The sequence below is a fragment of the Triticum aestivum genome, chromosome 5B, assembly GCF_018294505.1.
Source record: "Triticum aestivum cultivar Chinese Spring chromosome 5B, IWGSC CS RefSeq v2.1, whole genome shotgun sequence".
In the NCBI taxonomy this organism is placed as follows: Eukaryota; Viridiplantae; Streptophyta; class Magnoliopsida; order Poales; family Poaceae; genus Triticum; species Triticum aestivum.
The window spans coordinates 477,961,252-478,032,842 of NC_057807.1; the positions used below are offsets into that span (position 1 = coordinate 477,961,252).

Below are 71,591 nucleotides of genomic sequence, written 5' to 3' on the forward strand. Positions count from 1 at the left end.
GCTAGTGGACGGGGAGAATCCAGATGATCTTGGTCAGCTGGACATGGGTCCGGTCAGTGCATCTGCGCCATTAAACCCAGGCGATGTTGTGGCGCCAGAAGACCATGACATAAGGCGTGATGGTGTGGTCATGCCAGTAAAACCAGGCGGAGTCATGAGGCCAGAAATCTATGACACAAGGCGTGACGGTATGGTCATGCTAGAAGCAGGCGAAGAAGTGGCGCTAGAAGTCCACGACACAATGCGTGATGGTGTGGTCGTGCTAGAAGATGGTGAAGATGTGTCGCCAGAAGAACACGTTGCAGGGCGTGACAGGGTGGTTGCGCAGGAAGATGGCGAATACGTGTCGCCAGAAGAACACGGTTCGAGGCAGGATGCGTCACTAGTAGCTGTTGGGTTGCATGCGAGCGGAGATGCAACGGTGAACGAGGACGATGCTGATGATCAGGATAATCTGCATGCAGCAGCTAACTCGCTTGAGAAAAGCTCACTTCCACGTAAAAGTCTTGTGGATGTGACAGAAGAAGGTGGACAACGTCCAGAAAAAGGAGATAGCAGCCCAGCTAGAAGCAATAGTACTGGAGCTAGAGTGCCTCGGGCTGCAGATTCTCCACGGAACATTCTACGGGGATGCAACCCGGTATCTCCAGTAAGCAGTTTGAACAGGCCGAAACGCCTAGGAAGCAGACCACTAGGTCCAGAATTGCCAGAAAAAGAAACTTTGGCAAGTTTCAAAGCAAATGTGTCATCTCCAATAGCACACGAACGACGCGTGTTGGACATCTCTTCAGAGGAAGCGTTTCGAATAAATTCGGTGAAGATGAAGAGTAAAGGGCAACGATGTTTGCACATCGAGGAACCGGAAAATTTTGAAGATGCAAATATGGAAGAGTGTTGGCGTCGTGCTATGGATGAAGAGTTGGGATCGATCCGAGACAACGATATATGGGAGCTTGCTGATCTTCCCAACGGACATAATGCCATGGAGCTCAGGTGGGTGTACAAAGTCAAGAAGGATGCCAAAGGGAACTTGGTGAAGCATAAAGCAAGGCTCGTGGCTAAACCTAACGTGCAAGAGCAAGATGTGGACTTCGAAGAAGTGTTCGCTCCAGTTGCAAAGATGGACTCGGTGAGGCTACTTATAGCTTTCGCGGCTCAAGAATCTTGGAGGCTACATCACATGGATGTGAACTTCGGGTTTTTGACTGGGGAGTTGGAAGAAGTATACGTGCAACAACCACCGGGGTACATCAAAGAAGGAGAGGAACACAAGGTATTGAAGCTACAGAAGGCGTTGTACGGGCTACGACAAGCTCCTCGGGCATGGAATATTGAGCTTGACCGTACATTGATTTCTCTTGGATTTGAGAAAGCCCCACTAGAGCATGCTATGTACAAGCGAGGTGAAGGCAAGGATCGTCTCTTAGTGGGCATCGATGTGGACGATCTATTGATAACTGGAGCAGACGAAGAGGTGATTGCAAACTTCAAGCTACAAATGGAGGAGCTATTCAAGATGACTGATCTAGGGCTCTTGAGTTACTACCTTGGGATTGAGGTACAACAAAAGCCGGAGGCGATCACAATATGCCAGGAGGCATATGCAAAGAAGGTACTTGAAAGCTGTGGCATGAAAGATTGCAATCCAAGTCATGTTCCGATGAAGCCTCGTCTTATGCTAAGCAAGAAAAGTGAAGCACCTACGGTTGATGCAACGGAGTATAGAAGTGTGGTCCGAAAGCTGAGGTATCTCACGAATACAAGACCGGACTTGACCTATTCCGTTGGCATGGTGAGTCGCTTCATGGAAGCACCCACGATGGAGCATTGGTCAGCTGTGGAAAATATACTCAGGTACATCAAAGGGACAACAAATTTCGGTTGTGTCTATTTGAGAAAGAAGAAGAAGGAGATGGTGGAGCTACTTGGCTACAGTGATAGCGACATGGCAGGAGATGTGGACGACCGTAAAAGTACCTCGGGCATAGCATATTTCTTGGGAGGAAGCATAGTGAGTTGGCTATCACAGAAGCAGAAGGTGGTCGCATTATCATCTCGTGAAGCGGAGTATATCGCAGCTGCAACCGCGGTGTGTCAAGGCGTTTGCCTAGGAAGACTACTCGGTGACCTCACAGGTAAGGAACGAGTGGTGCTCAATATTGATGACGAGTCTGCAATCTCTCTATGGAAGAATCAAATGCATCATGGTAGATGCAAGCACATCGATACGAGGTATCGATACCTAAGGGAGTGTGTGGAAGAAAGCAAGATGGACATCAACCACGTTTGCACCGACGACCAGCTTGCAGATATCCTAACCAGATCTTTGGGACGGCAGAAGTTCGTGAAGATGCGGCGAAGGATCGGTGTTCAAGCTGTGAAGTGAGGACATCGTGTTTAGGGGGGTGATTGTTGGAATTAACCACGATCGGTGGCCTTGTCCAGCTCGGACAGGTGCAATCACCAAGCCGTATAGGTGTATGATTAGGTTAGGCTAGCCTAGTTCCTATATATATACTTGTACCCCTGTAAGATTTTGAACTCAGATCAAAGCAATAAAATTCCCAGGAGCGACACGCTCCTGTTGTTGCAATCCATCAGCGTCCAAGTGTTTTCGCGTGCGTGTAGTTTTGCCGAGTTGTGCTAATCCCGTCTGTTAAGCTAGCTAGCTAGGCTCTGCCAAATCCATCCAGCAGCTAGCTAGGCTGCTTCGTTTGGTACGTGTACCTCTTGCTGTTTGCGTCTACGTACGGCGAGTCTCCGCTCAACCGGCCGGAAAGTAATCGACCGCGGTAGCTTGTACGCGCACGTCGTCGGAAAGTACTCGACGGTTGCGTCGTCAAGGTTGGGACTGTGCCAACAGGGTCGAGGTGGGTCGTTGGGTGGGTCGCGACCCTGATCGCTCCATGACCCCAGATCGGTATGGAAGCTAGCCAAGAACATCTATGGGGGATCGGGAGTTTATGGTGATTCAAGGGTTACCTGGCAATCACGCTCCAAAGTTATGGACTCCGTCACACTGCGGGTGTCCGCGATCCGCCGGTCGACGCGCCTTCTCCCGTCTCGCTCCAGCAGTCCCACCATTGAAGGATACTCACCCTGCTCGCCTCTGCTGCTTGAGAATCCGATAGTACTAACTAGGGATTGAAGACTGTACAAGGAACAGAGAGGAGCGCAGGAGAGTGCTCGATGGCTCGAGGCTTTAGAACTGGATCGGGGACTAGAGCGTTTTGCAAATGAACTGATGCAGAGATTTGGGGACAATTCATGCGAACAACGTTTGTTTCTTTGACACAGGTGCGCATATGCTTGCTGTGAAAGAGAATGGTAGATGAGAGAAAATCACGCCATAGAAGACGACTGACTTGTGACCCCATTCATTCTTACAAAGAAGGAAATAAATCACCGCGCCCATGTCATAATCTTTTCCGCGGGAATGGCGGGATCTTTCTTTCCCTTCCATGCAAAAACACCACGACCCGGGGTCTTCGACCCGCAACTGTTTGGATCGCGATCCACGTTCCAAATCGACGTCCCGAAGATATATACTACTCGTCGTACCTCGTTTCGACGGGACGAGACTTGCCTGCTCCCCTCCCGTGTGCCCATCCGTGCTCCCGCATACGTGGATTGATTTGATTGGAATAAAATAAGGCTCGACCCCACCTCTTAAAATCAGGGGATGATTAGATTAGAAAAAAAAAGAAAAAAAGACAGCCGTTGAATGAGGTGGGAGCACGGATAGGAGCACGGAAAGGGAGCAGGCAAGCCGGATCCGTTCCGACGGGGTGGCGACCCACGACCCGCGACCCCGTTCCTTGACCCGAACGACCCGGATTTCTGGCAACTATGGGAGAAACGGAACAACTCACTTCAGAAGCCTTCAAGGTCCATCTTTTGAAGCGAAATAAGATCGAAAAAGAGATGGTCAAATTCCTGAGAGGAGACAACGGATGATGCCGTGCTCATGGCGGACCTGGCGCTAGAGCACGACGATGACTGGGGTAGCCGCCGGACGTGTAGGCGTCCCAGCCTCCCAGGTAGCGACCTCGTAAGCACGCTGCTGCACCACGCTCTGGGCGACCTCGCGAGGCGCCACGACACACTCGTGATGCTTCGTGTAAGCGAAGTGATCCATGCTACAGTCTCGTCGTCCCCTGAGGCCCTTTGCGTCTACAACATGCAATCCGCGAGTGTGAGGCAGCGCACGGGGTGCCGCACCAGGGTGCATGGCCAAGAGCGAGCCGGACAATCGTCGTATGCTCAGTTTCTTGCAGCTGCGCGGAGGTGCGCACACGGGAAGCTGGGGGCACCATATCATGTCCGCTTCGACAGTAGCCTAGCCGAGGCAGCATCTCCTCATGAATCATGATGCGGAGCCGACGGCTTCGATAGCACGGGCCGACGGGGCGCTGGCGGTCCGGGTGGTCGTGGGTCGAAGTGCAGGCAACACGGAGCGACTGGCAGCCTGGCAGGTCGAGCACGAGGTATGCCTGTGCGGCGTAGGATGACGGGGTGCCGCAGACGATGGCCTAGGCAGGCGTGAGATCGAGCCATCGACAAGCTGCAAGCTCGAGCTCGGAAACATCATCATCGCATGCACCCGCGACGACGCGGATGACACCAGCGTATTCGTTGATTCTGGATTGAGGAGTGCTGCATGGTGCTGCATCTGCCACGTCATGGATCCTGTGGACAAGGACTTGACCAATAGGAAGAAAGTATGCATCAAGAAAAACGTGTGCTTTCTTTGCTGTTTAAAACATAGCGAAAAACAGAAAAGAAGTCGTTAGAAATATATTTCTTTATTTTTCAACAAACATTGGTTAGTTTACTTCCTACTTGCCATGTTTCAGATTTTTCTGAGTTTGCATGAATTTCTTGGAATTAAAACAATGAAAAATTCTTTGTTCGGCGTCGAGTCTTGGCACCCACATGTTTGGTATTGCTTTGTTTTTATTGTATAAGGCTTAAATGTAGACTCAAGAATACAAATATGATTTTTCAATTCAATTTTTTCAACCTTTTCAAGCATTTGTAGTTCAAATTTGAATTATATTCTTCAAATGTCTAGAAATGCATTTAATGGTGAAAATATAGAAAACAAACTCCAAAAAGTGCCAAAAATTCAAATGAATCCTATAATGGTCTACCTCGAGTGTAGAAAAATAATTAATACCAACTGATGAAGAATCGGTCGCATCACCTTCAAAACAGACCCGTTTCCTCTCGAAGCCATATATCCCCCTTGTAGATGGTCTAGTTTCCAAAGGGTGCACGTCATAAATTTTGTGAAACTTTTTCAAAATTTTACCACACACTACAGGAATCATATGATGACACGATGCCAAATTTCATGCTTTTCGGAGTCCATTTACATTTTATTGAATTTAAAAACTCACAGTCCGGGTCGAGTCTTGGGCCGCTCATGTTAGGAATTCATTTCATTTTCTTATATAAGGCCTAAATATAGACTCAGGAACACAAATATAATTTTTCAGCCCAGTTGTGCCAACCGTTTCAGCCATTTGGAGTTCAAATTTGAATAATATTCGTTAATGTCTATAAATGCACATAATGACTTAAATATAGCAAACAGACTCTGAAAGATGCCAAATTTTGACATGGATCATGTAATGGCGTATCTTGAGTGTAGAAAAAAAATTCAATGCCAATGGATAAAGCATCGGTTGTGTCGCCTTCGAACAATACTCGTTCTCTTTGGAAGATATTTTCTTCTTCGGAGATGGTTCGATTTCTATGCAACGTACACCATATTTTTTTTGTGAAATCTTCTCAATTTTTTACCATGTACTACAGGGTTGATACGATGACACCATGCATACTTTCATGCTTTTCAGAGTTTGCTTGCATTTTTCAGAATTAAAAGCAAAAAAGTCACTTTCGGCTTAAATATAGTAAATGAACATGGAAAGATGCCAGATTTCAACATGGATCATGTAACAATGTGGAAAAAATTGCATTGCCAACGGATGAAGCATCAATCGCATTCACTTACTTCCTATAAAAGAAAATAGATAGGGAGAAAGAACAATATAATAGAAAATAAATGAGCATAAAAGTAAAAGAGGAAACAAATAATGTACAAAAGAAAAGAAAATGAAAAAAAATTGTACAAAAGAAAAGAAACATGAAAAAAGAAAAGACACACAAGAAATGAGAAAAATATTTAAAAAGAAAAAAATGAGTGCAAAAAAAGAACTCGCAAAGATATTTTTGCCTAGTGCAAAAGAAAAAGAACTCAACAAAGATTTTTTGCCTAGTGCAAAAGAAAAACAACTCGGCAAAGATTTCTTTGCCCAATGCAAAAAGAAAAAAGAACTCGACAAAGATTTATTTGCCTAGTTCCAAGATAAAAAGAACTCGGCAAACATTTAGAACTGGGCAAAATCTCATATTCTAGTAGCATATAAATCTTGTTGAGTTGAAAATTTCTATATTGTGAAACAAGTATTGTAATTAAGTGTGGGGCAGTGAGGTAGTCAGATAGCAAATATAGCTAGCCCATGCCGCAGTTTCATAAATAAGATTTTTTAAGTATTACTACAATCACTGTTGTTTCGGGTGCTACACCGATAAAAAAGAGCAAAGCTAGATCTCCCAATCTCATTTCTATAATTGCTACAGAGAGGGTGCAGTTCACTACACAAGGTTAATTTTAAGATACCATAAAAAAGGTTAATTTTAAGCATCAGAGCACACAGTTCGTGCTCTTGAAGTCTTTGAGAGAGATTCTTACATTCATGCTCAACTGCATACTAGTTAGAAGAAACTAATTAGTGCTAGTACATCATAACACGAGTCTTCCGTTTCCTTTATACATTCTTTATTTTCCGTGCATTTTTCTAGCATTACTAATCATGGAACAGTACAACGAGTGCACGTCAAGCACCATCTGCTAGCATCACTTGTTGAAGTACGTGTAGGCCGGGTTCAGTCGCGCAGCAACTCGAACAGGTCCTCTAGGGTACTATCCTGAAAATTGTAGTGTATCCAACCGAAATTAGTAGTGAGCAAAAGGAAACAGTATGCATCAATTGGATAAAACCATATGGGTCACAACTTACAGCAGCCTGTCCATCTTCCAAGCCAGCCCATTCTCTCACAACAGCCTCCACTGTTACAAAATTAGCTGCGTACCCCTGCTGCACGTCACCATCTTGTTGCACTCCCACGACACGACCATTTGCAATAACTGGTCCTCCTGAGCATCCACTCATTGATTTGCAATCATGCCTCATCCTTTCCTTCCAGTCCATTTCTTTTGTTTCCCTGATTTTTGGTCCACTTCGTGAAACAAATAAAAGTTAGCATATTAGTACTATAAATTAATAGTGTACTGCGACTGCGAATATGCAATAAAATAAGCTAGATATAGGGAGAGAGGCCTACACAATGCTTCCAGGACATGCTCCGGGTTCAATGGGAATAGGATTGTTAGTCTCCTCCAACTTATCGGGAGTGTAGTATGCCACTAACACGGCATCTGTTCCAATCGTTAAAGTTGTCTCACTGGAAAATATCAAAGCCGGATAATTCTCAGGCATTCCAAACACAGCGATAATCGCTAGGTCTTTGTTGGTATCCTGGTAGAGTATTTCACACTCGAGCTCCTGGTCTAACCCAGGTGCTCTAATGCCTAGCTTGTCCCCAGGAGGGACAAAATATGCAGCGACATGATTACATGTCATCACAAGAGCTCTTCTGTTCCCTCGAGCAGCCCTAACGATGAAACCGCTGGCGGCTAATGTCTCCTCCTCCTTCTTCTTCTTTTTGCGGGAATCATCCTTCTTATGTATCACTATGCATAGAACACCCTTTCTGTGATTCTTAAGTGTGGTTCGAGTCAAGACCTGACGAGCGTTCATCTTCAACGCTGGGTAAAAGTTAACCTGTAAATCAAAATTCTAACGATGAATGTCATCTGGAAAACTGGCCTGGTTACAGGGCTAGTTGCAAATGTACGTAAGCCCAAGCAAAACGCCACCAACTTCTCAGCATGCGACATTAACTGTCGCGTCATGCTTGGTGAAACTGATTGATTTTAGAGGACGGTTTAAAAAAAATGATGATTACAGGACTTGCTTTCCAAAAGTCCAGGGAGGTGAGAGATTCTAGAGCAAGAGGAGAGAGTATGTATGCCTGCAGCTCAGAGCTGAAAAACAAATGCTGCGACCAAAAAAGTGCAATTTGTAAATAAAACTATAAAGTTCAATCATTTTAATACGAAAACAGTGACAGATATAGAAAGGAAAACCCTCGCTTCTTATAGAATAGTCAGCTACAGCGAGTTTCTTGAAGAAAAACAAGGAGGCTAAGGAAAACTACAAGAATGCACAAGGTGGATTCCCAATAGCTACTAGTTCAAGTTGTACACCTTACCTAGCTGCTTGCTGCCCCGCTCCTTCTCCTCTTCAATTTGTCTGTAATAACGGAAGAGAAAAGTTGAGTTAAACAAACACTGGAGAGCAAAACAGATACATTGTTAGCTGCTAGCTTGTGGCTTAACATGATATCTTGCCCTAGCTACCATATGCACATGCAGTGCTCCAGGTACCTTTGGCTGAAGAAAATAGCTACTCTCTCGATCTCTACACACTTACTTTCTCCCTTTTCTCCTCTGATGGGCTGGATGTGCTGTTGCTTTTACCCTCCCTCGGGAACACCTCTTACTGGAGAGAGGGCACCATTTGAACCCATGGGCATATGCACCCACTTTTCAAAAAAATGCATTTTAAGCATGTTTTAGAATGTTAAAAAATTCAAAAGAAAATATCACGCATACATGTTTGCAAATGTGTGTACGTGGCACAAAGTTTTATGGAAAAATGTCTTTTTGTTTTCCCTCCGCAAAAAAGACAAGTTTTAGTGCTTCTAAATAGTGTTCCACGACCTAATTTTTTTTTCTTTTTTGCACAGGCCACAAAAAAAGTTATTTTTTCGTGAAACTTTATGCACGCACATAGAACATGAAGACGTACCCGTGCAATTTTTCTCAGATTTTTTTAGAATTTCAAATTGTGCTTTCCAAAATGAGTTCATATGTACGCAGATTCATCCATGCACTTCTCCCTCTTACTGGCTCATCCTTCTCCTTCTTATAACAAGAAAGGAGAAGTTGGGTGAAGAGGGGGAGAGGCCGCGTCGTGAGGATTAAGTGTGGAATTGAATGCTGTAGATATCAATGCATCGGTAGGTTGGTACGCACCATTCAATTCATGTTGCTTTCTTCTGCTTGGCCGGCCGTGAAATTGGCACGACTATGCAAAAGCAGTGTACAACTCCAACGCGGGTAGTGTACAACTCCAACGCGGATAAACAAAACAGACTTCATAAAAAAAAATCTTTCAGGCCTATGCATCAACCATCAAATGATGCACACAACCATTTTATCAAACAAAATAGCATCAAAACACATAGTTAATACCGGTTCGCAAGCAAACTAAAAGGCCACAACCGGTGAAAATAGGACTAGATGACTTAGCAGCTATCCTATTATTTGACCCCGTCCAAATCGCATGTACGTATTTCGTGCTACCGCCTTCCAGCGTTTGCATCCACATGCCATATGCTCCCTGTCTTCCGTACTGCTGAGCCTGGGAGTGTGTTCATATGTACGCGGGATCATCCATGCACTTCTCCCTCTTACTGGCTCATCCTTCTCCTTCTTATAACAAGAAAGAAGAAGTTGGGTGAAGAGGGGGAGAGGCCGCATCGTGAGGGTTAAGTGTGGAATTGAATGCTGTAGATATCAATGCATCCGTAGGTGGGTACACACCATTCAATTCATGTTGCTTTCTTCTGCTTGGCTGGCCACGAAGTTGGCACGACTATGCAAAAGCAGTGTACAACTCCAACGCGGGCAGTGTACAAATCCAACGCGGATCAACAAAACGGACTTCATAAAAAAAAATCTTTCAGACCTATGCATCAACCATCAAATGATGCACACAACCATTTTATTAAACAAAATAGCATCAAAACACATAGTTAATACAAGTTTGCAAGCAAACTAAAATGCCACAACCGGTGAAAATACGACTAGATGACTTAGCACCTATCCTATTATTTAAACCCGTTCTAATTGCATGTACGTATTTCGTGCTACCGCCTTCCAGCGTTTGCATCCACAGGCCATATGCTCCCTGTCTTCCGTACTGCTGAGCCTGGGAGTGTGTGTGCATGACAGGTGGGGTCTACCTGTCAGCATTCACGAAACATATAAAAGGAAAAGGGCGCGCACCTGGGAATCGAACCCAGAACGCCCTGGTTGCTGGCCGTGTGACTGTGCTAAGGTAGGGGTCTGACCTTCTTTATACCGTCCAAGACCCTGGCTTGGTTTTATTCTACGGAGTAGGAGACGGCGTCGTCGCCAGCGATCAACGGCGGCACGAGGGGGCTCCGTAGGCGGCGGCGGGCGTGCGGGAATGGCAAGGGAGTGCGGGTGCAGTGGCGCGCTTGCAAACTCTCGAGCACGAGCTCATGCAGCGGCGACATGAAGGGGTGCAGAGCTCGTGCGCGTGCAAGCAGAGGAAGCAGGACAGCGCGGGGCAAGCGGGGCTGCGCTGGCGTGGGTGATGCGAGGGGTGGTGTGGTGCGGACAGAAGTGGTGCAGAGAGGTGAACGAGAGCGGGGGGCGAAGCGCGAGCAACCACGGCGTCTACTGCAACTGCACACAAAATTCAAAGATCGCCAGAGCATCGAGATCATGGCAAAGGCGCGACCCTAGCATCTCCTACGGGGATCATCCAGCGTCGAGAAGAAGGGGGGAGGAATCCAGGTATACCTCCTTACCCTAGGACAAGAATACGTGGCCGGGAACGGAGGGGAGGCGTCGGCAGCAGGTCGACGAACTTGGCGCGATCTACTGTCCGAGAGGAAGAAGTGGACGTTGTGGATGGAGTCCTTGAGTGCGCCCTGGCGTCTGAATGGAACCGGGATGGCGCGGGGGTTCTTGTGGGCGACGTGGAGGAGGCCGGAGCGCTGCTAAACCGGCGGCGAGCTCCTGCTCGGGGCAGCCATGGCTCCTGGGAGCAGCGAACAGGCGCGAGAGGGGGATCTGTGGAGAGGCGGCGGCGCGGAGGGAGGTGAGGAGGAGAGGGAGAAACCCTAGGGAGCCGCGGGGTGGCTTTATAGGGGGCGCGGGCGCGGCTGGCTCGCCACCGTGGCCATGTGCTCGTGCCCCTGAACTTTTTACCGTGAGAGCGAGAGGGGGACCGAGGAGGACGAAGAAGAGGAGGGGAAGTCGCTGGCAAGCGGGTCCCGCATGGGCATCCACGTGGTTTTACCACGGGAGAGAGCGAGGGGCTGCGCTGGTGGGCTGCTGCGGCTGCGGTGCCTAGGTAGGAAGTGGGCTGCCGCCGCTGCTGCTGGGCCGCGGCAGATGGCTGGGCTGCCATGCTGCGCTGGGCCGGTCTGCTGCTGCTGCTTTTCCTTTTCCCTCAAACAGAAATAAGGAGCAAAAAGCACAGGGGGATTGGACATGGGTGTGAGAGATATGAAAATCAGTTTGTCTAATTCACATCTAGATGTTTTTTTGAGGATGGCACATCTAAGCTCCCACAAATATAATGCAGCAACAAGAAACAAAAAAAACTAAAAAAAACCCACAAATAGAGTGGACATTAGCTTAGATGTGTCCTAAACAGACACTATGAAAATATCCCCATGACCCTAGATTTATGCGCATAATTGTAAAAATAGTTTGGACATTTTTAAAGGAAGATAAATATTCCAAATTTGAATTAGATTCAAACTTGAGACATTTTTGAACCTGACCAAAACAACTTTAAATGAGCTGAAATTTGGCAGATGAACATTAATGGAGGAGGGCAAGTTGGCACTTGCAAAAAGAAATAAAAGAGAAGGAAGGAGAGGTGGTGATGCATGGATCACACTGTTGGGGAACACAGTATTTCAAAAAATTTACCTACAATCACGCAAGATCTATCTATGTGATGCATAGCAACGAGCGGGAGAGTGTGTCCACGTACCCTCGTAGACCGAAAGCGGAAGCGCTAAGTAAGGCGGTTGATGTAGTCGAACATCTTCGCGATCCAACCGATCAAATACCGAACGCACATCACCTCCGTGATCTGCACACGTTCAGCTCGGTGACGTCCCTCGTACTCTTGATCTAGCAGAGGCCGAGGAAGAGTTCCGTCAGCACGACAGCGTGGTGATGGTGTTGATGAAGTTACCGACGCAGGGCTTCGCCTAAGCACTACAACGATATGACCGAGGTGGAAATATGTGGATGGGGGCACCGCACACGGCTAGAACAATAACTTGTGTGTCTATAGGGTGCCCCCCTCCCCCGTATATAGAGGAGAAAGGAGGAGGCCGGCCGACCCTCATAGGGCGCGCCCAAGGGGGGAAATCCTACTACAAGTAGGAGTTGGACCCCCCCCTTTCCTAGTCCTACTAGGAAAAGAAGGAAGGAGAGGGGAAAGAGAAGGAAGGAGGGGGTGCCGCCCCTCCCCCTAGTCCAATTCGGACTAGGCCCATGGGAGGGGGCGCGGCCAGCCCTTGGCAGCCCCTCTCTCTCTCTCCCCCTAGGCCCAATAAGGCCCATTACTTCTCCGGTGGTTGAGGGAGTCCTGGATTAGGGGGTCCTCGGACAGCCGGACTATGTACTTGTGTCGGACTGTTGGACTATGAAGATACAAGATTGAAGACTTCGTCCCGTGTCCGGGTGGGACTCTCCTTTGCGTGGAAGGCAGGCTTGGCAATTCGGGTATGTAGATTTCCTTCTTTGTAACTGACTCTGTGTAACCCTAGCCCCCTCTATATAAACCGGAGGGCTTAGTCCATAGGACAACAACAATCATAATCATAGGCTAGCTTCTAGGGTTTAGCCTCTACGATCTCGTGGTAGATCAACTCTTGTAATACTCATATCATCAAGATCAATCAAGCAGGAAGTAGGGTATTACCTCCATAGAGAGGGCCCGAACCTGGGTAAACATTGTGTCCCCCGCCTCCTATTACCATTAGCCTTAGATGCATAGTTTGGGACCCCCTACCCGAGATCCGCCGGTTTTGACACTGACATTGCTGCTTTCATTGAGAGTTCCACTGTGTCGTCACCATAAGGCTTGATGGCTCCTTCCATCATCCACAACGACGCGATCCAGGGCGAGGTTTTCCTCCCTGGACAGATTTTCGTATTCGGCGGCTTCGCACTGCGGGCCAACTCGCTTGGCCATCTGGAGCAGATCGATAGCTACGCCCCTGGTCATCAGGTCAGGTTTGGAGGCCTGAACTACACCGCCGACATCCGCGGAGACTTGATCTTCGACGGATTCGAGCCCATGACAGGTGTGCCGAACAGTCACGATGAGCACGGCTTAGATCTGCTATCGGACGGTGTTCGGGAGGTCACGCCCGCAGCTGCCCCGACCTTAGATCTAGAGCAGATCGTTCCCTCCGAGGGCAGGTGGATAGACCCCGCCACGGAGGCTGCACACTCATCGGCGATAGAGTCGAACACAGGCTTCGCCTCTAATGCGGGTACACATATTCTATGCCATTTTACCTAAGAGAGAGCAGCAGGAGTGATTAGCATGCTCTTAGTACTTGTCCTCTCATGTCCGTGTTCTTCGTCCTGAACTTAATCTCAAAGAGTGATCATGTTGAACTCGATGATATCTTTCCTTCTGGTACAAAGTGAATGTTTCTTCTTAAGCTGGTATTGGTGATGATTAGATAGCGGTAATGACTATGATGATTAAATAGTGGTAATGACGACTATAATGATTTTTAGCTAGCTAGTATACCGTTAACTTGTTGGTGATGATATAATATGATGCAATCGTTTTTATATTAATATGATGATGATGAGTTATTATATCATTTATGAAAAACCGCATATTAGTTTTCAACTGGATGGATCCTAGCTAGCTAAGTGATCAAGTATATATATGCCATATCCATATTAATTACTTGCTCACCTAATATAAGTGATCAAGTAATATATATGGATATGGCATATATACTTTGATCACTTAGCTAGGATCCATGCATATATGCATCCAGTTGAAAATGCGGGTACTTTCACCTAATGATTTAACAACTCATTATAATGTAAAAACAATCTCTAAATTAAATTGAAAACACAAAACTAAAGGAAAAAAACAAAACCACCCGAACATTTAGTACCGGTTGGTGTTACCAACCGGTACTATAGGTCTCCTCGCACCCGATCCTGCCTCGTGCCACGTGGTGGCACTTTAGTGGCGGTTCGACCCGAACCGGTACTAAAGGGGGGGACCTTTAGTCCCCACCCTTTAGTGCCGGATGCAGAACCGGCACTAAAGCCCCTTACGAACCGGGGCTATAGCCCGGTTCTGCACTAGTGAGTCATCCACTTGAGGGAAACTTGCTACTGTCCTACAAACCTCTGTACTTGGAGGCCCAACAACGTATACAAGAAGAAGGTTGCGTAGTAGACATCACGACATATCAAGATTAATAGCATGTGGTGGTATTGCAAGTTTACTTATAACAAAAGGTGAATCTAAAACAGAGCTAGATGATAGTTCCTTACCTTCTCTCATCTTAGAGGGAAAAATCTTAGTCTTAGCATCCTTCAGATTCTTCATAGTGATAAATTGATAATAATCCCAAGTGACCCAACAATATAGCTATGCTCCCCAGCAACGGCGCAAGAAAAATGTCTTGATAACCCACAAGTATAGGGGATCGTAACCGTTTTTAAGGATAGAGTATTCAACCAAAATTTATAGATTCGACACAAGGGGAGCCAAAGAATATTTGTAAGTATTAACAGCTGAGTTGTTAATTCAACCACACCTAGAGATTAATTATCTGCAGCAAAGTGATCAGTAGCAAAGTAGTATGATAGTTTTGATAATAGTAGCAGCAGCAATAGTAATGATAACAATGATAGCAATGATTTTGTAGCAAGTGCAACAGTAACGATAGCAGTAGTAACTTAGCAAGAAAAATATGTAGGAAAATCGTAGGCATTGGATCGATGATTTGTTGGATGATATTCATCATGCGACAGTTATAACCTAGGGCGATACGGCACTAGCTCCAGTTCATAAATATAATGTAGGCATGTATTCCGTAAATAGTCATACGTGCTTATGGAAAGAACTTGCATGACATCTTTTTTCCTACCTTCCCGTGGCAGCGGGGTCCTATTGGAAACTAAGGGATATTAGGTCTCCTTTGAATAAAGAACCGGAATAAAGCATTAATACATATGGTGAAAATATGAACTCCTCAAACTACGGTCATAATAGGGAGTGGTCCCGACTGTTGTCACTCCGGGGTTGTCGGATGATAACACGTAGTAGGTGACTATAACTTGCAAGATCGGATCTAGAACATAGATATAATGGTAATAACATAAACGGTTCAGATCTGAAATCATGGCACCCGGGCCCAAAGTGACAAGCATTAAGCATGGCAAAGTCATAGCAACATCAATCTCAGAACATGGTGGATACTAGGGATCAAGCCCTAACAAAACTAACTAGATTACATGATGAACCTCATCCAACTCCTCACCAACCAGCGAGCATACGAAGGAATTACTCACTCCCGATGGGAAGCATCATGGAATTGGTAATGGAGAAGGGTTGATGATGACGAAGATCGAAGATCCCCCTCTTTGGAGCCCCAAACGGACTCCAGATCTGGCCTCCCAATGAAGAAACGAGACGGTGGCGGCTCCATCTCGTGGAACGCGATAATTCTTTCTTCTTGGTTTTTTTCTGGAAAAACAGGATTCAATTGCGTCGGTTTCAGGGTCTGCGGGCCCATCATGTGGGGACAACCAACCTGGGCGCGCCTGGATGGGGGTGCGCCCTGGTGGGTTGTGCCCACCCAGGTGCCCCCCTCCGGTGGTTCTTGGCTCCAGAAATTCTCTTTTATTATATAAAAAATCCTCGCAAAGTTTCGTTCCATTCTGAGAACTTCTATTTCTGCACAAAAAATAACACCATGGTAGTTCTGCTGAAAACATCGTCAGTCCGGGTTAGTTTCATTCAAATCATGCAAATTAGAGTCCAAAACAAGAGGAAACGCGTTAGGAAAAGTAGATACGACGGAGATGTATCAGTGTTCTACGGAATGCACAACCAAGACCTGATACCAATTGCATTCATAGATTCTTTTGTCGCACGTATCATCAAATCGTATTTGTAGGGCGATAGTTTATTTGTGATGCCTATTGTAGGAACAAATTTTCATGACATGATAAATAATGGTCAAGAGTCTTTGCAATTTACCATGTAGGATACCAATTCCTCGATATTTGAAGTTAGGCAAACGTCAAACACTAAAAATAAGAAGAAATTTGCGAAAATTGTGAAGCGTAGACGTCTGGCATTCACACAATTTGAAGATGTTTTGTTGTGTGAAAGTTGGTGCAACACTAGCATGCATCCGATTTGTGGAACCGAGAAAAAAGACGAGAAATATTGAGAAAAAAATCCACAAACTTTAGCATGAGCAAAAATACAATGTGTAGCCACATCCAATATGCACCAACCTTGTCATGTGCTCTCTTCAACATAGATGGTCACTCATTCAAGAGGCCGTTAGCAAATTTGTTGGTTATCTCAAACACGTAGGCCGAAACCAAAGCGGCATCGGAGTTCAAACCCATGCAACTTTGACGTCAGCTTTGTACCAACAAACAGAGAATAAGGCATTCACTTTTTCCCAATATTGGTTGAAGTTGAACGGGAAACCCAAGTGGCAGATCGTCCTCAAAGAGATTGAAAAGGGCACGAAGAAGATGGAGAAAAATGATGGGCCAAGCTCGGTTCAATCAATCGGATTGGATGAGGAAGGAGAAGAAGAAAATGGTGCGGCGGAATTACAACCAACAGTGCCAAAAAAGAAAACGGCAAGTGATGGGGAACAAGTGGGGGAAGAAGAGGGTGGCGCATGAAGGCGCGAAAAGCGAAATGTCCGCCAATTGGACTAGCATTTTTTATGCTAAAGAGGTGAAAAAGAAGGAAATGTATAAGATGCTCATTTATGTGCAAAGAGAGAAGATAGAGTTCGACCGAAAGATGTTGGTCTTAAAGAAGAACAAAGCAGAGGCAAGAGAAAGTTGCAAAGTGAGAGCTTGAGAATGCAGTTACAATGCATGGTATTGAGCTCGAGAAAGAGAAGTTGCTGCTTGCGAGGGAGGCGGAGGCGTCTTCGCATGAAAAAGAGGATCAATGATCGTGACAACTAAAATCATTCATACATTCGTGTATCGCTTATCTATACATGAACTATTGAATTTTGTTTTGTCATACTGAATTCATTCGGGACATTCAGGCTACAATCATGAAATGTATGCTGAATTTGCGTTGCATGATCGTCCTACATGCATTTGAATATTAAGATTTGAAGAGTGTCGTTGTGAAGATGGCCAAATGAGGACCTGCTTGTGTCCGCGAGGGGTCAATGGGTCATAATAGCTACTTCTGGTTGTTGGTTCTCTTAGGGCGCGCTTGGAATGTCGTTTTGCTTAGGAATACACCTGTAAACAATACACCTCTCCATCCGTCGTTTCGCTTCCGGCCGGAAATCACTACTGGCCTGGTAAATTACACCTGTAAATTAAATACCGGTGTATTTAAATACACCCAATCCAAGCGCGCCCTTAGGTTGCGTAGATGGCGTACAGGCGTAGGTCCAAAATCCTGAGTGCGCAGCCGACACACATGTCACTAATGGAATGGCGGAGTTCGCCCATTTCAGCGAATGCATTGAAAATCTTTGCCGAGTGCAAAATTTAAGGAACTCGGCAAACTAATTGGTTCACATAGGACGGAAAACGGGACAGTAACAGAAAAGCTGTTGCCGAGTACGAAATTTAGGAACACGGCGAACGTTTTTAGTAGAAATATATAAATAAATATAAATAAACAACAGCGGCGCCTCGGCTCAAGCGCTTCATCCCGGCGAGGTGGTCGTGGCCGAGGAGCCCAGCATGTACGCCAGGCGGCCAGGGCGTCCATGTCTTGGAGCACGCAGAGGAAACCGCCTGAGCTGGAGGCCGGGAGCGTGCTGTTGCTCTGGGCGTCCGCGACGTGTGGTGCCGCACCGTCTCCTCGCATATGTTCTTATCTGACAAACGCTGATGCTTGTTGGTGGGGGCAGTCGCGCCACAGGTGGCGCAGGCGAACCGCCCGTCGGCGCCAGTGGCGGAGAGGTGCGGCTCGACCACGCCGCGAAGGCCTCAGTGGCGAGGCGCGCGACTCCATCAGCGCCTGCGCGAGGTCGATGCTTGTCGCCGGTGTCCACTCCGGCGCCGTGTCACGGGCTTGTTTCCTCGCAGATGGAGGATTTGCGTCTGGTTTGGTTTGTGATAAGATAATACTAGCCATGCCCGCGCGGCGGCATGCCGTGCCCCATTGATCCATCATGACGAAAATGTGCTGCATGATAATAACTGGATTTTTTTTTTACTAATTTGGATTTAAGACGAAGGTTGTATGTGTGCAACGTTGGGGGTTATAATCTGGCAAGCAACACAGAACCGAATTGGAAAACATAGATTTATTCATCACATAAATCGATGTATTCTACCAAGTAGGAAGTATATGCTGCTATTCTCATACTAAGAACCACCATGCTATAGATCGGACATGTTACAAACATTTATAGCTTATATCTGTCTTTCGGAAGAAATATATAGTAGTCGATGTTTCATTTGTACCATGAGAGTGTTTGTGCTGGATCCCGAAGTAACTGGTTGTGGTGAGAGAGATGGTTAGTCGACCAAATGCATGTTATATTTCACATGATTATGAGAGGAGGCGGAAACATCATCATAGCACAAGAATTTTTTTCTTTACCCACATCAACATGTTTCTGATCTTCATTCTTGGAGAGGTTTTTCCACTGTACATTTCCTCCATGATCATGAACCAATTATGTGCTAGTTTTTGTATGAAAATAAACATGCCCTAAATGTCGCTGAAATTGAAATTAACATAAACATGTGAAAGCTTAGGTGCTGCAAAAGGTTACACTCTTAGTTGCATCCAAATACTCAAAGAATACCAACCAAAGATAATCGCCGGATAATGCCATGACCATATTTTATGCTACTCATTAAAAGTGCCTACAATGAAAATATAAAGTTTTTATTCTCTTTTTCCAACATTTGATAGACAGCTTTGCTTGTTCTCATCCTTTTGATTGATTTTTTAGTGGTTAACTGTTCACATATTGAATCACCCAAATATAATGCATAAATATTACTTATCAATGATTTATGAAACAAGTTTTCCTCGGAAAATTTTATTTATATCAATACAACATGCAATTCTGCCTTCTCCAATTGGTTACTGTAATTATAAACTTATAATTTATGAACAGTTTAAGTTGAAAGAAATTAACTTCTTGCATAGAGATGAATGTGTACGCTGCTCTCAAATCCCAATTATAATAAAGAGGCTTTTTGCAACATGAGCTAGATCTGTTGGTCCAGTATTTATTCAGGCATGTCACATAGTCGTGTGACTTTTCTTATCTCTGATGATCTTAGAGACCAAAACACCCCATACGTTAACATTGATGTGAACAGGATAAGTATGATTAAGCAACCAAGAACTCAAGAGCAGGGAACGAAGAAATGCATGAACTGTGCAAAGAACCATCTGTGTATTATATCTAGTGAAAGACTGCATTGATTGCTATGTACTCATGTAGTGTTAGAAACGCTCTTATATTATGGGACGGGGAGAGTATAAGTCAATGAAGTTATTTATTGAAGCACTCACACAATTGCCATCATTTGAAGATGTGCGATGTAGCTTGTCATCCGATCACGTGAGACAAAAAACAGAGTTGAAAATTTCTCATATTGTTTTAGCCATTATAAAACACTAATACAGGTATTATTCTAGCCACCAAAATGCATGAGCTACTCAAATAAAGATTCAAAAGCCTCTCACTCTGAATATATTTTCCATATACAGAAATATATTCCGGTCCATATCTTCCTCCAACCAGGCTCTAACAGTACGATGGGTCTACAAAATATTTTTGAATAGACCAAGTACAACACACAATAAATAATGTAACTACAAAGAGCCTCAATAAAATTTATCTTGCTTTTTAAGGGGTTAGATTTGTCTTGCTGAAAATGTAAGCAGCTAGCATTAAAAAAGATGCTTCATGCTAGTAATACTCTTCGTCTTACGTTTTCTTTTGTCTTGTGTGGTCTAGTTTTTTTTTTTTGAGAAAATTGTAGAGCCATCATCTGTAATCTTAGGGATGCTGTGTGGTACAGTTGTTGCATGCACCTAGCGATTCGTATCTCTATCTCTATCTCTCTTTCTGACCATATGGGATTACTTGCTGCATGCACTGGATGAATTTTAGGGTTGATGTGACCACGTGCAAGGGTTTTAGGCTTGATGTGACCACATGCTTGGGAGTAGTAGAACATGTGTATAGTTGCATAGGAATTGGTGGCCATTTTGTTCTCTTACTGTTTGGTCTAGCCATTTTTTTTCTGCTTGCATGTTAGGTTCATCAGTATTAGGTGGCCATTTTGTCAATACCTAACATGTTCTAGACAAAAATTTCAAGAGTTTTTTTTTGGGGAGTTTAATGTAGCTGATTTTTCCTCGGTTTTTTTTGTATGCCTGCCGTCAATAGCCTTGACATATAATTTTTGTAAGTGGTGCGCTAAGTTGTTGTCAAAATTTAAAAGAAGATAATATACACTGACCAATTCACCATGAATGAATATTACATCAAAAAAAAGAAAAGGAGAAACCATAGTAGCCTGGTTCGCGGGTCGATGGTGCGTCCCGTGACCCGGGGTCGATCGACCCCAATCGAGGGTCGGGGACGACGTGGGGTCTGTTGGCACAGGCCCGATCAAACGTTGCACGTCGGCTCTTTGACGAGTACTTTCCGTCGACCGAACACGTACGTACGAAACCACGCTTGAACGATTCTTCCTGAGGCAACGTGCACGTACAAAACTAGCTGATGGATGTTGAAGCTAGCTAGCTTAGTACGTAGCAACGACTGAATACTTAATCGATCTAGACTAGCACAACTCGGCGAAACACAAGAGATTTGATGGCTAATAGGTGCGTGTCGCACCTATGTATGTATATTATTGCTTTCAATCTGGGTCGGGTACCAACAATTGGTATCTAGAGCTTTGGTGTATTGACGTGATTCTCGGAAAGCAGTCGAAGGATCATGTCGAACACAGGCAAGGAGATCGTGACGGCAGCAGCGGGAGTGCCAATGCCGATGGTGGGGGTGTCGCAATTCCCCCGCCTGGATCGAGAGGACTACGCACTATGGGCGATGAACATGGAGGTCGCGATGGAGGGAGCGGAGTTCTGGGAAGCCGTCGACCCCGGCGGCGCCGAGTACGCAAAGGGCGCGGCGAAGTACCGGAAGGATCGTCAGGCGTTAACAGCGATCTACTCTGCCATGCCGAAGGATGTGCTGCAACACCTCGTCGGAAAGAACTCGGCAAAGGAGGCATGGGAGACCATCAAGATCCTGCACCAGGGTCATGACCGTGTCAAGGAAGCACACCTTCACTCCCTGATGAGAAGCTACGAGTGCCTGAAGATGGATGAAAGTGAGACGGTTGATCAGTTTGCCGCCCGTCTCAAGACCCTCGTCAACGGCATACGCAGCTATGGTTCAACCCTAGAAGAAGTTGCGATCGTCCGACGATTTTTGCGCGCCGCGCCGGCACGCTACATTCAGATCGTCACGTCGATCGAACAATGTCTCGACCTGAAAACTCTCACGGTCGAGGATCTCATCGGAAGGTTCAAGGCCCACGACGAGAGAATTCGTCTCAGCTTCGGCGATGCGGAGGCGAGTGAGCACCTGATGCTGACAAAGGTGCAATGGATCGCCTGATGCTGACAAAAGCTGTCGAAAGAAAAGCAAGGCGGATCCACGAGCGGTGGCAAGAAGAAGGGGAAAGGGAAGCAGCGCTCGGCGAGAAAGAACTTCGCCGACTCGGACGACGAGGATGCGCCTGCACCACCGAGGAGGAAGTTTGACATCAGAAAAGTGAGGTGTCATAAGTGTGGCCTCCTCGGTCACTTCAAGGCTAACTGTGAGTAAGCACCGAAGCAACGGGCACTCATGGCCGAGGAAGGAGACGATGGGGATATGATGCTAATGTGCGAGCTAGTGGACGGGGAGAATCCAGATGATCTTGGTCAGCTGGACATGGGTCCGGTCAGTGCATCTGCGCCATTAAACCCAGGCGATGTTGTGGCGCCAGAAGACCATGACATAAGGCGTGATGGTGTGGTCATGCCAGTAAAACCAGGCGGAGTCATGAGGCCAGAAATCTATGACACAAGGCGTGACGGTATGGTCATGCTAGAAGCAGGCGAAGAAGTGGCGCTAGAAGTCCACGACACAATGCGTGATGGTGTGGTCGTGCTAGAAGATGGTGAAGATGTGTCGCCAGAAGAACACGTTGCAGGGCGTGACAGGGTGGTTGCGCAGGAAGATGGCGAATACGTGTCGCCAGAAGAACACGGTTCGAGGCAGGATGCGTCACTAGTAGCTGTTGGGTTGCATGCGAGCGGAGATGCAACGGTGAACGAGGACGATGCTGATGATCAGGATAATCTGCATGCAGCAGCTAACTCGCTTGAGAAAAGCTCACTTCCACGTAAAAGTCTTGTGGATGTGACAGAAGAAGGTGGACAACGTCCAGAAAAAGGAGATAGCAGCCCAGCTAGAAGCAATAGTACTGGAGCTAGAGTGCCTCGGGCTGCAGATTCTCCACGGAACATTCTACGGGGATGCAACCCGGTATCTCCAGTAAGCAGTTTGAACAGGCCGAAACGCCTAGGAAGCAGACCACTAGGTCCAGAATTGCCAGAAAAAGAAACTTTGGCAAGTTTCAAAGCAAATGTGTCATCTCCAATAGCACACGAACGACGCGTGTTGGACATCTCTTCAGAGGAAGCGTTTCGAATAAATTCGGTGAAGATGAAGAGTAAAGGGCAACGATGTTTGCACATCGAGGAACCGGAAAATTTTGAAGATGCAAATATGGAAGAGTGTTGGCGTCGTGCTATGGATGAAGAGTTGGGATCGATCCGAGACAACGATATATGGGAGCTTGCTGATCTTCCCAACGGACATAATGCCATGGAGCTCAGGTGGGTGTACAAAGTCAAGAAGGATGCCAAAGGGAACTTGGTGAAGCATAAAGCAAGGCTCGTGGCTAAACCTAACGTGCAAGAGCAAGATGTGGACTTCGAAGAAGTGTTCGCTCCAGTTGCAAAGATGGACTCGGTGAGGCTACTTATAGCTTTCGCGGCTCAAGAATCTTGGAGGCTACATCACATGGATGTGAACTTCGGGTTTTTGACTGGGGAGTTGGAAGAAGTATACGTGCAACAACCACCGGGGTACATCAAAGAAGGAGAGGAACACAAGGTATTGAAGCTACAGAAGGCGTTGTACGGGCTACGACAAGCTCCTCGGGCATGGAATATTGAGCTTGACCGTACATTGATTTCTCTTGGATTTGAGAAAGCCCCACTAGAGCATGCTATGTACAAGCGAGGTGAAGGCAAGGATCGTCTCTTAGTGGGCATCGATGTGGACGATCTATTGATAACTGGAGCAGACGAAGAGGTGATTGCAAACTTCAAGCTACAAATGGAGGAGCTATTCAAGATGACTGATCTAGGGCTCTTGAGTTACTACCTTGGGATTGAGGTACAACAAAAGCCGGAGGCGATCACAATATGCCAGGAGGCATATGCAAAGAAGGTACTTGAAAGCTGTGGCATGAAAGATTGCAATCCAAGTCATGTTCCGATGAAGCCTCGTCTTATGCTAAGCAAGAAAAGTGAAGCACCTACGGTTGATGCAACGGAGTATAGAAGTGTGGTCCGAAAGCTGAGGTATCTCACGAATACAAGACCGGACTTGACCTATTCCGTTGGCATGGTGAGTCGCTTCATGGAAGCACCCACGATGGAGCATTGGTCAGCTGTGGAAAATATACTCAGGTACATCAAAGGGACAACAAATTTCGGTTGTGTCTATTTGAGAAAGAAGAAGAAGGAGATGGTGGAGCTACTTGGCTACAGTGATAGCGACATGGCAGGAGATGTGGACGACCGTAAAAGTACCTCGGGCATAGCATATTTCTTGGGAGGAAGCATAGTGAGTTGGCTATCACAGAAGCAGAAGGTGGTCGCATTATCATCTCGTGAAGCGGAGTATATCGCAGCTGCAACCGCGGTGTGTCAAGGCGTTTGCCTAGGAAGACTACTCGGTGACCTCACAGGTAAGGAACGAGTGGTGCTCAATATTGATGACGAGTCTGCAATCTCTCTATGGAAGAATCAAATGCATCATGGTAGATGCAAGCACATCGATACGAGGTATCGATACCTAAGGGAGTGTGTGGAAGAAAGCAAGATGGACATCAACCACGTTTGCACCGACGACCAGCTTGCAGATATCCTAACCAGATCTTTGGGACGGCAGAAGTTCGTGAAGATGCGGCGAAGGATCGGTGTTCAAGCTGTGAAGTGAGGACATCGTGTTTAGGGGGGTGATTGTTGGAATTAACCACGATCGGTGGCCTTGTCCAGCTCGGACAGGTGCAATCACCAAGCCGTATAGGTGTATGATTAGGTTAGGCTAGCCTAGTTCCTATATATATACTTGTACCCCTGTAAGATTTTGAACTCAGATCAAAGCAATAAAATTCCCAGGAGCGACACGCTCCTGTTGTTGCAATCCATCAGCGTCCAAGTGTTTTCGCGTGCGTGTAGTTTTGCCGAGTTGTGCTAATCCCGTCTGTTAAGCTAGCTAGCTAGGCTCTGCCAAATCCATCCAGCAGCTAGCTAGGCTGCTTCGTTTGGTACGTGTACCTCTTGCTGTTTGCGTCTACGTACGGCGAGTCTCCGCTCAACCGGCCGGAAAGTAATCGACCGCGGTAGCTTGTACGCGCACGTCGTCGGAAAGTACTCGACGGTTGCGTCGTCAAGGTTGGGACTGTGCCAACAGGGTCGAGGTGGGTCGTTGGGTGGGTCGCGACCCTGATCGCTCCATGACCCCAGATCGGTATGGAAGCTAGCCAAGAACATCTATGGGGGATCGGGAGTTTATGGTGATTCAAGGGTTACCTGGCAATCACGCTCCAAAGTTATGGACTCCGTCACACTGCGGGTGTCCGCGATCCGCCGGTCGACGCGCCTTCTCCCGTCTCGCTCCAGCAGTCCCACCATTGAAGGATACTCACCCTGCTCGCCTCTGCTGCTTGAGAATCCGATAGTACTAACTAGGGATTGAAGACTGTACAAGGAACAGAGAGGAGCGCAGGAGAGTGCTCGATGGCTCGAGGCTTTAGAACTGGATCGGGGACTAGAGCGTTTTGCAAATGAACTGATGCAGAGATTTGGGGACAATTCATGCGAACAACGTTTGTTTCTTTGACACAGGTGCGCATATGCTTGCTGTGAAAGAGAATGGTAGATGAGAGAAAATCACGCCATAGAAGACGACTGACTTGTGACCCCATTCATTCTTACAAAGAAGGAAATAAATCACCGCGCCCATGTCATAATCTTTTCCGCGGGAATGGCGGGATCTTTCTTTCCCTTCCATGCAAAAACACCACGACCCGGGGTCTTCGACCCGCAACTGTTTGGATCGCGATCCACGTTCCAAATCGACGTCCCGAAGATATATACTACTCGTCGTACCTCGTTTCGACGGGACGAGACTTGCCTGCTCCCCTCCCGTGTGCCCATCCGTGCTCCCGCATACGTGGATTGATTTGATTGGAATAAAATAAGGCTCGACCCCACCCCTTAAAATCAGGGGATGATTAGATTAGAAAAAAAAAGAAAAAAAGACAGCCGTTGAATGAGGTGGGAGCACGGATAGGAGCACGGAAAGGGAGCAGGCAAGCCGGATCCGTTCCGACGGGGTGGCGACCCACGACCCGCGACCCCGTTCCTTGACCCGAACGACCCGGATTTCTGGCAACTATGGGAGAAACGGAACAACTCACTTCAGAAGCCTTCAAGGTCCATCTTTTGAAGCGAAATAAGATCGAAAAAGAGATGGTCAAATTCCTGAGAGGAGACAACGGATGATGCCGTGCTCATGGCGGACCTGGCGCTAGAGCACGACGATGACTGGGGTAGCCGCCGGACGTGTAGGCGTCCCAGCCTCCCAGGTAGCGACCTCGTAAGCACGCTGCTGCACCACGCTCTGGGCGACCTCGCGAGGCGCCACGACACACTCGTGATGCTTCGTGTAAGCGAAGTGATCCATGCTACAGTCTCGTCGTCCCCTGAGGCCCTTTGCGTCTACAACATGCAATCCGCGAGTGTGAGGCAGCGCACGGGGTGCCGCACCAGGGTGCATGGCCAAGAGCGAGCCGGACAATCGTCGTATGCTCAGTTTCTTGCAGCTGCGCGGAGGTGCGCACACGGGAAGCTGGGGGCACCATATCATGTCCGCTTCGACAGTAGCCTAGCCGAGGCAGCATCTCCTCATGAATCATGATGCGGAGCCGACGGCTTCGATAGCACGGGCCGACGGGGCGCTGGCGGTCCGGGTGGTCGTGGGTCGAAGTGCAGGCAACACGGAGCGACTGGCAGCCTGGCAGGTCGAGCACGAGGTATGCCTGTGCGGCGTAGGATGACGGGGTGCCGCAGACGATGGCCTAGGCAGGCGTGAGATCGAGCCATCGACAAGCTGCAAGCTCGAGCTCGGAAACATCATCATCGCATGCACCCGCGACGACGCGGATGACACCAGCGTATTCGTTGATTCTGGATTGAGGAGTGCTGCATGGTGCTGCATCTGCCACGTCATGGATCCTGTGGACAAGGACTTGACCAATAGGAAGAAAGTATGCATCAAGAAAAACGTGTGCTTTCTTTGCTGTTTAAAACATAGCGAAAAACAGAAAAGAAGTCGTTAGAAATATATTTCTTTATTTTTCAACAAACATTGGTTAGTTTACTTCCTACTTGCCATGTTTCAGATTTTTCTGAGTTTGCATGAATTTCTTGGAATTAAAACAATGAAAAATTCTTTGTTCGGCGTCGAGTCTTGGCACCCACATGTTTGGTATTGCTTTGTTTTTATTGTATAAGGCTTAAATGTAGACTCAAGAATACAAATATGATTTTTCAATTCAATTTTTTCAACCTTTTCAAGCATTTGTAGTTCAAATTTGAATTATATTCTTCAAATGTCTAGAAATGCATTTAATGGTGAAAATATAGAAAACAAACTCCAAAAAGTGCCAAAAATTCAAATGAATCCTATAATGGTCTACCTCGAGTGTAGAAAAATAATTAATACCAACTGATGAAGAATCGGTCGCATCACCTTCAAAACAGACCCGTTTCCTCTCGAAGCCATATATCCCCCTTGTAGATGGTCTAGTTTCCAAAGGGTGCACGTCATAAATTTTGTGAAACTTTTTCAAAATTTTACCACACACTACAGGAATCATATGATGACACGATGCCAAATTTCATGCTTTTCGGAGTCCATTTACATTTTATTGAATTTAAAAACTCACAGTCCGGGTCGAGTCTTGGGCCGCTCATGTTAGGAATTCATTTCATTTTCTTATATAAGGCCTAAATATAGACTCAGGAACACAAATATAATTTTTCAGCCCAGTTGTGCCAACCGTTTCAGCCATTTGGAGTTCAAATTTGAATAATATTCGTTAATGTCTATAAATGCACATAATGACTTAAATATAGCAAACAGACTCTGAAAGATGCCAAATTTTGACATGGATCATGTAATGGCGTATCTTGAGTGTAGAAAAAAAATTCAATGCCAATGGATAAAGCATCGGTTGTGTCGCCTTCGAACAATACTCGTTCTCTTTGGAAGATATTTTCTTCTTCGGAGATGGTTCGATTTCTATGCAACGTACACCATATTTTTTTTGTGAAATCTTCTCAATTTTTTACCATGTACTACAGGGTTGATACGATGACACCATGCATACTTTCATGCTTTTCAGAGTTTGCTTGCATTTTTCAGAATTAAAAGCAAAAAAGTCACTTTCGGCTTAAATATAGTAAATGAACATGGAAAGATGCCAGATTTCAACATGGATCATGTAACAATGTGGAAAAAATTGCATTGCCAACGGATGAAGCATCAATCGCATTCACTTACTTCCTATAAAAGAAAATAGATAGGGAGAAAGAACAATATAATAGAAAATAAATGAGCATAAAAGTAAAAGAGGAAACAAATAATGTACAAAAGAAAAGAAAATGAAAAAAAATTGTACAAAAGAAAAGAAACATGAAAAAAGAAAAGACACACAAGAAATGAGAAAAATATTTAAAAAGAAAAAAATGAGTGCAAAAAAAGAACTCGCAAAGATATTTTTGCCTAGTGCAAAAGAAAAAGAACTCAACAAAGATTTTTTGCCTAGTGCAAAAGAAAAACAACTCGGCAAAGATTTCTTTGCCCAATGCAAAAGAAAAAAGAACTCGACAAAGATTTATTTGCCTAGTTCCAAGATAAAAAGAACTCGGCAAACATTTAGAACTGGGCAAAATCTCATATTCTAGTAGCATATAAATCTTGTTGAGTTGAAAATTTCTATATTGTGAAACAAGTATTGTAATTAAGTGTGGGGCAGTGAGGTAGTCAGATAGCAAATATAGCTAGCCCATGCCGCAGTTTCATAAATAAGATTTTTTAAGTATTACTACAATCACTGTTGTTTCGGGTGCTACACCGATAAAAAAGAGCAAAGCTAGATCTCCCAATCTCATTTCTATAATTGCTACAGAGAGGGTGCAGTTCACTACACAAGGTTAATTTTAAGATACCATAAAAAAGGTTAATTTTAAGCATCAGAGCACACAGTTCGTGCTCTTGAAGTCTTTGAGAGAGATTCTTACATTCATGCTCAACTGCATACTAGTTAGAAGAAACTAATTAGTGCTAGTACATCATAACACGAGTCTTCCGTTTCCTTTATACATTCTTTATTTTCCGTGCATTTTTCTAGCATTACTAATCATGGAACAGTACAACGAGTGCACGTCAAGCACCATCTGCTAGCATCACTTGTTGAAGTACGTGTAGGCCGGGTTCAGTCGCGCAGCAACTCGAACAGGTCCTCTAGGGTACTATCCTGAAAATTGTAGTGTATCCAACCGAAATTAGTAGTGAGCAAAAGGAAACAGTATGCATCAATTGGATAAAACCATATGGGTCACAACTTACAGCAGCCTGTCCATCTTCCAAGCCAGCCCATTCTCTCACAACAGCCTCCACTGTTACAAAATTAGCTGCGTACCCCTGCTGCACGTCACCATCTTGTTGCACTCCCACGACACGACCATTTGCAATAACTGGTCCTCCTGAGCATCCACTCATTGATTTGCAATCATGCCTCATCCTTTCCTTCCAGTCCATTTCTTTTGTTTCCCTGATTTTTGGTCCACTTCGTGAAACAAATAAAAGTTAGCATATTAGTACTATAAATTAATAGTGTACTGCGACTGCGAATATGCAATAAAATAAGCTAGATATAGGGAGAGAGGCCTACACAATGCTTCCAGGACATGCTCCGGGTTCAATGGGAATAGGATTGTTAGTCTCCTCCAACTTATCGGGAGTGTAGTATGCCACTAACACGGCATCTGTTCCAATCGTTAAAGTTGTCTCACTGGAAAATATCAAAGCCGGATAATTCTCAGGCATTCCAAACACAGCGATAATCGCTAGGTCTTTGTTGGTATCCTGGTAGAGTATTTCACACTCGAGCTCCTGGTCTAACCCAGGTGCTCTAATGCCTAGCTTGTCCCCAGGAGGGACAAAATATGCAGCGACATGATTACATGTCATCACAAGAGCTCTTCTGTTCCCTCGAGCAGCCCTAACGATGAAACCGCTGGCGGCTAATGTCTCCTCCTCCTTCTTCTTCTTTTTGCGGGAATCATCCTTCTTATGTATCACTATGCATAGAACACCCTTTCTGTGATTCTTAAGTGTGGTTCGAGTCAAGACCTGACGAGCGTTCATCTTCAACGCTGGGTAAAAGTTAACCTGTAAATCAAAATTCTAACGATGAATGTCATCTGGAAAACTGGCCTGGTTACAGGGCTAGTTGCAAATGTACGTAAGCCCAAGCAAAACGCCACCAACTTCTCAGCATGCGACATTAACTGTCGCGTCATGCTTGGTGAAACTGATTGATTTTAGAGGACGGTTTAAAAAAAATGATGATTACAGGACTTGCTTTCCAAAAGTCCAGGGAGGTGAGAGATTCTAGAGCAAGAGGAGAGAGTATGTATGCCTGCAGCTCAGAGCTGAAAAACAAATGCTGCGACCAAAAAAGTGCAATTTGTAAATAAAACTATAAAGTTCAATCATTTTAATACGAAAACAGTGACAGATATAGAAAGGAAAACCCTCGCTTCTTATAGAATAGTCAGCTACAGCGAGTTTCTTGAAGAAAAACAAGGAGGCTAAGGAAAACTACAAGAATGCACAAGGTGGATTCCCAATAGCTACTAGTTCAAGTTGTACACCTTACCTAGCTGCTTGCTGCCCCGCTCCTTCTCCTCTTCAATTTGTCTGTAATAACGGAAGAGAAAAGTTGAGTTAAACAAACACTGGAGAGCAAAACAGATACATTGTTAGCTGCTAGCTTGTGGCTTAACATGATATCTTGCCCTAGCTACCATATGCACATGCAGTGCTCCAGGTACCTTTGGCTGAAGAAAATAGCTACTCTCTCGATCTCTACACACTTACTTTCTCCCTTTTCTCCTCTGATGGGCTGGATGTGCTGTTGCTTTTACCCTCCCTCGGGAACACCTCTTACTGGAGAGAGGGCACCATTTGAACCCATGGGCATATGCACCCACTTTTCAAAAAAATGCATTTTAAGCATGTTTTAGAATGTTAAAAAATTCAAAAGAAAATATCACGCATACATGTTTGCAAATGTGTGTACGTGGCACAAAGTTTTATGGAAAAATGTCTTTTTGTTTTCCCTCCGCAAAAAAGACAAGTTTTAGTGCTTCTAAATAGTGTTCCACGACCTAATTTTTTTTTCTTTTTTGCACAGGCCACAAAAAAAGTTATTTTTTCGTGAAACTTTATGCACGCACATAGAACATGAAGACGTACCCGTGCAATTTTTCTCAGATTTTTTTAGAATTTCAAATTGTGCTTTCCAAAATGAGTTCATATGTACGCAGATTCATCCATGCACTTCTCCCTCTTACTGGCTCATCCTTCTCCTTCTTATAACAAGAAAGGAGAAGTTGGGTGAAGAGGGGGAGAGGCCGCGTCGTGAGGATTAAGTGTGGAATTGAATGCTGTAGATATCAATGCATCGGTAGGTTGGTACGCACCATTCAATTCATGTTGCTTTCTTCTGCTTGGCCGGCCGTGAAATTGGCACGACTATGCAAAAGCAGTGTACAACTCCAACGCGGGTAGTGTACAACTCCAACGCGGATAAACAAAACAGACTTCATAAAAAAAAATCTTTCAGGCCTATGCATCAACCATCAAATGATGCACACAACCATTTTATCAAACAAAATAGCATCAAAACACATAGTTAATACCGGTTCGCAAGCAAACTAAAAGGCCACAACCGGTGAAAATAGGACTAGATGACTTAGCAGCTATCCTATTATTTGACCCCGTCCAAATCGCATGTACGTATTTCGTGCTACCGCCTTCCAGCGTTTGCATCCACATGCCATATGCTCCCTGTCTTCCGTACTGCTGAGCCTGGGAGTGTGTTCATATGTACGCGGGATCATCCATGCACTTCTCCCTCTTACTGGCTCATCCTTCTCCTTCTTATAACAAGAAAGAAGAAGTTGGGTGAAGAGGGGGAGAGGCCGCATCGTGAGGGTTAAGTGTGGAATTGAATGCTGTAGATATCAATGCATCCGTAGGTGGGTACACACCATTCAATTCATGTTGCTTTCTTCTGCTTGGCTGGCCACGAAGTTGGCACGACTATGCAAAAGCAGTGTACAACTCCAACGCGGGCAGTGTACAAATCCAACGCGGATCAACAAAACGGACTTCATAAAAAAAAATCTTTCAGACCTATGCATCAACCATCAAATGATGCACACAACCATTTTATTAAACAAAATAGCATCAAAACACATAGTTAATACAAGTTTGCAAGCAAACTAAAATGCCACAACCGGTGAAAATACGACTAGATGACTTAGCACCTATCCTATTATTTAAACCCGTTCTAATTGCATGTACGTATTTCGTGCTACCGCCTTCCAGCGTTTGCATCCACAGGCCATATGCTCCCTGTCTTCCGTACTGCTGAGCCTGGGAGTGTGTGTGCATGACAGGTGGGGTCTACCTGTCAGCATTCACGAAACATATAAAAGGAAAAGGGCGCGCACCTGGGAATCGAACCCAGAACGCCCTGGTTGCTGGCCGTGTGACTGTGCTAAGGTAGGGGTCTGACCTTCTTTATACCGTCCAAGACCCTGGCTTGGTTTTATTCTACGGAGTAGGAGACGGCGTCGTCGCCAGCGATCAACGGCGGCACGAGGGGGCTCCGTAGGCGGCAGCGGGCGTGCGGGAATGGCAAGGGAGTGCGGGTGCAGTGGCGCGCTTGCAAACTCTCGAGCACGAGCTCATGCAGCGGCGACATGAAGGGGTGCAGAGCTCGTGCGCGTGCAAGCAGAGGAAGCAGGACAGCGCGGGGCAAGCGGGGCTGCGCTGGCGTGGGTGATGCGAGGGGTGGTGTGGTGCGGACAGAAGTGGTGCAGAGAGGTGAACGAGAGCGGGGGGCGAAGCGCGAGCAACCACGGCGTCTACTGCAACTGCACACAAAATTCAAAGATCGCCAGAGCATCGAGATCATGGCAAAGGCGCGACCCTAGCATCTCCTACGGGGATCATCCAGCGTCGAGAAGAAGGGGGGAGGAATCCAGGTATACCTCCTTACCCTAGGACAAGAATACGTGGCCGGGAACGGAGGGGAGGCGTCGGCAGCAGGTCGACGAACTTGGCGCGATCTACTGTCCGAGAGGAAGAAGTGGACGTTGTGGATGGAGTCCTTGAGTGCGCCCTGGCGTCTGAATGGAACCGGGATGGCGCGGGGGTTCTTGTGGGCGACGTGGAGGAGGCCGGAGCGCTGCTAAACCGGCGGCGAGCTCCTGCTCGGGGCAGCCATGGCTCCTGGGAGCAGCGAACAGGCGCGAGAGGGGGATCTGTGGAGAGGCGGCGGCGCGGAGGGAGGTGAGGAGGAGAGGGAGAAACCCTAGGGAGCCGCGGGGTGGCTTTATAGGGGGCGCGGGCGCGGCTGGCTCGCCACCGTGGCCATGTGCTCGTGCCCCTGAACTTTTTACCGTGAGAGCGAGAGGGGGACCGAGGAGGACGAAGAAGAGGAGGGGAAGTCGCTGGCAAGCGGGTCCCGCATGGGCATCCACGTGGTTTTACCACGGGAGAGAGCGAGGGGCTGCGCTGGTGGGCTGCTGCGGCTGCGGTGCCTAGGTAGGAAGTGGGCTGCCGCTGCTGCTGCTGGGCCGCGGCAGATGGCTGGGCTGCCATGCTGCGCTGGGCCGGTCTGCTGCTGCTGCTTTTCCTTTTCCCTCAAACAGAAATAAGGAGCACAAAGCACAGGGGGATTGGACATGGGTGTGAGAGATATGAAAATCAGTTTGTCTAATTCACATCTAGATGTTTTTTTGAGGATGGCACATCTAAGCTCCCACAAATATAATGCAGCAACAAGAAACAAAAAAAACTAAAAAAAACCCACAAATAGAGTGGACATTAGCTTAGATGTGTCCTAAACAGACACTATGAAAATATCCCCATGACCCTAGATTTATGCGCATAATTGTAAAAATAGTTTGGACATTTTTAAAGGAAGATAAATATTCCAAATTTGAATTAGATTCAAACTTGAGACATTTTTGAACCTGACCAAAACAACTTTAAATGAGCTGAAATTTGGCAGATGAACATTAATGGAGGAGGGCAAGTTGGCACTTGCAAAAAGAAATAAAAGAGAAGGAAGGAGAGGTGGTGATGCATGGATCACACTGTTGGGGAACACAGTATTTCAAAAAATTTACCTACAATCACGCAAGATCTATCTATGTGATGCATAGCAACGAGCGGGAGAGTGTGTCCACGTACCCTCGTAGACCGAAAGCGGAAGCGCTAAGTAAGGCGGTTGATGTAGTCGAACATCTTCGCGATCCAACCGATCAAATACCGAACGCACATCACCTCCGTGATCTGCACACGTTCAGCTCGGTGACGTCCCTCGTACTCTTGATCTAGCAGAGGCCGAGGAAGAGTTCCGTCAGCACGACAGCGTGGTGATGGTGTTGATGAAGTTACCGACGCAGGGCTTCGCCTAAGCACTACAACGATATGACCGAGGTGGAAATATGTGGATGGGGGCACCGCACACGGCTAGAACAATAACTTGTGTGTCTATAGGGTGCCCCCCTCCCCCGTATATAGAGGAGAAAGGAGGAGGCCGGCCGACCCTCATAGGGCGCGCCCAAGGGGGGAAATCCTACTACAAGTAGGAGTTGGACCCCCCCCTTTCCTAGTCCTACTAGGAAAAGAAGGAAGGAGAGGGGAAAGAGAAGGAAGGAGGGGGTGCCGCCCCTCCCCCTAGTCCAATTCGGACTAGGCCCATGGGAGGGGGCGCGGCCAGCCCTTGGCAGCCCCTCTCTCTCTCTCCCCCTAGGCCCAATAAGGCCCATTACTTCTCCGGTGGTTGAGGGAGTCCTGGATTAGGGGGTCCTCGGACAGCCGGACTATGTACTTGTGTCGGACTGTTGGACTATGAAGATACAAGATTGAAGACTTCGTCCCGTGTCCGGGTGGGACTCTCCTTTGCGTGGAAGGCAGGCTTGGCAATTCGGGTATGTAGATTTCCTTCTTTGTAACTGACTCTGTGTAACCCTAGCCCCCTCTATATAAACCGGAGGGCTTAGTCCATAGGACAACAACAATCATAATCATAGGCTAGCTTCTAGGGTTTAGCCTCTACGATCTCGTGGTAGATCAACTCTTGTAATACTCATATCATCAAGATCAATCAAGCAGGAAGTAGGGTATTACCTCCATAGAGAGGGCCCGAACCTGGGTAAACATTGTGTCCCCCGCCTCCTATTACCATTAGCCTTAGATGCATAGTTTGGGACCCCCTACCCGAGATCCGCCGGTTTTGACACTGACATTGCTGCTTTCATTGAGAGTTCCACTGTGTCGTCACCATAAGGCTTGATGGCTCCTTCCATCATCCACAACGACGCGATCCAGGGCGAGGTTTTCCTCCCTGGACAGATTTTCGTATTCGGCGGCTTCGCACTGCGGGCCAACTCGCTTGGCCATCTGGAGCAGATCGATAGCTACGCCCCTGGTCATCAGGTCAGGTTTGGAGGCCTGAACTACACCGCCGACATCCGCGGAGACTTGATCTTCGACGGATTCGAGCCCATGACAGGTGTGCCGAACAGTCACGATGAGCACGGCTTAGATCTGCTATCGGACGGTGTTCGGGAGGTCACGCCCGCAGCTGCCCCGACCTTAGATCTAGAGCAGATCGTTCCCTCCGAGGGCAGGTGGATAGACCCCGCCACGGAGGCTGCACACTCATCGGCGATAGAGTCGAACACAGGCTTCGCCTCTAATGAGGTTTGCGTCATCGGACCCTCAGACTCGTCTCCGTCCATAGGCTCCGAACCGCGCGCATCCGTGCCTGTCAAACCTGATTGGGCACCGATCATGGAGTTTACCTTCACGGATATCTTTCAGAACTTGCCCTTGGGTGACGTGCTGAATTTGTTGAAATCTCTGTCCTTGTCAGGAGACTCCTGGCCGAACTATGTCCGGCTTGAGTGGGAAGCGGACGATGAAGAAATTCGTTTCCCACCCACCACCCACTTGATAGCCACTGTCGATGACTTAACCGACATGCTTGATTTCGATTCCGAAGACATCGACGGTATGGACGACGATGCCGGAGAAGAACAGGAACCACCGCCCACAGGGCGCTGGACAGCCACCTCATCATATGATATATATATGGTGGACACGCCCAAATAAAGCAATGGCGACGAGGCAACGGAGGATAATCCCCTCGAGAAGCAACCTAAGCGCCGGCGGCGCCGCTTCGAGCCCCGCCATAGCAAAAATGGCGATACCGGCACAAGAGACAATAGCACTCCGGATGGTGCCGAAGACGAAAACAATCCCGCCCAGCCAAGCTTCGAGCAAGCCGGACGGGAGGATGGGCAAGCTAGCCCTGATGAACAAGCAATAGATGGAGACTTGGAGGATGACAATTACATGCCCCTCTCCAAAGATGAGGTGAGCCTCGGTGATGATGAATTTATCATACCGGAGGATCCCGTCGAGCAGGAGCTCTTTAAGCGCCGGCTTATAGCCAGTGCAAAAAGCCTGAAGTAAAAGCAGCAGCAGCTTCAAGCTGATCAAGATCTGCTAACCGATAGATGGACTGAGGTCCTGACAGACGAGGAATACGGACTCGAGTGCCCAACCAAAAGCTACCCAAAGTGCATGCCGTTACCTCAATTTGAGAAGAAGGCACCAGAGCCTACACTACCAGCGCATGATGCGGTTGACCGGCCACCCCGTGGCTGAGACAAAGCGGCGTACCAGCCCGCACCCCGTTGCCAATCAAATAAAAAAATGAAGGCCCGGGGCTACACGCAGGACCTGCGAGACATGTTGGAAAACAAATCAGGACAGTCAAGATCGATCTACGGATCACGGGGGCGCGCCCCAACGCGTGACGATGATTACCATGCCGGATACACTAAATACAAATCTGGCCGGGCCAAATACAACCGACCAGACTCATTTGAATTGCGTCGTGATGTAGCCCGGCATAGAGGCGCCGCACACCCCCTATGCTTCACTGACGAAGTAATGGATCATGAGTTCCTAGAAGGGTTTAAACCCGTGAACATTGAACCATATGATGGGACAACAGACCCCGCGGCATGGATTGAAGATTTCCTTCTCCACATTAACATGGCCCGCGGCGATGATCTACATGCCATCAAGTACCTCCCACTAAAACTCAAGGGACCGGCTCGGCATTGGCTGAATAGTTTGCCGGCAAACTCCATTGGAAGCTGGGAGAACCTGGAAGACCCATTCTTGGATAACTTCGAGGGCACTTATGTGCGACCACCGGATGCTGACGATTTAAGTCACATAACCCAACAATCCGGAGAGTTAGCCAGGAAATTCTGGACTCGGTTCCTAACTAAAAAGAACCAAATTGTCGATTGTCCGGCGCTGAAGCCCTAGCGGCCTTTAAGCATAACATCCGTGATGAGTGGCTTGCCCGACACCTCGGCCAAGAGAAGCCGAAGACCATGGCAGCCCTCACGACACTCATGACCCGCTTCTGTGTGGGCGAGGATAGCTGGTTGGATCGTAACAACAGCAAAGTAAGCAATCCTGGAACCTCAGACGCCAAAGCTAGCAACGGCAAGCCCAGGCGCAATAAACACAAGCATCATAATCATGGTGATAACACCGAAGACACGACCGTCAATGCCAGATTTAGTGGCTCTAAGTCCGGTCAGCAGAAAAAGCCATTCAAAAGGAACAATCCGGGCCTGCCCAGTCTGGACCGTATACTCGACCATCCATGCCAAATTCATGGCACCCCAGGAACACTAGCCAATCATACCAACAGAGAATGCTGGGTCTTTAAACAAGCCGGCAGGTCAGGTGCCGAAAACAAGGAGAAGGGGTCTCAAAGTGATGACGACGACGAGGAGCCCCGGTCACCGAACATAGGGGGGCAAAAGAAATTTCCCCCACAAATCAAAACGGTGAACATGATAAACGCCACCCACATTCTCAAGCTGGAACGGATGTGCACTCTTAGGGATGTCGACGCAACGGAGCCAGTCACACCAAAATATAACCTATGGCCGATCACCTTTGACCATATGGATCGTCCGGCCACTACCAGTCAGGGCAATTCAGCCACACTAGTCCTTGAGCCAATAATTTACAGATTCCACCTCACACGAGTCCTTATGGACGGAGGCGGCAGTCTAAACCTGCTGTATCAAGACACAGCGCGCAAGATGGGTATCGATCCTTTAATGATCAATCCCACTAAAACCACCTTTCAAGGTGTTATACCAGGTGTCGTGGAATTATCACGGCAGATGTCCTAGTGTGAGGACTTAGTCGTGAGGCCAACGCATCTATGTGGTAGCTTGAGAGGGGTTGAGTGGAACCGAGAAAACGCAACACGCAAGACAAAGGATTTAGACAGCTTCGGGCCCCGGGAAACATCATCCGGCAACAACCCTACATGCTGTTTGAGGCTAGGTTTCATTATCATCACGAGGGAGTCGCCGTAAACCGGCTCTCCTAGTTGTGTCTAGCCCTAGAGATTGTTTCTTCTTTCTTGTCCCTCTTTGGGGAGCTCGGCCCCTCCTTATATAAGTTGGAGGGGCGGGTTACATGTGTAGTCCTAGTAGGACTAGGACTATTCTATAACAAGTGGAATCCTAGTCTTGCTTCCTTTGTAAGGGAATATTCCTTGTGCTTTCCTCATAAACCGGCCCACCATTAAATGTAAACCGGCCTTCTGGGCCTTGGGCCTCATCATCCTTTTGACCCGCCCACCGGGTTACTAATGAACCACCAAGATCGGAGGGTTACCAGTGAGTCGTCCAGTTCGGCCGGGTTATACTTCCGGCCAGGTTACGCCGCGGGGTATATCCCCGACATTAGCCCCCAGTTTAATTTGGATTTATCCATGTTAAACTGATCTGCAACATAAACACACGAACAAATTTGGTGGGTTGTGCTCCGGTTTAAATATTCTTATAAACCGACACTTGATCATCCTTAAGTCCTTGTCATTTCCTCCTAGAAAATCCGGGTCAGTAGACCAGCTTCATAATCAATTTTTTTGTAGAAGAAATATTGTAAATAAAGAATCCATTTGATTCGGCCTTCAATGCTCTCATTTGACAAAAATATTGGTCTTCAAATATTCAATTGATATCCAGCCGGCTTGAAGATGTAGAACTTGCCGGTTTATGATTACCACCATTATCGGGTTATAAAACAGACAATGCCAGGTCATAATTGTTTGTTAACATCAGCTTTTGAAAATATACCTCTTATATGCCTATCACTTGTAGCCCTCAAATCTTAAGAAGGTAATGTAGTAATAGCTTAAGATTTGCTTAAATATGAATGTCACTAGTTTTAAGAAATCCAGTTTGTTCATCTCAATCACTAGTCAGAACAGAGTATTCCACATATGTAGCCCCCAAGTGCCGGGTTGTCATGCTTGCAGCAACCTGGGACTTGTAATTTCCTGATGCTCATAAAAACTTCAACCAGTGTAGCCCCCAAGGAACGGGTCATTATGTAAATAATGAGCAGAGACTTTGAAAATATGATCATGTAGACTTTAACATCAACGTGTAGCCCCCAAGGGCTGGCTCAGTAAGATAATATTGAGCTGGGGATTTGTATATACTTCAAAGAAAATAACATCATATGATGTAACCCCCATCGTGGGGCTTGAATCCATGTCCATAAGGTTAAAAGCCTTGTGATTTACCAATTGAGCAATGGACCCTTCAATATAATGGATAAAAACCTTTGTACCTTGAATAGTCGACAGGAGCAATTAGTAGCCCCCAATGGCCGGCCCATTACGATGTGATGAGTCGGGTCTTCAATAAGGTGAGCAAACAATGACTTTGCATTAGCCCCCAAGTGTCATGGTGCATGCTTGCATCGACATGAGACTTGTGTATTTGATGTAATCTCAACTGAAATAATGTAGCCCCCAAGTGCCGGGTCGTAATCCTGCAGCGACTCGGGACTATTCCTTCAATTGTAGAATAAATCATATCCATTGATAATATGATAGCCATTGCGCTAAAGCGACTTTGAAAACCTTAATCATAATACTGGTTATTGATAACCATAATAAAAATCCAGCCATGTTGGCTATTAAAGATTTGAATAATATATCCAATGATTTATAAGCGCATGATTCCAATGGCGCAATCCAAATATATACTGGCGACTTATAGTCCAAAGCCAGGCCGGGTTAATAAACACCGGATAATTTATCATCATACTTGTGACTTATAGTCCAAAGCCAGGCCGGGTTAATAAACACCGGTGATTTCTAATTATGCTTTATTCAACCTGTTTCTGCATACAACAAGTTTAAAGTGTCTTGGCGGTTTACCGCCGGACGGGTCATAATGCCCAACATATAACCGGGTTTATAACCAAGGCTGCACTTAAGAATAATCAAATATGAAATATATCATACCTATGACATTGAATCAGATTGTTGGTTTACCAACTTTTTGTAGTAAGGGTGATAACCCAAATCTTGAGTATGATAACTCCCCTCATATTTTGCCAGTTTGTAAAAAGACCGTGTCGGGTTGTAATAAACACCGGATAATCATCCTGGTGACTTATAGTCAACGCCAAGTTTGTACTAACAACTGATAGTTGAAAGCTTGTGCCGGGTTAAGAAACACCGGACTGATGAAATGACTTATAGTCAGGCCGGGCCAATGAACGCCGGTTTAACTTAGAACTTTATCCAAAGAGATGAAACTTACAAAAAGAAAAAGCAAATAAAACTTGTAGTCGAGGCTTTTCGAGGGCTACGAGGCCCAAATTCGAAGCTTTTCGTGGGCTGCCAGGCTGCTGAGTTAAACCATTTGACAAAGCCTTTTAAGATGGGCCTCCAACTAACCAATCGTCGTTTTAACTTTGACAAGTTCAGGGTCTGTATAAGAGTAACTTGTCAAATGTTCGGGGGGTCATGCCAGGATTACCTGGATAGGAGTGGCTTACTTGATGAAGGCAGGTTAACCCGGGGTTTTAGGTGAATACACCAGGCTTCCAAGCCATGGCTTGATAGCCAATTACAAGGGTCCTTTCAAACTCTTTGTTGCTTTGCACAAAGAGCCCCCAAGTAACTTTGTGAGCTGTGCTCAATGGGTGCCTATGTTTGAGTTGTGCTTTTGCAACACTCTCTTTGGCCCCTAAGTGATTTCCTGTTGGCCTCACGCCGATCAAGAGGTGTAGCTATGGATCGAATACGACCAAGCCCCCAAGTGATTTCCCTGGTGGCCTTACGCCGATCAAGAGGTGTAGCTATGGTTCGAACATGACCAAGCCCCCAAGTGATTTTTCTGAGAACTCGAACTTTGCGAGAGATATTTGTTCTTGAACCGGATGTTAAACCGGATTTTGAGAGCTTCAAAGATTTGTGGGAGACATCTTTCCCTTGGACCGGATTTTAAACCGAAATCTTCATTTTTAGCCGGAAATTTTCTGACGGCCTTTGAACTCGAACTTGCAAGAAATTAATTCTTTTTGAACCGGAGATTCTTAAACCGGATTTGAGAGCTTCAGAGCTTTGTGGAAGATAGATTTCCCTTGAACCAGATTTTGAACCGGAATCCTTCATTTGAGCCAGAAATTTTATGACGACCTTTAAATTTTCACCAATACGGTTGTAGCCTCCGGGACCAGGTTATCTTTCCCTCCAACGTCCTGGGGTTCTTAAATTCACTGAAAACCGGCAACATTTGCTGAGTCATATCATTATAGCCCCCAAGTCTCAAGGCGACTCGAGGAGTTGGCTTGAGATTCTCCATATTTGACCGTGATATAAACCGGCAGAAGTTGTATATCGTTGGTTTTGATAGCACGGTGTGAATCCATAGAAGGTCGAGGTGACTGCGGCGGGTTATAAATGATCCCGTATGAGCCGTGTCAGCAACTCGGCCAATGGTTCTTCCCAACTGGCTGTTTGAAGTTAACCAAACTGTAGTGGTGCCGGCGGTTTAACTCGGGGTAGCGCGGGACTGTAGGGTCATCAAGGCGAGGCCGCGGGGTGGCTTGGAAGCACAAAGGCAGCAGCAGCGACTTGGCAGCGGCATCGGTTCATCCTGGCATAGGCGACGATATGGTGGTGATGTTATAAGAGAACGACGGCTTCGAATCCGCAACAATGACGGTGAGGGTGGCTCTTTGTCAGTACGTTGACGGCGGCCCAGGGCCGAAGCAAGGCCGTGGATGCGGGCACCGATGATGGCTCAGGGCAGCGGAACCGGGTCGTAGTTGAGACGGGATGAGGCCACGGCGGTTCAGCAATGTCACACTAGCGAGACAACTCGCGGCCTGCAGCACGCGGGCGACTCAGTCCTTGCCGACTTGAGGCGACCGGGCGTAGTAGGAAAAGGCGGGGCCGGCGCTTGCGAGCGTGCGGATGGCGAGCCGGTGCTGGCGGCTGTACATTGGCCACAACATTGGCGGCTTTGAGGCAATAGCAGTAGATGCGAGCCGGGCCGCTGTGTGCTCACACCCGTATGTGCGCGCGGAGCCGAGCAGTGGTAGGCGGGGCCAATCCGAGTTGGAAACAGAGAAAGACCGGCCGGCTCTTGACCGTCTTTGACTCCCTTCAGGTAACGGGCAATAGCACCAATTAGCCTTGCCTTGGTTGATGTAACGTATGGCAGCTGGTAGGATCAGCAATCCAATTGAGACAAAACTGGACCCTAGTCCTTGGACAACTCGAGGACACACGACTTGACAATTCTGACTTACAACAGTTATCGCTTGGAACTTGATGATTCGGCCAAATAGGTTGCAGCGGAAAACGTCGGTCTCGACGACTTTTTTATTTAATCGCTCATCCAGACGAACGACGGTTGATTTCTTTTTTGAACCCAAATCTCGTGATCCCAGATCCAAAGTTGAACATCAAATTTAATCCGCCCAGTAATTGCTCAGATCTGACTTAGACCGCTGATTAAAAACATAGCCCATGTAGATTTCTTGCAGACTGGCTCCCCTTTACTGGAAAAGCCGTGAATCTCTCGATCCTTGAAAAAGATCCCTTCAAGAACTCAACACCACCGTGCGCGAGCCCCACGGTGGGCACCAACTATCGTGGAATTGTCATGGCAGATGTCCTAGTGTGAGGACTTAGTCGTGAGGCCAACGCATCTATGTGGTAGCTTGAGAGGGGTTGAGCGGAAACGAGAAAATGCAACACGCAAGACAAAGGATTTAGACAGCTTCGGGCCCCGGGAAACATCATCCGGTAACAACCCTACATGCTGTTTGAGGCTAGGTCTCATTATCATCACGAGGGAGTCACCGTAAACCGGCTCTCCTAGCTGTGTCTAGCCCTAGAGATTGTTTCTTCTTTCTTGTCCCTCTTTGGGGAGCTCTGCCCCTCCTTATATAAGTTGGAGGGGCGGGTTACATGTGTAGTCCTAGTAGGACTAGGACTATTCTATAACAAGTGGAATCCTAGTATTGCTTCCTTTGTAAGGGAATATTCCTTGTGCTTTCCTCATAAACCGGCCCACCATTAAATGTGAACCGGCCTTCTGGGCCTTGGGCCTCGTCATCCATTTGACCCGCCCACCGGTTTACTAATGAACCGCCAAGATCGGGCGGGTTACCAGTGAGTTGTCCAGTCCGGCCGGTTATACTTCCGGCCGGGTTATGCCGCGGGGTATATCCCAGACACCAGGTGTGGAGGCCCGTTGTACAGGCTCCATCACTCTGGAGGTAGTTTTTGGATCATTGGACATTTACCGTACCGAGGAGTTAATCTTCGACATCATCCCTTTTCGTAGTAACTATCAGGCACTGCTCGGACGAACCGCGTTTGCTTGATTCAACGCGGTGCCACATTATGCCTACCTTAAGCTCAAGATGCTCGGCCTGCGCGGCATCATAACAGTTAGTGGCAAGGCCGAACGCTCCCTCCGCGTCGAAGAGTGCACCGCCGCCTTAACAGTAGAAGCAACGAGTGGCATCTTTCAATCAAACCTCGAGTCGACGGCCAAGCTCCCGGACACCGTCAAGGGAGTCTGAACTACTTTGCGGCAGGATAACCCTACTCGTCAGAAGCTGAATTAAAACACTCCGACATCAAACGGAGGCAAAACTAGGATAGGCCACACAATGCGGCTTAACCGCTCCGTGGCACATAAACATTTTTTGCATTTTCTTTGCAGGTCCACTTTTGTGTAGGCCAGGACTGGTGACATGGAGAACAGACCCATGAACGGACGAAAATACCAAGAAGGGAAACAGCTCGAACGCGTAAGGGAATCTTTAAATATTCCCCTCGATGATCATCCGATTATTACCCGGATCCGCACACGGCTTCCCTCCCCCGGTCATAGCAGGTTCTGAAATCATATTTCCTTTTATCACATTATTTGTACTCATATGCGTCGACGTATTATTCAAAATTGCATTATGTGGCTTTACATGGCGCTTACTTGCTGATCTTTTTTTATCGATATCATTTGTCAAATGGCATCTGTACACTATGATATTCCTCAATATGCCAGGGGCCTCGTTGTACCCATAATACGGCAATAAAGTCCGAACACCCTCACGGTCGCTTGGCACCCCGAACTTATAGCATTATATGCATCGGCTCCGAATCATGTCTTGGGTCAATAGTTGGGTTTGCCCGGCTCCCGTGTTTTTCTACCTTACGTTCCGCTCTATCGACTAAGGTGGCACCAGGAGAACTACTGCGATTGTGTCCCGGTTCTTCCGGACGAGCGCCTCAGTAGAGAAAGCCGAAAACTGACTGTCATGATACGGCGAGAGCTGGTCAATTGTTCGAGAGGTTGCAAAATCTTTAAGGATTTCTTCCGCATTATGCGATAACTAATATAGCGTGCGATGGATCGGCTTTTCTTCCGATCAGGTGCTTATAGAGCCCCTCGTACGGTCTTCCGAACACCAGGGGCTGCGCCTACCTTCCTTTTGTCAAACTCCCATGGCTAAGTGAGAGTGATAAAGTCTTATAGTCTGATTTCCTAGTTCGTTGCGCTGAACACCTCCTTCAAGGACCCAAAACTGGGGTAAAGAGTGCTCAGGTTTATCCCGAACACCCCTGTACTTCCTATGTGGGGGCAGAAGCCGATGACTAGCCAACTCTCAGGATTAATATATAAAACGGCCGCACAGGGGAAAAACTTTCAAAAAAGAGGCAATAAATAATAGAAATGACCTTGTTCAGCATTACATAGGACAACATGACGGTATTCATGGGAATATAATGTCCTTGATGCATTGCTCCGCCACAAGGCGGGATCCTTTCAGGACACCCTCATAGTATTACTCGGGCTTGCGGTGCTCCTTCCCCTCCGGTGGTCCTTCGATCATCAGCTTTTCAGCATCCATCTTCGCCCAGTGCACCTTTGTCACATCCCTGGTTCTGGCCTGCTCTGGGTTAGCTAGTCTTGTGTTGCATCATGTTTAAATTTCTATTAAATTTGAAATGGGGATTGCTCAAACCCTAGCACCAGATCAAATCAACTAGGTTCAAATAAAAGTATTCTCAATGAACCCAAAATGCCCTTCAGAAAAGTTCATCATTTTTGGATTAGTCTAGAACCTCTCCCAAAAATGGTGCACATTTTTCGAGGCCATTCTGGATTTTTGAATTAAATCATATGGTATTTGCATTTGGGCATTTAATTGCTAAATAATATTTCAAATGCTCAAATAATCACAAACTGAAATGTTTGCTGTTGGAAATATTCCAAACAGTGACATTGAGCAGTTTCATGATTTTTGGAAATGCCCTCGCATTTTTAATAAAGCCAAACACAATTACAGAAAATAGAAAAACAGAAAAAATTAAAAAAAGAGCAGAAGACCTACCTGGCGCTTACCTGTCCAGCATGGACGGCCCAGCTGGCAGCCCACCTGTGCGGCCCAGCCCACCAGCGCCACCGTCCTCAAGCTCCTGCCAGGAGGACACGCGCGTGTGGTCGCCGCGCGCAGGCACGCGCCCTGGCCACCTCCTCTCTGCCTGCTTGCCCGGACACCTCTGGGAGATGCCACGCGCCAGCCCCGACTCTCTCTTGCTCTCTCTCATCCCCATCCCCTCCCCTGGCTCTCTTCCTCGCACGCACCGAACACAGCCGCCGCCGCCACTCGCTGTTGCTGCGCCGACTGCCATCCCCTCACCCCCTCGACGCATCCAGAAGCTTCGCTGCAACGCCCGATGTCTCCAAGCTGACGCGCTCGAGCCCGTACGCGCTGCATCGCCGGCATCGGCTTCGTCTTCTTCCTCGAGCTCTGACGAACTCCATCGCCACTCCGCCGTCTGCAGGCCTTCCCCGAGCCCTCAAGCCTCCCATCCGAAGCGCTGTGAGCTCCTGCATCTAACCCCCCTCTTCCTGAGCTCGATTATGCCCCGTAGCCGTTGCTTCGCCGGAGACCGAACCGCGCCGCCGCCCGAGCTTCTCGCCGCCATGGCCACAGTTGTCGTAGCTCCCAACCGAGCACACCCACGTGCTCACCGCGCCGCGTAGGTACCGCAGGAGCTAAGCACGCCACTCCATGGCCACCGCAGCCCCGTTCCCGAGTGCGCCCGAACTCCGGCCACCGCCGAGATCGACGCCGCACTCAACTCCAGCCACCCCCGCACCCACCGCCTGCACCACTAGACGCGCGAGTCCACCAGCGTCACGTAGATGCCCTCCGCCGGCCGTTTGTTCGCCGGAGACGCAAACCCGAGGCTCGCCGCCGCGGCTGGCCTCGCCGGCGTCAAGTCGCCGGTGGGGTTGACCCCGTTGACAGTTGACTGTGTGGGGCCAGTTTGACCCCCCAGGGTCACTGACGTGCGGGCCCGTCTCTGTTAACCTTTAGTTAGATTTAGATTAGTGTTAATTAACCCTGACAGTTAGTTTAGTCACTAACCAGTGGGCCCAGGCCCTAATTAACCTAGATTAGTGCTAACGTAACACTAACTAACCCTGTTAGTTAGCTGCTACACTGACATGTGGGCCCCAGCCGTCCGGTTTGACCTGGGCTGGCGCCTTTGACCTGATGACGTCACCCCGACGTCATGCTGACGCAGCTAATATTTTTCTCTATTTATTCTTATTCAGGAAATCCAGAAAAATTGCCTAAACTTCTAAAATTCATAGAAATTCAACCGTAACTCCAAATTAAATAAATTATATATGAAAAATTATCAGAAAAATTCAAGGAATCCATCTGTACCATTTTCATGCATGTTAGATCAACTTTTGTTCACTGTTTAGGTCAAATCAAATAAAGGCATTTGAATAATAACATATGGAGTTTGAATTTGAACTTAGGGTTCAAACCAACTCCATTTAATTTGCTGCTAGTTGCATTAGCTCAAATTGCATCATATTGCCATGTCACATTCACGCATCATATTGTCGCATTGCATTGATTGTGTTCTTTCTTGTTTGCCGGTAATTGTCCCCTCTCGATAGACGTGTACCGGCGATGTGATCGATGACACCGATGAAGAACTATACTATCTTCAGAAGTGCCAGGCAAGCAAAACCCCCTTGTTCATTCCGATACAATCCCACTCTCTCGATCCTGCTCTCTTTTACTGCATTAGGACAACAACGTTTCAATTGTTACATGCTGCGGTAGTTGAACCCCTTTCCTCTGCATGACCTGTCATTGCCACAGTAAATAGATGAAACCCACTAGCATGAGTAGGAGTTGTTTGAGCCCTGATGTGCCTACTCATTCATGCTTGTTTGTCATGCCTGCTGCTGCTTAGAGTTGAGTCAGGTCTGATTCATCGGGAATGAATTGGAAAGTGGTGAACATGTCCTACTGTGTGTGAGCTAAGTGTGTGAACACGATTTGGTAAAGGTAGCGGTGAGAGGCCATGTAGGAGTACATGGTGGGTTGTCTCATTGAAGCCATCCTCAGGAACTGAGTTCTGTGTTTGTGATCCATGAACAGCTACTACCATGCATTGGAATGCTTAAGTGCCCCTCTCGACTTATTAATCAACCTGATCTCTGTCCAGGAGTTGCAACTAGTTTCTGGTGTTTGTAGGTAGTGTTAGTAGTCTACCAAGTGGCACCCGGTATAGGTGGGCTTCGGACAGACTAGGCACAGTGGCCCGGTGTACCAAGTGGCACCCGGATGGTGGACTTGGGAACCCTGCACACATCGTTTGGGGCCGTGAGCGACACCCTGGCCGGATCTCCTTGCGGATGGAACCCGAATAGGCGATAAACCTGGACAAGAGACTTGTGTGGTTAGTCAGGTCGTGGCCGACTCCCTCGCCCGGCTTCCGCTTGAAGGTTGCCGAGGTACATGACGTGTACATGGCGATAAGTGGCAGGAGCGTGTGTGAAGAAGTACACCCCTGCAGGGTTATCATTATCTATTCGAATAGCCGGATTCCTCGGATATGGAAACTTGGACCCCTTGCATAGTTCATAGACAAGTGAAAGTGGATACTCTAAAATACGCAAGATAAGCGTGAGTGCTATGGATGGCGTTCTCGTAGGGAGGCGGGAGCGGATCCATAGTGGTGTATTGATATGGTGAATATGTGGACTCGTGTGCGCCACCTCAAAAGAGTTACTTGCAGTCGTAGTTCAGGATAGCCACCGAGTCAAAGCTGGCTTGCTGCAGTTAAACCCCACCATCCCCTTTGTTGATAATGATGCATATGTAGTTAGTTTTGATGTAAGTCTTGCTGGGTACATTTGTACTCACGTTTGCCTATTTTATGTTTTTGCAGAGAGACTTCAGTCTCACTAGTAGTTCCACGTGGACTTCGACGTTTAGCTTGTTACCTCAGCTACGATCTTGTGCCCTCGGCAGGATCTGGTAGATAGTCAGGCTTTTTAGCCTTTTTCATTTATAGTTGTCTGTACTCAGACAAGTTAAGCTTCCGCTTGTGCTTTGACTTGTATGCTCTGAATGTTGGGTCATGAGACCCATGTTTGTAATATCTCGCTCCTCGGAGCCTAATGAATAAATACTTGAGTTGTAGAGTCATGTTGTGATGCCATGTTATATTTGCACATATCGAGCATATTGTGTGTATGTTATTGAAATGCTTGGTATGTGTGGGATCTGACTATCTAGTTGTTTATCCTTAGTAGCCTCTCTTACCGGGAAATGTCTCCTAGTGCTTCCACTGAGCCATGGTAGCTTGCTACTGCTCCGGAACACTTAGGCTGGCCGGCATGTGTCCTTCTTCGTTCCTGTGTCTGTCCCTTCGGGGAAATATCACGCGATGAATACCGGAGTCCTGTTAGCCCGCTACAGCCCGGTTCACCAGAGTCCTGCTAGCCTAGTGCTACAGCCTGGATTCACTCGCTGATGACCGACACGTTTGATGTTGGGTCATGGATGCCTGTCCCTGTAAGTTTGTGCCACTTTGGGTTTACGACTAGCCATGTCAGCCCGGGCTCCTTATCATATGGATGCTAGCGACACTATCATATACGTGTGCCAAAAGGCGCAAACGGTCCCGGGCAAAGGTAAGGCGACACCCATGGGAATACCGTGCGTGAGGCCGCAAAGTGATATGAGGTGTTACATGCTAGATCGATGTGACATTGAGTCGGGGTCCTGACAGCTTTGGTATCAGAGCTTGACTGCCTGTAGGATTACCAAGCCAAACTGGTCGAAGTTGAGTCTAGAAATTCTTTAGTTATATAAGGGAATTGATTGTGGGATGGAATGTAAGGCTCTTTTTACTCCTTATACCTTATGCCTTCTGATTCGAGTCATCTTGTCTTTCCTACGGGGTTAAGGAACTAGGCTTCTCATCTTTCTATTAGGATCACGTGTTACTAATCCGTAGACCTATAGGATTGATGGTTCTAAGCTTCAGTTCAGTTCCTACTACTTCCGTATGTTAACTGTTGATCTCGAAACCTTGATATTGTGCTTCTGAGTGGTTATGCCACCATTTTTGTAGCATGTATCAAATCTTTTTGAGCATTTACAGTTGTTATGCTGTCCGAGTCATCCCAGGTTTCTAAACAATCTGATGCACTTGCAAATCCTTTTCCTCTGGTGTTTATGTTCCTTTGGGCCAGGTTAATCACACTAATTGCTGTGTTGAGGTACTTCATTGCCTCGGTATATATGTTGGAGCTAGTATTATGACCCTAGGTGTCTTAGAGTACCACCTAGTAACCCAGCCATGTTTTGTGTTTCCAGTGTGATCATTCTGGCCATCATTCTCAAAAGCATCCCGTGATGCCACCTAGTTTGTAGGCATTCTATTCCTGGGTCTTTGAACCCGAGATTCACCCTACTTACCTCGTGTTGAAAGTGTTGCTAGTTCCTTTAGGATATTAGTAACCTTTGTGATATTCCTCGAGGTCCGTGGTATTTCCTTCTTCCAAATACCATGAACTACTTATGGCAGAAGTTCCTCGCTGATCGAAAGATCACAATCAGAGTGCTCTTGATGAGTTCTCCATTTTATATTCTGAATCTGCCAGTTCTACCTTCTACATGGGTTATCCGGAAGAAATGTTGAGCTTTGCTCGACATACTAATCTATGCATCCACAACTCAGAAATATATATGTTCCTTTGAGTTGTCCCTCTTCAGTAGTATTCCGATCTTCGTCTATCAATTGATAGTCAGGAGTAATTGTGCATTCGTGTTATCGATGCTTATTATTCTTGTGGTCCGTCAAGCCATTCTATTCAGGATGACCAGGAGAAACAAACTCCAGTACCTCATCCATATCCAGGATTGGGTCAAAATGGTTGTGCTCCGCAGATCAAAATGCCAACCTAGCTTTTGAGTCTGTTCTACCCTGAAGTATTACCGTCTTTATGTCAGGATTGTCAGAAGAATTGCACCACCTCTTATGAATTCTTGATACAGTGATACTCTCGCCATCATTTTCATTCCTCGGTCCCGTGTTGTTGTAACCAGAATGCCGACAAGTGAATCATGATGTGTGAATTCAATACTCCTAGCAACCTTGTTGCTTGGTAGTTAATGGACAATAATTTCATTCTTAGCATGTTGGTTTTTGAATCATCATTCTAAGGTTGATTGTGCTACCTACTCCTTTTTTTTCCTGGTGCACTCCTTATCAATGATTTAGGATTATTCAATCCCTTGCTTATTTCACCATATCATCTTGCCCTGAAAAGCAAGATTGTTCTCGAGCTTAGTGACATATCGGTGGTTCGTGATTTTCCGTATATCTTCTCGGAAGTATTACCAGGTTGTCACCTGACCGCTATGCTGAGCTCGTGATCAAGTTGGTTTCTTGTAAACCACCCCTTCTCCAAGAATCCGTGTTGGATACCCCTGAGCTAGTTGGTTAAGCTAAATGACAACTTGGAGAGTTGGAAGATAAAATCTTGTCTGACCTAGATCATGCTAAGGGATATCTTTTTGTGTGTGTGTGCGTTGAAGAAAGATGATATCTTCATCAATTGGTCCTTGTGATCAGTTGTTGGACCTATTGTCTTACCCCATTTTTGATTTGAGTATGGGCTATCATCAAATCAATTCAGAACCAACGATGTTCGTAATGTTGTCTTACTCGTGGTTGTTTCCTCGAGCATACGCCATTATATCTTTTGGTCTGACCAATACTATCACATTGTTCACATAATGGTGGAAATCCAGTGATATGGAAATTCCGATGAGTTGCTGTTGAGCCCATCAGGAGCATTTTGTCTCCCCCATGATTCATATTGAACATCAACCTAGTGTTGGAAACTTGGTGAGCAACGCCTTCGTGTTTCGTTCATGAAGCTTATGCTTGGATGGAAGAAGTGACTTCCTCGAATTCATGTGCATTTGGTGCAAGTTGCCGCCGTGAGTTCGAGAAAGATTGTTTTTGTTTCCTCTTGTACCATCCCAAATCAATTATGCATGTGCGAATGTATTCTATGGTTTGGTAGATTAATTACCTCCACTCCATATGTATTCCCTAGCACACTAAGCCACTGACTGATTTGTTCAGGAAAAGGAGTTAAGTGCTAATCCTTGGTAATGCACAAGACTTCGATATCCCCGATGATGGTTCCCCACCTGAACTCGGTAGTGTTTTACTATGAGGCTACTATGTGGTCATGCTTATCTCGGACAACGTGTTCACATGTGTGTAGCAGAACCAACTCATGTTTTGGAGCTTGCTATCGTAGTTCATTTCCCGAGAATCTCACAACGTCATCTCGTCGATTTGTGTTGCAAACTTTCTTTTTCTTTCTAGACTTGATGAGTCTGGATTATTCTGGCACCAACCAGATCTGAATCTCAGACAGATATGATGGTTGGAACATTTTCCAAGAACTATAATATTGGTCCCTCGATAACCAATAAAGTGGATGTCGTGGCTAACACACCCAGGCGGAAGACCTATTATTGTAGTATCTTGATTGAAGAAGTTGGCCACCTCCCCATAAGGATTTCATAGGATTTACTCCCTAGTTGCCCCTTATGGATTTTCGTGTCCCCGAAGTCCGACCTTTTACTTGATGTTCTAGATATCAAACCATATCAATAAATGGATTATGCTGGTACATCAAGGAGAACATTAGAAGCGGAGTGCTAAATGTCTCTCGGCCGATCATCCAGGTTTTGTTCCTTGGCATCGCTAAGGTGAAATCTGAGAAGGTGTTATCTTCCTTTGCATCTGCATCGACCACCACTATTCATCATGGTAGTATGATGTGTCACCAGGATCCTCAGCATGGATGTTGGTAAGACCCTGATGAATATGTAAATGCTCAAGTTCTTGAGGGCATGCTCAGACACTAGGTTATATCCTCGGTATCAATTGGAATGTGCCTTCCGTTTGTCGAGTTGTCTTATAACTCTAGTTTCCTTCCCAAACTGAGTATGCCATTCTTTCGAATTCGTTCAAATGATCGATTGTGATTTGCCTTAGGCTGGTATAAAAGAGTTTCAATGATCTCTATATCAAAGGTAATTCTTTTTGCCACTTAAGGGGATATATCTACGAGTCACCATCCCTAAGGTGTCTTGTTGTGGTATCATGGTAACTCAACTCCTCGCTACGTTGACAACCGATTACCACCTTCTTAAGTGTGGACTTGTTGTCTACCTAGTGAACCTTCATCATCTGTTACACCCCATCCCTCTGAATGTGTGTCTCGTGTCTCAGCTCAAGAGATGTTTATATCTCATCCCATGAGCTGATCCTGAGTTGTTCGGTCTTCGAGAAGATCGATTCTTCTAGAGTTTTCCTTTCCTCTTCTTGTCATATTAGTTGGAGTTCTCAGAGGAAGACATCGAGTCAAAGTTGGTGATCGAATCAACGTTCTTATGAAGTGCAACCTGGATCGTGAAGATTGTGTTAGCTAGTGTCCCCTCTGTCTTCTTACCTCACGTCTTGAATCTCGGGACGAGATTCTTGTTTAGTGGGGGTGAGTTGTCACATCCCTGGTTCTGGCCTGCTCTGGGTTAGCTAGTCTTGTGTTGCATCATGTTTAAATTTCTATTAAATTTGAAATGGGGATTGCTCAAACCCTAGCACCAGATCAAATCAACTAGGTTCAAATAAAAGTATTCTCAATGAACCCAAAATGCCCTTCAGAAAAGTTCATCATTTTTGGATTAGTCTAGAACCTCTCCCAAAAATGGTGCACATTTTTCGAGGCCATTCTGGATTTTTGAATTAAATCATATGGTATTTGCATTTGGGCATTTAATTGCTAAATAATATTTCAAACTCTCAAATAATCACAAACTGAAATGTTTGCTGTTGGAAATATTCCAAACAGTGACATTGAGCAGTTTCATGATTTTTGGAAATGCCCTGGCATTTTTAATAAAGCCAAATACAATTACAGAAAATAGAAAAACAGAAAAAATTAAAAAAGAGCAGAAGACCTACCTGGCGCTTACCTGTCCAGCCTGGCCGGCCCAGCTGGCAGCCCACCTGTGCGGCCCAGCCCACCAGCGCCACCGTCCTCAAGCTCCTTCCAGGAGGACGCGCGCCTGTGGTCGCCGCCCGCAGGCACGCGCCCTGGCCACCTCCTCTCTGCCTGCTTGCCCGGACACCTCTGGGAGATGCCACGCGCCAGCCCTGACTCTCTCTCGCTCTCTCTCGTCCCCATCCCCTCCCCTGGCTCTCTTCTTCGCACGCACCGAACACAGCCGCTGCCGCCGCTCGCCGTTGCTGCGCCCACTGCCATCCCCTCGCCCCCTCGACGCATCCAGAAGCTTCGCTGCAACGCCCGACGTCTCCAAGCTGACGCGCTCGAGCCCGTACGCGCTGCATCGCCGGCATCGGCTTCGTCTTCTTCCTCGAGCTCCGACGAACTCCATCACCGCTCCGCCGTCTGCAGGCCTTCCCCGAGCCCTCAAGCCTCCCGTCCGAAGCGCTGTGAGCTCCTGCATCTAACCCCCCTCTTCCTGAGCTCGATTATGCCCCCTGGCCGCCGCTTCACTGGAGACCGAACCGCGCCGCCGCCCGAGCTTCTCGCCGCCATGGCCACAGTTGTCGTAGCTCCCAACTGAGCACACCCACGTGCTCACCGCGCCGCGTAGGTACCGCAGGAGCTAAGCACGCCACTCCACGGCCACCGCAGCCCCGTTCCCGAGTGCGCCCGAACTCCGGCCACCGCCGAGATCGACGCTGCACTCAACTCCGGCCACCCCCGCACCCACCGCCTGCACCACTCGACGCGCGAGTCCACCAGCGTCACGTAGATGCCCTCCGCCGGCCGTTTGGTCGCCAGAGACGCAAACCCGAGGCTCGCCGCCGAGGCTGGCCTCGCCGGCGTCAAGTCGCCGGTGGGGTTGACCCCGTTGATAGTTGACTGCGTGGGGCCAGTTTGACCCCCCAGGGTCACTGACGTGTGGGCCCATCTCTGTTAACCTTTAGTTAGATTTAGATTAGTGTTAATTAACCCTGACAGTTAGTTTAGTCACTAACCAGTGGGCCCAGGCCCTAATTAACCTAGATTAGTGCTAACGTAACACTAACTAACCCTGTTAGTTAGCTGCTACACTGACATGTGGGCCCCAGCCGTCCGGTTTGACCTGGGCTGGCGCCTTTGACCTGATGACGTCACCCCGACGTCATGCTGACGCAGCTAATATTTTTCTCTATTTATTCTTATTCAGGAAATCCAGAAAAATTGCCTAAACTTCTAAAATTCATAGAAATTCAACCGTAACTCCAAATTAAATAAATTATATATGAAAAATTATCAGAAAAATTCAAGGAATCCATCTGTACCATTTTCATGCATGTTAGAACAACTTTTGTTCACTGTTTAGGTCAAATCAATTAAAGGCATTTGAATAATAACATATGGAGTTTGAATTTGAACTTAGGGTTCAAACCAACTCCATTTAACTTGCTGCTAGTTGCATTAGCTCAAATCACATCATATTGCCATGTCACATTCATGCATCATATTATCGCATTGCATTGATTGTGTTCTTTCTTGTTTGCCGGTAATTGTCCCCTCTCGATAGACGTGTACCTGCGATGTGATCGATGACACCGATGAAGAACTATACTATCTTCATAAGTGCCAGGCAAGCAAAACCCCCTTGTTCATTCCGATACAATCCCACTCTCTCGCTCCTACTCTCTTTTACTGCATTAGGACAACAACGTTTCAACTGTTACATGCTGCGGTAGTTGAACCCCTTTCCTCTGCATGACCTGTCATTGCCACAGTAAATAGATGAAACCCACTAGCATGAGTAGGAGTTGTTTGAGCCCTGATGTGCCTACTCATTCATGCTTGTTTGTCATGCCTACTACTGCTTAGAGTTGAGTCAGGTCTGATTCATCGGGAATGAATTGGAAAGTGGTGAACATTTTCTACTGTGTGTGAGCTAAGTGTGTGAACATGATTTGGTAAAGGTAGCGGTGAGAGGCCATGTAGGAGTACATGGTGGGTTGTCTCATTGAAGCTGTCCTCAGGAACTGAGTTCTGTGTTTGTGATCCATGAACAACTACTACCACGCATTGGAATGCTTAAGTGCCCTTCTCGACTTATTAATCAACCTGATCTCTGTCTAGGAGTTGCAACTAGTTTCTGGTGTTTGTAGGTAGTGTTAGTAGTCTACCAAGTGGCACCCGGTACAGGTGGGCTTGGGACAGACTAGGCACAGTGGCCCGATGTACCAAGTGGCACCCGGATGGTGGACTTGGGAACCCTGCACACATCATTTGGGGCCGTGAGTGACACCCCGGCCGGATATCTTTGCGGATGGAACCCGAATAGGCGATAAACCTGGACGAGAGACTTGTGTGGTTAGTCAGGTCGTGGCCGACTACCTTGCCCGGCTTCCGCTTGAAGGTTGCCGAGGTACATGACGTGTACAGGGCGATAAGTGGCGGGAGCGTGTGTGAAGAAGTACACCCCTGCAGGGTTATCATTATCTATTCGAATAGCCGGATTCCTCGGATATGGAAACTTGGACCCCTTGCATAGTTCATAGACAAGTGAAAGTGGATACTCTAAAATACGCAAGATAAGCGTGAGTGCTATGGATGGCGTTCTCGTAGGGAGGCGGGAGCGGATCCATAGTGGTGTATTGATATGGTGAATATGTGGACTCATGTGCGCCACCTCAAAAGAGTTACTTGCAGTCGTAGTTCAGGATAGCCACCGAGTCAAAGCTGGCTTGCTGCAGTTAAACCCCACCATCCCCTTTGTTGATAATGATGCATATGTAGTTAGTTCTGATGTAAGTCTTGCTGGGTACATTTGTACTCACGTTTGCCTATTTTATGTTTTTGCAGAGAGACTTCAGTCTCACTAGTAGTTCCACGTGGACTTCGATGTTTAGCTTGTTACCTCAGCTACGATCTTGTGCCCTCGGCAGGATCTGGTAGATAGTCAGGCTTTTCAGCCTTTTTCATTTATAGTTGTTTGTACTCAGACAAGTTAAGCTTCCGCTTGTGCTTTGACTTGTATGCTCTGAATGTTGGGTCATGAGACCCATGTTTGTAATATCTCGCTCCTCGGAGCCTATTGAATAAATACTTGAGTTGTAGAGTCATGTTGTGATGCCATGTTGTATTTGCACATATCGAGCATATTGTGTGTATGTTATTGAAATGCTTGGTATGTGTGGGATCTGACTATCTAGTTGTTTATCCTTAGTAGCCTCTCTTACCGGGAAATGTCTCCTAGTGCTTCCACTGAGCCATGGTAGCTTGCTACTGCTCCGGAACACTTAGGCTGGCCGGCATGTGTCCTTCTTCGTTCCTGTGTCTGTCCCTTCGGGGAAATGTCACGCGATGAATACCGGAGTCCTGTTAGCCCGCTACAACCCGGTTCAGCGGAGTCCTGCTAGCCTAGTGCTACAGCCTGGATTCACTCGCTGATGACCGACACGTTCGATGCTGGGTCATGGATGCTTGTCCCTATAAGTTTGTGCCACTTTGGGTTTACGACTAGCCATGTCAGCCCGGGCTCCTTATCATATAGATGCTAGCGACACTATCATATACGTGTGCCAAAAGGCGCAAACGGTCCCGGGCAAAGGTAAGGCGACACCCGTGGGAATACCGTGCGTGAGGCCGCAAAGTGATATGAGGTGTTACATGCTAGATCGATGTGACATTGAGTCGGGGTCCTGACGACCTTCGCGCGCGCGAAGGTCATTCGGGCACCCTTTATACAGACCGACCGCTTGATGACTTCAAGTCGAGGGCAGGCACTCACAAGCCACTTCACGAGCCCAAAGTAGATGCTTGGAATCAGCTCGGCAGGCCATATCCAGATAATCAAATCCTTCGTGGCTAGTTCGGCCGCCTTATGCAGTTTGATCAGCTGTTTCAGCTGATCGACAAAAGGCACTGGATACACCGGCGCCAGATACTGCGACCAGAAGAGCTTCTCCGCAGTACTCCTTTCTTCGGCTCGATAGAATTGCGCAGCATCAGATATGCTGCGTGCAGCTCCGCAAATACCCCTGGAGAAATCCGAACTCAAATCAGTAAAACGTGATTTTCTCCCTTAAAATACCTGCTTTGCATAGAAAAACCCTTACCAACCGCGATCTTCCTCGCCTCCTGAATTTCTTGCAGGGCGCCTTGGGCCTCCCCTCGGGTATCACAAGCGGCTTGTCGAGCCTGGGTGAGTTCGAATTCTTTCTCCGTTACACTCTCCTCCAAGGTCTCCCATTTCTTCATAGCCTCTTGGAGCTCTTGCTCGGCTTCAATAACCCTGGCCTCGTGCTTCTCATGAAGGGCCTGCTCTGCGGCTGCCTTTTTCTCGGCATCAGCCACAGCCTTCTGAACAGCCTCGACATCGGTCATCGCCCCTAGAGCAAATTATGAAAATATTTTTATTATACTAAATTATTCATTCGCGCTGAACGCGAGCAAGGTTTTTTGCATACCTTGGTTATCCTCCACCTGCTTCTTCACTTGGCCGAGTTCTTCTTTGGACCGCTCCAGACTCTGCTTCAGTCTGGAGACTTCTGGAGTATCAGAGGCAGCAGTCGCTACAGACGCCTGGTTATAAAAAAAGAGAGAGAGGGAGAGATGCCATAAAGTAAGTCTCCTGTGAACATATATTTGATCCTCTGTCCGGTTCTTTCAGCGAACAGTGTATCAGGGGCTACTCCCTATACTATGACACTCTTCGAAACCTCACAAAACATACCTCAAAGCCCGTTATAAGGCTGATGTAGGCTTCATTCAGTCCACTCTTAGCGGACTGAATCTTATCAATCACCGCACCCATAAGGGCACGGTGTTCTTCAATGATGGAGGCGCTCTTCAGCACCACCGATAAAGTATCCGGCACCTCTGGTTGGACAGAGGTTGCCGGTGGAACTGGCACACCCCCTCCAGCCGAGGGAGGCTTCCTGCCTGATTCTGGAGCTGTAACAGTCTCCGAAACTGTGTCCGGCTGGGGACCAAATTCGCGATAGCCCCCGCCATCAACATCCATGGGAGCCTTCTCTCCCGTGTGTCCGGCCCCGGGAGTTCGACCTCCTGGCGCCGCCTTGATGATCTTTCCCCCCCTCCTTGGCTGGGTCCCTCTGGGACAACACCTCGGTGTTGTTCACATGTTTTGGGGAAGGGGCCTTCGAGGGTGTCCCACTGTCCATAGCATCCGAGCCCAGTATATCCTCCGATGAGGATTTTTCGGCGCGGGACCTTGCCGGACTGCAAAAAAGTGTGGCTCAATGATTGAAACATCATGCTATGGTGAGTCAGGACGCGCAAACATGTTCAGATTTTATGTACCCACGAGTTCACGAGGGGCTGGGCCCAGGGATCCCACTCCGGGCTGCCGTCGGTGGCGGCCGCGGACTCCTCCGGAAGGGGAGTTTTTCCCTTCTTGGCGACTCGGCCTCCAAGGATGTGGAGGCCGTCCTTTTGTTTCTTCCCCTCGCTAGGGATTGGTTTTCCTCCTCTTCCTTGTCCTCTCTGGAGGAAGAGTGGGCATCGGAGTCTTCGGATATTGTGTGCGAAGTGCCGCGGCGACGAAGGCCGCCCCTGGTCTCTTTGGCCTCCTTCTTGGACTTCTTCTTCGGTGCCTTGTAAGGCGCCGGGACCAGCATCTTCATCAGAAGTGGGCCGACTCGCTCTTCTGGCAGTGGGGCCGGACAGTAGATCCGCCCCGCCTTCTTCGTCCAGCCCTAGGAGAGTTGTGGAAAACACGTTAAGCATTTCCCTTGGGTTATGCAAATAAAACTTGTGATTTCCCAACATATAATGGCTTACCGAACTTGCAGGACGGGACAGTTGGTACCCGCGGTCTTCGGCTGAATCCGGCCACGATTTGCCAGACTTAAAGAGCACCTTCCAGATGTCCTTGTGTGAGGAGCCAAGGAACTCCAGCAGGGTCTGGTGCTTGGCCGGGTCGAATTCCCACAAATTGCAGGACCTGTGTTGGCAAGTGAGAATCTGGCAAACTAACATCACCTGGACTACATTGACAAGTTTGATATCCTTGTCTTCCATGTCCTGGACGCGCGTCTGGAGTATCGACAACTCGTCGGGCGATGACCAGTTCAAGCCCTTCTTGGGCCAGGACGTAAGCCGCAGGGGGGCTCTGGATCGAAATTCGGGAGCTGCAGCCCATTTCGCGCCGCGCGGCTCAGTGACGTAGAACCACTGCTATTGCCACTCTTTGACGAAATCATTGAAAGTACCTGATGGCCATGTAATATTGGGCATCCTGCTCACCATGGCACCTCCACACTCAGCGTGCTCGCCGCCCACTACCTTGGGCTTCACATTAAAAATCTTCAGCCATAAGCCGAAGTGCGGCGAGATGCGGAGAAAGGCCTCGCACACGACGATGAATGTCGAGATGTTGACGAACGAATTTGGGGATAGATCATGAAAATTGATCCTGTAGTAATACATGATGCCGCAAACGAATGGGTGGAGGGGAAACCCTAGCCCGCAGACAAAGTGAGGGAGGAATACAACCCTTTCGTGGGGTTCCGGGGTTGGGAAGATCTGTCCCGCTGTCGGGAGATGATGGCTGATTTTCTTGGCCAGATACCCGGCCTCCCGAAGCTTTTTGATATCCTTCTCCCGGATGGTAGAGGCCATCCACTTGCCTCCTGCTCCGGATTCGGACATTTTCGGAGGGCCTTTGTGGGCAGAGAAGATGAACGCTTGGGTGCTAGAGCTCGAGTGAGAGAGAATGAATGAGCAGAGGAAAGAGAAGGCGTGGGTGAAGAAGGGGAGTTCTTATCTCCTTATAAAGGCAGCTGGGATCCTACGCCTCCCCAATTGCCCGGTAAGCTCTCTTATTCCCCAAGCATCGCGTTGATGGCGCGGTTGGGTTACCCACGCCCGTATTGATGAGAATCCCGTGATAAGGGGACACGATCTCTGCTTCGACAAGACGTGCTAGTAAAACCACCTCGCAAGATGTGCGGTAGTAGGTTGAGAAAAACGGTTCGAATAATGACCGGGCCGTGGCGTGATGTCACGCTGTGAAAAGTTGTCAGCAGATTAGATTTGTGGAATATTGTGCTCTTTATGGTGGTATGTGGAATTTGTTTTGCAGAGCCGAACACGATCCTTGTGTCCAAAATCTACCTTGGAGTATTTGAAGAAGGAACCCGCCTTGCAATGCCAAAGACAATCTGCGCGTCGGACTCGTCGTCATTGAAGCCTGGTTCAAGGGCTACTGAGGGAGTCCTGGATTAGGGGATCCTCGGATAGCCGGACTATGTACTTGTGCCAGACTGTTGGACTATGAAGATACAAGATTGAAGACTTTGTCCCGTGTCCGGGTGGGACTCTCCTTTGCGTGGAACGCAAGCTTGGCAATTCAGATATGTAGATTTCCTTCTCTGTAACCGACTCTGTGAAATCCTAGCCCCCTCCGGTGTCTATATAAACCAGAGGGCTTAGTCTGTAGGACAATGTAGGACCTTGAAGTATGTTTAGAGGGGGGGTGATTAGACTACTTGACCAATTAAAAACTTAACCTTTTCCCAATTTTAGAGTTTGGCAGATTTTAGCTATTGTAGGACAAGTCAAGCAATCATCACACAATTCAAGCAAGCATGCAAAGAGTATATAGGCAGCGGAAATTAAAGCACGTAACTTGCAAGAAAGTAAAGGGAAGGGTTTGGAGGATTCAAACGCAATTGGAGACACGGATGTTTTTGGCGTGGTTCCGATAGGTGGTGCTATAGTACATCCACGTTGATGGAGACTTCAACCCACGAAGGGTAACGGTTGCGTGAGTCCACGGAGGGCTCCACCCACGAAGGGTCCACGAAGAAGCAACCTTGTCTATCCCACCATGGCCGTCGCCCACGAAGGACTTGCCTCACTAGTGGTAGATCTTCACGAAGTAGGCGATCTCCTTGCCCTTACAAACTCCTTGGTTCAACTCCACAATCTTGTCGGAGGCTCCCAAGTGACACCTAGCCAATCTAGGAGACACCAGTCTCCAAGAAGTAACAAATGGTGCGTTGATGATGAACTCCTTGCTCTTGTGCTTCAAATGATAGTCTCCCCAACACTCAACTCTCTCTCATAGGATTTGGATCTGGTGGAAAGAAGATTTGAGTGGAAAGCAACTTGGGGAAGGCTAGAGATCAAGATTCATATGGTAGGAATGGAATATCTTGGTCTCAACACATGTAGGTGGTTCTATCTCAGAAATGGTAAGTTGGAAGTGTAGGTTTGTTCTGATGGCTCTCTCCACGAATGAAGAGGAGGTGGAGGGGTATATATAGCCTCCACACAAAATCTAAGCATTACACACAATTTACCAAACTCGGTGGGACCGATTCAATACGTTAGACCGATTTAGTAAACCTAGTGACCGTTAGGATTTTTGGTGGGACTGACATGCAACTCGGTAGGACCAATTCGGTTAGGGTTAGGGCATAACGTAATCTCGGTAAGACCGATCGCACAAACTCGGTGAGACCGATTTTGGTAATAGGCTTTCCAGAGAGTTTGTCAGGTAAACTCGGTGGGACCGATTTGCTCTTTTTGGCGAGACCGAAATGTTACAAAAGGGAAACAGAGAGTTTACATTGCAATCTCGGTGGGACCTATCGCTCACTTCAGTTAGACCGAAACGTTACAAAGGGAAACAGAGAGATTACAATCCCATCTCGGTGAGACCGAGATCCCTATCGATAAGACCGATTTGCCTAGGGTTTGTGGCAGTGGCTATGACATTAGAACTCGGTGGCGCCGGATAGAAAGAATCGGTGTGACCGATTTTGGCTTTAGGTTTAGGTCATTTGTGGATGTGAGAAAGTAGCTGAGGGTTTTGGAGCATATCACCAAGCACATGAAGCAAGAGGCTCATTAAGCAACACCTCATCCCTTCTTGATAGTATTGGCTTTTCCTATAGACTCAATGTGATCTTGGATCACTAAAATGTAAAATGAAGAGTCTTGAGCTTTTGAGCTTGAGCCAATCCTTTGTCATTAGTATTTTGAGGGATCCACTTTCATCATCCATGCCATGCCATTCATTGAGCTTTCCTGAAATAATAGTCTTGGAATAGCATTAGCTCAATGAGCTATATGTTGTTATGAATTACCAAAACCACCTAGGGATAGTTGCACCTTCAATCTCCCCCTTTTTGGTAATTGATGTCAACATATAGATCAAAGCTTCGACAAATGATAATAAGATTGAAAAATATCGTTGCTTTGAGAAGTATGTGATAAGCAAGAGCTCCCCCTAAATTTGTGCATAGTTTAAGATTTGCTTTGGACTGCAAATGCACAAGGAATTAGGCTCATGGGTTACTCTTCCATGTCACATACATCTTGGTGGAGCGCTCAAAATGATAAAGATTGAATACATGCACTCATCACCAAGCAAAATGAATGATCACATATGGATAAGATAAGATAATATCATCAAACATGCATAAGTGTAGCTTATGATCAAACACATGATCATCAATGTCTCACAAAAATAGCATAGTATCTCAAGCTATCAAAAGCAAACGAGTTTAACCACCAAAGCAAAGCAAGAGATAACAAAAGCAACTCTCTCTCTCTCTCTCTCGAAGCCTATGATCTATACATTTTTCTCCCCCTTTGGCAACAAGTTACCAAAAAGTTCATAGAAAATGCATAGTGCTAGATCAACTCTCAGGCTTGATCTTCAGGTGGTGGTGTCCGGATAACTCCAAGAACGAAGGCTTCAGTTGAAGTAGATAGAGCTGGAGGAGTTGATGTTGGGGAGCTGGTTGCACTGGAGCTGTAGGAGCTGTAGCTGGTGCAGATGATGTGGCTCTGGTGTCTGTCACAGGCACAACAGTTGACCTCTGAGATCTAGGCACTCTGGCAAATACATTAGTGGTAGTCTTGCCCTGCCTCTCCTGCATGTGATCCTGTAGATGCTCCACAACTGACTGAATCTCAGTTACTTTGACATCTAGATCATGGAATTTTAGTTCCATGATTCTTTCCAAGCTCTCCTGATTTCGAGTGAGGGTGGCCAATCCCTTCTCAATCCTCAGAGTTGATGCTATCAAGTAACCAAGCTGCTCCTGCTTGTTCTTCAAAAAGTACTCAGATGCCTCCTCTCGAGTTGGCATCTTGGCAGCCTTCTCTTTCCTTGCCTTCTCCTTCTTCTCTTGAGCTTGTACTGATGAAGGTTCATTCTCATTCATGACAACCTGATTGTCCTCAAAGTCTGGATAGAGAGGAAAATGTTCCTTATCCAATAGATATTTGCCTATGCCCATCTTTGAGTTAATCAACTCCTGAATCTGAGGGGCATATCCACAACTCCTCTTCTGGTCTGCTGCAGTCCTCTTAATGGTCTCTACCATAAGGCTCATGACCTTGAATTTCTGTGGCACATCAAACAAATGCAACATGTTGATTGCATGCCCTCTAATCATGTTGTGGTCACCAGACTTAGGCAACAGAGTGTGCCTTAGGATCCAATTGATTGTTTGCAGCCCTGACAGAAGAAAGTGGACTGACCCAAACTTATGTGTCTCAATGGCTTTGTCTGGGATCTCCTTGTACATGTGTGCCATGGAATTGTGGTCCATCTTCTTCTTGGCATAGACATCCAAGTCATCTTAATTCTCCTTTCGGGCATTGATTAGTTTTGCCCATTCCTCAACTGTTGACTGGTACCTTGTACCTTTAGACATCCAAACTATCCTCCCATCTGGATAGAAGTGTGCTGTGGAGTAGAATTGCATAATGAGTTCATCATTCCAGTTGGTGAGCTTTTTCCCAACAAAATCTGCAACTCCACAAGCAAAAAAACTGTCTTGCACTCCAGGATAGTGTTCTTCATTGTCTTTCATGTAGGTCCAGTCGACCCACCTCATATCACACACTATGGGCTTCTTGTCCAACAAGATTGTCTCATAGAAGTCCTGCTGTTCCTTTGTATGGAACCTGTAATCAATAGCAGTTCTTCTCCTTGTGGAATATGGATCTGTCATCCTCCGTAGCCTCAACCCTGAGTCTCTTCTGATGTTCATGTCCTCAACCACAGGATGGGCATCATTGTGGTCTAGTATCTTGGGTTTGAGCTTCCTCAGAACTTGTCCTTCTTCATCTTCCTCATCAGCAACACCAGGCACTGGGGCCTTGTTCTTCTTAGTAGCTGGAATACTCCTGGTATTCCTCTTTGGTGCAAGCTTGGCCTTGGGGGCAGCTTTGGGTGCTTCCTTGGGCATTGATGTTGCAACCCCTGATGTAATAGCATCACCCATAAGCTTTTGTGCCTTGGGTGCTGGTGCAGCAACCTCTTCTTCCTCTTCAGAGTCTCTCCTCATTGAGGCTTTTCCAAGAACCTGGGCAGTAGTGGTTCTTGCTCTCTTCTTCTTCTTATCCTGAGCAGCTTCATCTTCTGATTCAATGGTAAACTTCATAGTTTCTCTAGTGGGAACTTTCTTGGGTTTGGAAGTTGTGACTCTCTTTGCAGGTGCCTCTTTGGGTTCAGACTTTTCAGGCACTTGAGTAGATACTCTGACTTTCAGCATAGGTGTCCTCTTGGCAGGAACCTTCCTATTGAGTCCAGGTTTAGTGTTATGTGCTGAGGCATACTCCTTTTTGAGCACTACCTTCTTGGAGGTAGCCTCATCCTCTTCTGCTCTATAATCCTCATCCTCAGAATCTGAGGTTCTCTTCTTCCTTGTCCTGGTGGCAGCTTTAGGCAGATTGCTTAGGGTGCTCCTACTGCCATCATCTGAGGAACTAGAGGGACTAGTGCCCTCACTCATGTGAATCTGCTCTTCTGACCTGTTCGAGCTATCACTTTGGTCTGACATGCTGCAAACACTGACTGCTGACCCTGTGAAGAGTTATAGATGAGATAGAGTGGATGAGCATCACAAAATGCAGAGATTTTTGCAAAAGAATGATTCAAAAATTCAGTTTTAGTTTTCCACAGAAAGCATTTCGGATCAACCGATTTCCAAACTCGGTGATACCGAAGTAGTTTTGGAACCTAAACTGATGAACTTGGTTGGACCGAGTCACAGTTCGGTGGCATCAAGACTGCTAGGGTTTCACAAAGTCCTAAAATCGGTCTCACCGATTAGCAATTCTCGGTCAGACCGAGAGTTACTAGTGCAATGGCGTTAGCCAAACCGGTGGGACCGAGTTTTTCAACTCGGTGGGTCCGAGATGGTTTCGGCGGAAACCTAACCCTAAATTTTCGAACCTCATCTAATCTACGGATTGCATTGACTGGATAGGAGTATTTCAATCATATCAAGAATCGTTAAGAACACAATGTGCTAGGAATCGGAAGAGGATAGCATAGTGATCGAGTCCATACCCTAGCTTGGCGATGAACTTGCTACGGCGGGAACAGCGGGGGTGAAATCCGTTGACGGCGGCGGAGACCAGCGACAGGAGGCGGCTGGTGACGAGGAGATGATCCGGAGACCCTGATGGCAGAGCGAGCTATTGCGCGGGCGAAGAGGTTCGGAGAATTTCCAAATTTTTGCCCGTGACTATATATAGCCCGACCCTGTCGGTGTGACCGAGTGGAACAACTCGGTGGCACCGAGATGCATAACTGTGTACAGTTACAGCAACTCGGTGTGGCCGAAAAGTTCAAATCGGTTGCACCGAGATTGAAAACCTAGATCGACTCAGTGATCTCGGTAGGACTGAAATGGAGGAATCGGTGAGACCGAGAATCACAAAGAAGTTTTGGAAGTTTAAGTCTATGACGAATCGGGGACTCCGAGTGCTCCTCACACAGAGTGGTTCAAATCTGACTTGATCAAATTTTGTGATGTAGCATGAATAGAGTTTGAGACGAGAAAAGTATAGATAGCTAGAGAAGGTTCTTAGGAATTCTTGTCCATCCACTTGGCAAAAATGAAAAGAAGCCAATCAATCAAAACAACAAGTGGATGTCCTTGAATGAGTAAAATATGCACCAACATGCTCACACAATAAGATGGCAAATGAAATATGTGGCAAAACATGCACAACCAATTCTAGCATCTATCAAACAATTGGCGATGACTAGGTCATCTATATATGAGTATATTGACTTAGGAGTCAAATGAAAACATTTGATCATAGGTCATACTCATCGTTTAAGCTCAAGTGGGGTTACCACTTTTACATAATGCATTGATGTGTTCACACCATTAGAGTTGCTTTGACTCAATTCTTAGAGTTAAGCTCCCCCTAGATGTGAGATCCCCTTTTAGAGGGATGAACTAACCTTGGGTTTTGTCGATGATGACTTCATGTAGGTGTTGAAGATGTGGATGCTCAATGTTGATGTAGATCATTTGGAGCAATCCTTTGGAGTGAGTTGCACTTTCAACTTACCTACATGGGTTAGTCCCACAAGGAACAAACAAGAATATCCATAGACATAGAGTGATGCACACACAAGATGATGTCCATGAAATCATTAGGTTACCTTGTCCCTTGCCTTACCAACATGAGGGTTTGTGACTCCTTGAACTAGTGCAAGATGTGGAAGTTGATTGCACTTGTTCTTGCCATAATGATATGAGTGAAGAATGTTGGCGGAGTCACCCTCAAGAACTCTCTAGTTCTTCTTCTTCGGGATCCACATCATCTTGATGGGAATCCTTGGAGTTGTAGTTGTACTTGATGAAGTAGAACTTGACGTAGTCTTGGGAACCCACTTGACCGAGGCCTTAGGTGCTTCTTCAAATGCATCAATCTCTTCTTGAAGCTTGTCCTTGCCTTTGTTCTTGTGGTCTTGTGGTGGAAGATCATCTTGTGCTTGTGTTCCTTGAAGGAAGTAGGATCATACTTCTCTTGTTGAGGAACAAACTTCGTCTTGGGGTATTGATCTTCTTCCCACTCAACTCCATTGGCATTGAACTTTCGTTCAAAACCAACACCTTGATTCTTCCGGTGCCTTCCTTGCTTGCGTACAATTTCCTCGAATTGCTTACTCCCGGCAAGGCTCTTGTAAACACCTTTCTCTATAATTCCCTTCAATAAGCTATTTTCTTGCTCAAGTGTAACTTGGCTAAGAGAATCATTAGTGGAATCAAGAGAACTACTAGAAGCAACAATATTGGATTTGACATTATTATTGTTACTACTAGAGGAAGGATCTTTCTTGTACTTGTTACTAGACTTGACTTGAGGCATGTAAGTAGATAAGAGTAAACGCTTGGCAATGTAAGAAGAACTTTTCTTACGGAGATCATCATTGATTGCTTTTAAGAACTCATGCTCTTGCTCAAGATTGAGCTTTTCAAAGCGTAACTTCTCATGAGCCCTTAAAAGTTCTCGATGATCTTCGAAGATAGTTTCATGAGCTAACTTAAGAGTGTTTAGTTCTTTAGTTAGAAGCTCAATCTTCTCCTTATCATTGTCATTCGTTTTATCTTGATTAGCATGATTAATTGACGTTTCATCATAGTATTCATCACTAGAGTTGTCAACAAGTAAATCATCATCCACAAGCAAGTCATCTTCATCACTATCGAAATCAACATACTCAGGATGTGTTACCTTTGGACCTTTGGCCATGAAGCATCTTCCAATTCCTTCATTTGGTGAATCAAATATGTCGTAGGAGTTGGTTGACACAAGTGCTAGACCGGCAACACCTTCATCTTGAGTATATTCGAAGTCGGAGTGATAGCTTCTCTCGGAGTGATTGTCGGAGTCGGAGCCGGATACCCATTCACCAACATGAGCTTGATGTCTTCGTTTTGTGTAGCTCCTTGATGACTTGTCCTTCCTTTCCGAATCCTTGCTTCTCCGTGAGGGTCTTCGTTCATAACGATCATCTCTACTCCTCCTCTCTCTCGATGGTGATTCTTCTCTTTTGCTTCTTCTTTTTGGAGAATCTTCTCTTCTTTTGTAGGGTGCCGTACACTCGTTGGAATAGTGTCCGGGTCTCCCACAATTGTAGCAGTTTCGCTCTCTACTAGAAGATCTTTTGTCATTGTAAGACCTTGACTTGGAGCTTCTTTCTTTGCTTCTACTCTTGTAGAATTTGTTGAAGTTCTTCACCATTAAGCTCAATTCTTCATTGAAGGTTTGTTTCTCACTTGATGATGTGGGGGCTTCACTTGAGGCTTTGTAAGCACCACTTGACTTGTTGTGAAGTTCCTCCTTATCCTTGAGTGACATCTCATGAGCAACAATTCTTCCAATGACTTCCGTTGGCTTGAGATCTTTGTAGTTTGGCATCATTTGGATCAATGTGCACACGGTATCATACTTTCCATCCAATGCTCTTAGGATCTTCTTGATGATGAATCTGTCGGTCATCTCTTCACTCCCTAAGCCGGCAATCTCATTTGTGATAAGTGCAAGCCTAGAGTACATTTCAGCGACACCTTCACCATCCTTCATTTTGAACTTATCAAGCTGACTTTGGAGCACATCCAACTTGGATTCCTTGACAGAGTCGGTACCTTCATGCATATCAATCAAAGTATCCCAAATTTCCTTTGCATTCTCAAGACGGCTGATTTTGTTGAATTCTTCGGGGCACAATCCGTTGAAGATGATATCACAAGCTTGAGCGTTGTATTGCAGCATCTTCAATTCTTCCGCATTAGCTTCACGGTTCGGCTCTCTCCCATCTAAGAATTCACCTTGCAAGCCAATACAAATAATTGCCCAAACGGCGGGGTTATGTCCGAGAATACGCATTTTCATCTTATGCTTCCAACTAGCAAAATTAGTACCATCAAAGTAAGGACCTCTACGGTGATAATTTCCCTCACTAGACGCCATACTCTCCTAGGTTGTGAAACCAAGGCTATGACCACCAAAAGCTATGGAAATCAAAGCAAATGGAGACCAAAGCTCTGATACCACTTGTAGGACCTTGAAGTATGTCTAGAGGGGGGGTGATTAGACTACTTGACCAATTAAAAACTTAACCTTTTCCCAATTTTAGAGTTTGGCAGATTTTAGCTATCTTAGGACAAGTCAAGCAATCATCACACAATTCAAGCAAGCATGCAAAGAGTATATAGGCAGCGGAAATTAAAGCATGCAACTTGCAAGAAAGTAAAGGGAAGGGTTTGGAGGATTCAAACGCAATTGGAGACACGGATGTTTTTGGCGTGGTTCCGATAGGTGGTGCTATCGTACATCCACGTTGATGGAGACTTCAACCCACGAAGGGTAACGGTTGCGCGAGTCCACGGAGGGCTCCACCCACGAAGGGTCCACGAAGAAGCAACCTTGTCTATCCCACCATGGCCGTCGCCCACGAAGGACTTGCCTCACTAGCGGTAGATCTTCACGAAGTAGGCGATCTCCTTGCCCTTACAAACTCCTTGGTTCAACTCCACAATCTTGTCGGAGGCTCCCAAGTGACACCTAGCCAATCTAGGAGACACCACTCTCCAAGAAGTAACAAATGGTGCGTTGATGATGAACTCCTTGCTCTTGTGCTTCAAATGATAGTCTCCCCAACACTCAACTCTCTCTCATAGGATTTGGATCTGGTGGAAAGAAGATTTGAGTGGAAAGCAACTTGGGGAAGGCTAGAGATCAAGATTCATATGGTAGGAATGGAATATCTTGGCCTCAACACATGAGTAGGTGGTTCTCTCTCAGAAATGGTAAGTTGGAAGTGTAGGTTTGTTCTGATGGCTCTCTCCACGAATGAAGAGGAGGTGGAGGGGTATATATAGCCTCCACACAAAATCTAACCGTTACACACAATTTACCAAACTTGGTGGGACCGATTCAACAGACTCGGTCGGACCGATTTAGTAAACCTAGTGACCGTTAGGATTTTCGGTGGGACTGACATGCAACTTGGTAGGACTGATTCGGTTAGGGTTAGGGCATAACGTAATCTCGGTAAGACCGATTACACAAACTCGGTGAGACCGATTTTGGTAATAGGCTTTCCAGAGAGTTGGTCAGGTAAACTCGGTGGGACCGATTTTCTCTTTTCGGTGAGACCGAAATGTTACAAAAGGGAAACAGAGAGTTTACATTGCAATCTCGGTGGGACCGATCGCTCACTTCGCTTAGACCAAAACGTTACGAAGGGAAACAGAGAGATTGCAATCCCATCTCGGTGAGACCGAGATCCTTATCGGTAAGACCGACCTAGGGTTTGTGGCAGTGGCTATGACATTAGAACTCGGTGGCGCCGGATAGAAAGAATCAGTGTGACCGATTTTGGCTTTAGGTTTAGGTCATTTGTGGATGTGAGAAAGTAGCTGAGGGTTTTGGAGCATATCACCAAGCACATGAAGCAAGAGGCTCATTAAGCAACACCTCATCCCTCTTGATAGTATTGGCTTTTCCTATAGACTCAATGTGATCTTGGATCACTAAAATGTAAAATGAAGAGTCTTGAGCTTTTGAGCTTGAGCCAATCCTTTGTCATTAGTATTTTGAGGGATCCACTTTCATCATCCATGCCATGCCATTCATTGAGCTTTCCTGAAATAATAGTCTTGGAATAGTATTAGCTCAATGAGCTATATGTTTTTATGAATTACCAAAACCACCTAGGGATAGTTGCACTTTCAGACAACAACAATCATAATCATAGGATAGCTTCTAGGATTTAGCCTCTACGATCTCGTGGTAAATCAACTCTTGTAATACTCATATCATCAAGATCAATCAAGCAGGAAGTAGGGTAGTACCTCCATAGAGAGGGCCCGAACCTGGGTAAACATTGTGTCCCCTGCCTCTTATTACCATTAGCCTTAGACGTACAGTTTGGGACCCCCTACCCGAGATCCGCCGGTTTTGACACCGACAATGGTTCCGATAACCCTTGCAGCACTCTGATAT

General features: G+C 46.8%; 2 protein-coding genes across 12 annotated transcripts; both read right to left on the bottom strand.

Annotated features, from left to right (window-relative positions):
- Positions 1-6,659: 6,659 nt before the first annotated feature.
- Positions 6,660-11,126, bottom strand: LOC123112605 (uncharacterized). Of its 6 annotated transcripts, XM_044533635.1 has the most exons (6): positions 10,816-11,126; positions 8,625-8,736; positions 8,404-8,444; positions 7,414-7,913; positions 7,089-7,308; positions 6,660-6,996 (listed from the first exon to the last, which is right to left on the bottom strand). In XM_044533635.1, exons 4-6 carry the CDS (start codon positions 7,887-7,889, stop codon positions 6,955-6,957), a joined length of 738 nt encoding a protein of 245 aa, XP_044389570.1. In that variant the 5' UTR covers positions 7,890-7,913; positions 8,404-8,444; positions 8,625-8,736; positions 10,816-11,126; the 3' UTR covers positions 6,660-6,954. The 6 variants fall into 6 exon arrangements, with proteins under 6 accessions (XP_044389570.1, XP_044389566.1, XP_044389569.1 ...); XM_044533631.1 differs by lacking the exon at positions 8,625-8,736; XM_044533634.1 differs by having other exon boundaries at positions 8,404-8,736.
- Positions 11,127-28,845: 17,719 nt separating this feature from the next.
- On the bottom strand, positions 28,846-33,312 carry LOC123112606 (uncharacterized). Of its 6 annotated transcripts, XM_044533641.1 has the most exons (6): positions 33,002-33,312; positions 30,811-30,922; positions 30,590-30,630; positions 29,600-30,099; positions 29,275-29,494; positions 28,846-29,182 (listed from the first exon to the last, which is right to left on the bottom strand). In XM_044533641.1, exons 4-6 carry the CDS (start codon positions 30,073-30,075, stop codon positions 29,141-29,143), a joined length of 738 nt encoding a protein of 245 aa, XP_044389576.1. In that variant the 5' UTR covers positions 30,076-30,099; positions 30,590-30,630; positions 30,811-30,922; positions 33,002-33,312; the 3' UTR covers positions 28,846-29,140. The 6 variants fall into 6 exon arrangements, with proteins under 6 accessions (XP_044389576.1, XP_044389572.1, XP_044389575.1 ...); XM_044533637.1 differs by lacking the exon at positions 30,811-30,922; XM_044533640.1 differs by having other exon boundaries at positions 30,590-30,922.
- Positions 33,313-71,591: the final 38,279 nt, after the last annotated feature.

What these genes read in the sequence shown, in the direction of transcription:
- LOC123112605 (XM_044533631.1), bottom strand. Translation starts at nt 7,889, where the DNA reads ATGAACGCTCGTCAGGTCTTGACTCGAACCACACTTAAGAATCACAGA. An exon ending in GCATGTCCTGGAAGCATTGT is followed by an intron (nt 7,309 to 7,413) that starts GTAGGCCTCTCT and finishes TGTTTCACGAAG; the next exon opens with TGGACCAAAAATCAGGGAAA. An exon ending in TGGAAGATGGACAGGCTGCT is followed by an intron (nt 6,997 to 7,088) that starts GTAAGTTGTGAC and finishes TACAATTTTCAG; the next exon opens with GATAGTACCCTAGAGGACCT.
- LOC123112606 (XM_044533637.1), bottom strand. Translation starts at nt 30,075, where the DNA reads ATGAACGCTCGTCAGGTCTTGACTCGAACCACACTTAAGAATCACAGA. An exon ending in GCATGTCCTGGAAGCATTGT is followed by an intron (nt 29,495 to 29,599) that starts GTAGGCCTCTCT and finishes TGTTTCACGAAG; the next exon opens with TGGACCAAAAATCAGGGAAA. An exon ending in TGGAAGATGGACAGGCTGCT is followed by an intron (nt 29,183 to 29,274) that starts GTAAGTTGTGAC and finishes TACAATTTTCAG; the next exon opens with GATAGTACCCTAGAGGACCT.